We start from the raw sequence: 72,089 nt of genomic DNA, 5'->3' as shown, positions 1-72,089 counted from the left end.
TCTTCCTGGTCAATTATTACCCACATTTGAATAAATGTGCTATATAATTTAATGTAGTTTAACTAGTGGGTACAATTTTCCGGGATAGTAATTCCCTCTTACGTGTGACGCCATTTTTGCCATGTAAATTATTACCCACGTTTTTAGAAATGTACTATGTAGTTTAATGGAGATTAGGTAGGGTACAATTTGCTGGTAATATCATTACCTACTTCCTGTGAAGCTGCTGTTGAGTGGTCAATTGTTACCCACCTTTGGAGAAATGTACTATGTAGTTTAATGAAGTTTACCTTGGGGTACAATTTGATCGGGGTCTTATGACCTCCTTTCGGGTGAAGTTATTCTTACCTGGTCAATTCTTACCAACTTTTCGAGAAATGTACTATCTAGTTACATCAAGTTTAGAGGGGGAATATAATTTGAGTGATATATTATTACCCTCTTTCGTGTGAGACCCCATTTTTCTTTCAATTATTACCCACCTGTGAAGAAATATACTGTGTGTTTTAATGGAGTTTAGGTGCGGGGGAACATTTAACCGTGATATTATTACCGAACTTCAAGTAAAACGATTTTAAACTATTCAATTATTACCAATCTTTGGAGAAATGTACTATGTAGTCTAGTGGTGCATAGCTAGTGGTTCAATTTGTCCTGGATATTATTACTCGCTTTCGTGTTAAGTCCTGTTTCCTTGTCAATTATTACCCACCTTTTGGAAAAAGTAATATGTAGTTTGATGGTGTTTAGCTAGGGGTACAATTTGCCCGGGTTATTTTCAGCCCCTTCTCTTTTGAAGTCCTTTCTTCCTGGTCAATTATTATCAAAGTTTAGAATAAAATTCTACGTTGTTTAATGAAGTTCAGCTAAAGGGGTGCAATATGACCGGAATATTATTACAAACTTTTGCGTGTAGTTCTTTCAACTATTACCCAACTTTGGAGAAATTTACTATGCAATTTAATGGAGTTTAGCTAGGGGAAAATTTGCCTTGGATATTATTACCCGCTTTAGTGTGAAGTCCTTTTTACTCGTCTATTATTTCCTACTTTTGTAGAAATGTACTTTGAAATTTAATGAAGTTTCATTAGGGGGTACAATTTGCGCGGGATATTGTTACTCCCTTTCGTTTGAGGTCCTTTCCTCCTTGTCAATTGTTACCCCCATTGGAAAATGTACTATGTAGTTTTGTGGAGTTTGACTAAGGGTACAATTCGACCGGGATATTTGCACCCTCTTTCGTGTTTAGTAATTTTTGCTAGTAAATTATTGCCCAACTTTCGAGAAATATACTGTAAAGTTTAATGAATTTTTGCTAGTGGGTGCAATTTGACCAGAGTATTATTACCTCCTTTCGGGTGGAGTAATTTTTTCCTGCTCAATTATTACTAATCTTTCCAGAAATATACTATGTAGATTAATGGATTTATCTATGGGGTACAAGTTGCCCGTGATATTGTTACTTCCTTTTGTCTAAAGTAATTTTTGCCTGTCAATTATTGCCGACGTTTGGAGTAGTGCACTAGTGCACTGGAGTAGTTTAATGGAGTTTATCAAGGGGTACAATTTGACAGTGATATTATTATGCCCTTTTGTCTGGAGTTATTTCTGCCTGTTCAATTATTACCTATCTTTGGTGAATTGTACTATGTATTTTAATGGAGTTAAGTTTGGGGGTATAATTTCCCGAGGAGATTATTACCCCCTTTTGGGTGAAATCTTTTTTTCTGTCAATTATTACTCCTCTTTTGAGAAATGCACTATGAAGTGTTTCTAATGAAGTTTCCTTAGGTTGTACAATTTGCAAGGGATATTATTATCAATTTTCGGGTTATGTCAAGTTTTCACGTCAATTTTTACCCAACTTTGGAGAAATGTACTATGTCGTTTAGTGGAATTTAGGTAGCGGGTACAATTTACTCGGTATAATATTACCCCTTTCGTGGGAATCCCTTTTTCCTGGTCAATTATTATCCACCCTATATGAAAAGTATTATGTAGTTTAATGGTGATTTTCTAGGGGGTATAATTTTACGGTATGTTATTACCACCTTTCCTGTGAAGTCAATTTTTTGGTCAATTATACCCACCTATGTAGAAATGTACTATGTAGTTTAATGGAGTAGAGCTATTGTATTGTTAAATTTGTATTCGATATTATAGCCAGCTGTCGTGTCAAGTAAGTTTTCCTTGTCAATTAATACCCACCTTTGGGGAAATACTATGTACTTTAATGGAGCTTAGCTACGGGTTCAATTTGTCTTGGATATTATTACCCGCTTTCATGCCAAGTAGTTCTTCTTATCAATTATTACAGAAATATGCTATGTAGATTAATGGATTTATCTATGGGGTACAAGTTGCCCGGGATATTGTTACTTCCTTTTGTCTAAAGTCATTTTTGCCTGTCAATTATTGCCGACGTTTGGAGTAGTGCACTAGGTAGTTTAATGGAGTTTATCAAGGGGTACAATTTGACAGTGATATTATTATGCCCTTTTGTGTGGAGTTATTTCTGCCTGTTCAACTATTACCTATCTCTGGTGAATTGTACTATGTATTTTAATGGAGTTAAGCTTGGGGGTATAATTTCCCATTATGTAGTTTAATGGTGATTTTCTAGGGGGTAAAATTTTTTTGTCAATTATACCCACCTATGTAGAAATGTACTATGTAGTTTAATGGAGTAGAGCTATTGTATTGTTAAATTTGTATTCGATATTATAGCCCGCTGTCGTGTCAAGTAAGTTTTCCTTGTCAATTAATACTCACCTTTGGGGAAATGAACTATGTACTTTAATGGAGCTTAGCTACGGGTTCAATTTGTCTTCGATATTATTACCCGCTTTCATGCCAAGTTGTTCTCCTTATCAATTATTACCCAGATTTCTGGAAAAGTATTTCGTAATTTAATAGAGTTAAGCTGTGGGTACAGTTTGTCTGTGATATTTTTACCCCTTTCGCGTGACGCCATTTTTGCCTTGTCAACTAATATCTACTTTTGAAAATATTGCTGCATTGTTTAACGTAGTTAAGCTATGGGGTACAATTTTCCCGGGACTGTTTTACCCTACTTCGTTTGAAGTGATTTTTGCCTTGTCAATAATTACCCATCTTTGGAGAAATGTACTAATTAGTTTACTGAGGTTTACCTAGGGGTACAATTTCCTCAGGATATTATTACCCTGTTTCTTTGAAGTCCCCTTTTCCTGGTCAATTATTATATACTTTTGGAGAAAGGTACTACGTTGTTCAATAGAGCGCAGCTAGGGGGTACAGTTTGTCTGGATATTATAACTCCCTTTCATGTGAAGTCATTCCTTTCTGTTCAATTATTACCCAACTTTGGAGAAATTTCTTATGTAGTTTAATGGTGATTTTCTAGGAGGTACATTTTGACCGGATATTATTACCCCCTTTTGTGTGAAATCCTCTTTCCTTGGTCAATTACTACTTACCTTTGAGAAATGTACTGTGTAGTTTAAAGGAGTTTAGTAGGGGGACAATTTAACCCTTAAGTACTATGGATGGAAATAATCTCGTAATTACTATGGAACGGTCTGTCAGACCGCATTGTTGTTTCACATTTTCTGAATAGTAGTTTCATTGTATATTTTTTAAAATGATATCCTACATATCTTAGTTGCTTATAGAAAAGTAAAACATAGTAATTTCACGATGTAAAAAAAGCTTTATATTTTTAAAACAATGAGAAAAAGAACATACTCAAAATTTGCAACAATGCTTTTATTGTTTTTCTAAAATTGTAATTGTTGAAATATTCAATTTTTTCTCCGTTTTTATGTAGCCAAAATAACACTAATTTAAAAATACACTGTTCTTATAGATGCACTGATAATTAAAAATACAGTAAAAACGGAGAAAAAACATTGAATTTTAGCTTTTTTACACTTACAGGAAGATTACCATTATAGTTGTACTCTTACATTTTTTTGTAGTGAAAAGGTAATGAATAAAACTTATTTTTAGTTCTTATATGATGGAGAAAGTAAACAAAATACGTTCTGCCGGTAAAGAAAGTACCGCACTAACTTTTCTGACAGCATGCACTTTCTTCAGATAGGCACTTATATCTTAGTTTTCTGCACTGCAGGAAAATCGGTACCCCACACCGCTGACACGAATGAATATCTGTGCTTTCCGCTTACAACTCAGTTGACAGAAGAGTATGTTTTCCTTTTCAACTCCTTATGCGCGATGGTGGGAAACTCACTTTCAAGCTGTAGTATGCTCTTCATTGAAAAAACTCAGCTCTCGTGGCAGATATCCGATGAACAACCTACGTCCTATGTGAGGCCTTACAAGTCATTTTTGCCAACTATTTCATTAAATCAAGTCTTATCATCACTGCAGACTTAGCGTAGACTTGATGCAAGACATACGCATTGACACCACACGCAACATCCACCAGCATAAAGAAAATTGTCAATGGTTATCGTCTTGCTTAACGACTTGATGTGTAATCTGTTAGTTTTTGTCTACAGTATCCTCTCCGCCTTTACTCATGTTATAAAATGTGATTATTTCAGATTTTCCAGTCTCTGGGTTATTAATTGATGTGTGGTGCAAGACGTGCCACAAAGACACAAAACTGCTAATAATCAGTAGATAACGAAAGACAACTGAACAGCAAAATACTCACGTCACTACAATAGTAAGTCTGTGAGACCGCTCGACCCCTCCAGCGCCGCGCACATGGGATCAATTATAACACGCACTTCACAATACGTAACCATTTGCTAGACAGGAAGGTAGACGAAAAGATCCACTTGTAGTAGTGAGACTGTGGAAAATATAATGATATGAAAAGTCGCAGCGGTCTCAGAGACGGTCCATAGTACTTACAGGTTAACTGGGATATTATTACCCAATTTCGGGTAAAGCGATTTTTCCTAGTCAATTATTACTTCGCTTGGAGAAATGTACTATGTAGTTTAGTGGATTATAGCTAGGGGTTCAATTTGTACTAGATATTATTACCCGCATTCTTGTCGAGTCATTTTTCTTTATCAATCATTACCTACTTTTGGGAAAATGCACTATGTAATTTAATTTAGTTTAGCTAGGGATACAGTTTGTCGGTGATATTTTCAACCCCTGTCATTTTTGCTTGGTCAATTATTACCCACCTTTGAAAAATTTGCTTTGCTGTTTAATGTAGTTAAGGTATAAGGTACTATTTACACGGGATAGTATTATCCCATTTCGTTTGAAGGGATTTTTTCCTTGTCAATTATTATCTACTTTTTGAGAAAAGTGCTACGTTGTTTAATGGAGTTTAGTTAAAAGGGAACAATTTGACTGGAATATTATTACCCCATTTCGTATGAAGTCCTTTTTTCCTTATCAACAATTACTTATCTTTAGAGAAATGTACTATGTAATTTAATGGAGTTTAGCTAGGGAGTACGACTTGCCCGGAATATTATTACCCTTTTTGTGTGATGTCATTTTTTCCTCGGCAATTATTACCCACCTTTGCAAAAATGTGTTATGTTGTTTTACGGAGTTTAGCTACTGAGGTACAATTTGACCGGGATATCCTTAACCCTTTTCGTGTGAAGTCATTTTCTGCTGGTCAATTGTTACCCACCTTTGGAGAAATGTACTATGTAGTTTAATGGAGTTTACCTATGGTGTACAATTTGCCGTGGATAATATTACCCCTTTTCGTGTGGTCATTTTTTCTTGGTCAATTATTACCCACCTTAGGATAAAGTTCGTTACATAGTCAAGAGGAGCTCCGCGCTCCATGCACCGCCATCCGTGCTACGCGTCTGTACTTACACAGTCATCTGTAACTACGCGATACGCGTCACGTGATTATATACAGGATTCTTCTCAGTCAGTGTTGCGAGTCAACATGAAAAGATCGAAATGACAATAGTAGCATCTTAATATTTCTGTAAAAAGAGAAAACGAAAACAGAAAAATAAATGTCTCAAGATTCATCCCTTAGTTTCTCAAAGAAGTCTGAAGGGGCTTTTGTGTCTGTGTATATAGATTTGCGAGAAGAAGTTCTTCAATAATTTCCGTACTTGAATTAAGTCGTTCGATGACCTAATTTAAAAAAATCTATCGAAATTATAAAAGTGTAGTTTAAATAGGAACCACATGCACGCTCTTAAAATACAGGAGTTTTCTTTATGAAATGTCATGATGCTGGTCTTAAACAAATGAAAATAACGAATGTTTGTACATTTGACTAAAACTTTACATCCAATCAATTTTCATCTAATCAACTATTTAATAATAAAGATAAATTATTTGCCTCAATTAATCTTTATTTTCATTGTCCATACCTTCATTTTTACAAAAAATATTTTACATATCTCGTTCCATGTCTGTTCACGAATGTCAAGCTTTTTGTATTCTTCACAAGAGGGATCCCATTAACATTGTGTTCATTTAACCTCCGTGATAACTGAAATTGAAACTTGAAATTTGTTGAGTGAAAGACCAAAAATTACAATAGTCACGAACTGTTAACAATGGTACATTTGATGCACCACATGTATAGTTCCAATTACGCAAAGACATTAATTATAATTTTCAATTAAACGAAGACATTATAGCTAAATTAAAAATAACACTAAATAATGAAAATAGTATTAAAGAACAGTATAAAATGTTATTTAGCAACTCACTATCAAAAATAAGAAAAGAAATCTGGATCAATTTTCATTTTGCTTTTGGTACCATGCACGCTTCTTTTTAGTATCGCCCGACTATGTAAGGATCCATTTGATCAATGGCACTATCCGCCTCACGGAGCATGTATAGGGCCACGCGGAGGCCTCACATGACTATGTATTCACCCATAAGAAGCAATAGAACAACCTTGCCACGTGGGACTCCGCGCGCGGAGCTCAGCGTGACTGTAACGGACGTACATGTACTATGAAGATTAATGGAGTTCTTTATGTAGGGAGTACAATTTTCCCGGGCTATAGTTACTCCCTTTTGTGTGAAGTCATTTTTCCTAGCCAATTCTTACCTACCTTTGGGTAAATGTACCATGTAGTTCAATGGCATTTAGGGGCACATTTTGCCCGGGATATTCACCCCCTTTCGTGTGTAGTCATTCTTTCCCGGTCAATTATTACCCACCTTTGAAACAATGTGCTATATCACACTGCGTAACAAATTTTCAAGTGTTTTCTTTCCTGGGGAAAAATGACTGATTCCTACAGAACTTTTTACGCTGATTACAGTGATGTAATTGAAATTTTTGTATCGCCCTCCAATTCTGAGAAATATCCAACTAAAGTTTTAAAATATAATATTATTAATATTCTACGTTAACATTTCAGCGCCCGTAAAGACCCTCTAAATTTTGAAGGAATCGTATGAAATTTAGAGGACACCTTGCGGGTACAAATTGCTACTACTGCCTGACAGTGAGTGCCTCAATGGGACATTTGCCCCTGGATTGTAACTTGGAAAATTTAGTTTTATGCAATTGTACCTGCAGTTTGAATGATTTTATAACAGAATTGATTACTTTTCAGGGGTTTGATTCCTTAGGAAAGATCCTATGAGAGTCCATGTCTGAGAATGTTCGTTTTTGTTTGATGGACAATTGGGGGGAGTAGATTCATCCACGTTCTTCATAGTTACATCATAATGAACCAAAGACCTAAATGTAAATATAAACATTAATTTAAAGTGCACATAAAATATGTATTGAAACAAAATTAGAGAAACATAAAACACAGAAATGAAATAAAATAAGAATACTGAACAGCTTCACAGAATGTTCTCATTGTCATTAGCTTTGGTAGACACTTTCATGTTCTCTGTTATTAAAACAAAATAAGAAAACTATAAAACTATCTTGCTTCACAAACTGATAAAAGTTGTTATCGGCGTTTCCTTTTGAACTCATCCTCATGTTCTCTTTGCACGGTCGAACAATAGTTAGCTAGCATAGAGACCCCCTCACATTTCTTCGAGTATTTGTCTTGCAGCAAATGAATTGTTTGATGAAATCTTTTACCATGTTCATCTGGTACTGCACCTAAGTTCTCGAGAAAGAAGTCAAAGTGACTGTGCAGGAAATAAAGTTTCAATGACAGGTTGTAACCCATTTCTTGAAAACTTAGTATCATTTTTTTCAACAATTTGGACATATTGTTCAGATTTTCTGTTTCCCAGGAAAGAATTTAACACATTCTTCAGCACAACCTACGATCTCTCGCTTTCGCTCAGGGTTACGACTAATTGTGAATCTTTCATCACTTTTCTTATTTCCGATCCAACAAATATCCATTCCTTAAGTTTTGCACCTGTGATGCGGGGAAATAGTACTTTCAGACAACAGAATCTAAAATCCTCTTTATCTAGAGCCTTAACGAAAATCTTCATTAGTCCTAACTTTATGTAAAATGGTGGTAAGTACGTATTCTTCGGTTTAACGAGAGGTTCGTAACTAACACTTTTCTGTCCGGGAGACAAAAACTTTCTTGCAGGACATTGTTTTACGTTGTGCTGTTGATCTTTTGCCCTGCTGTGCCATTCAAACAAATAACAATATTTCGTATGTCTTGATTGCATCCCCAAAAGCAGGATAAGGACTTTAAAATCACCAAAACTATGTCATCGATGTTCCGCGTACTCAAGTTTTTCAAGTAAAATCTTCATATCTCCGTATGTTCCTCTCATACCCACAGAATATGCAACAGGAATAGCATCATGGTGGCTATTTCCATTGCGTAATAACACGGCTTTTAGATTGAATTTGGAATTTTCAATGAATTATACCAATCTTTCATATCGTAATCAACGTTCAAAGCAGACATTAGTCCGCAAATATCTGTACAGAACACCAAACATTCGTGAGAGTTGAAAAACTTCACTATATCACATAAACGAAAACGATACGTAGTTACGTTTATGTTTTCCTCTAAAAGGTCCCACTGCTTTTAGTCTCGAAGCTGGTAGTTCAGCCTGGGATTTGGACAAGTACAAAACAAGATCATTTAATTTACTTTGATATATTAATTGCGGCTCCGACGATTTTTCAGTATCGACTAGATCTTCCTCTTCTTCAATTTCGGAATCACGATTTACGGAAGTAGCACATATATCAGAATCATTCAACTACCTACGGAATAGGCACTGGTGTAGGAGAGGTCGAACAGCGGAAGGGAAATTTGCGTATATGTTGGCTTATTGAATTTTTTGGTTATTTCAGGCTTGTTAAACAAAAATAACGGTCTGACGTGTGGTATTTCGGCTCATGCTACACCTTTGGTACGGCAAATGGCATTGCTTTGTGTGTTCCATTCAACCACCCCCGAATATCCACTGCACAAGATTGACAACTCCATGTGATGCCCACTATTTCCTGATCCCCGACTTTGCACTTGAAGTACAATTCATAAGTTCTTTTCACAAGGCGTGTTACCTAGTACTGGATTTAACAATGACTATCTGACATATGTAATAGAATCTGTTATGGCTATTTAAGCAAATTCTTGACATGACTCACTGCCCACAACACTCGTACAAGCACTTTTCACAATAAAAAATCTTAGAGTAATATCCAGCAACAAACTTTTATCTTTGTCTAACAAGTTCGACTATCAACAATAAGAGCTGAATATTTCCAGTGTATACCCTCCCACTTCTTACACCCGCAACAAAATCACAAATAAGGAAGTGAATATAATGCACCACAATTCCACTAATAAATACTTTTACACAGTGTTGCATTTACATAGCAGAAAGTGTTGCCAACTCTAGAAGGTACAATTTATTATTAAAAATTCCTTTTTTCTCCAATTTTCGGAAAATGAAAGCTGTTACAAATGAACGACATATGATTTTAAGATCAGGGCACGAAATACGACTACAATCAGTGAATAACTTTCAGGAAAGAAAACCACTGTAAAACTATATATTTTAATGTCGTTTAGCTAGGGGTACAATTTTCACGTGATATTATTTCCCCCTTTCGTGTGAAGTGATTTTTGCCTGTTTAATTATCACTCACTTTTGGGGAAATGTACTAACGAGGAAACGGTCTCAAGTGTAAACAATCGATTTGGCTGGGGTCCAGATATGTGTTACGGGAGACCAAAGTAGGAGACACGTATTTCGGCGTTTGGGCCAATATGCAGAAATTTTCGGAATACGGGGCCCGAAAGTGGCTCTATATGCTATAACTAAGAAGCGAATGATGTTACTTGTACACAACTGATTTTGCTAGGGGCCAGATATGTGTTACGGGAGACCAAAGTAGGAGACACGTATATTGGTGTTTGGGCCCATACGCAGAAATTTCAGAAATAAGGGGCCCCAAAGTGGCCCTACATCCTATAACTAGGAAGTGAATGACGTTACTTCTATACAATCGATTTGGTTGGGGTCCGGATATGCGTTACGGTAGACCAAAGTAGGAGACACGTATTTTGGTGTTTGGGCCCATACGCAGAAATTTTCGAAATACGGGACCCCAAAGTTTTCCTACATGCCACAACTAGGAAGCTAATGACCGTTACTTGTACACATCCGATTTGGCGGGTCCGGATATGTGTTACGGGAGACGAAAGTAGGAGACACGTATTTTGGTGTTTGGGCCCATACGCAGAGATTTCCGAAATTCGGGACCCCAAAGTGGTCCTATATGCCATAAAAAGGAAGCGAATGACGTTACTTGTACACAACTGATTTGGCTGGGGTCCGGATGTGTGTTAAGGGACACCAAGGTAGGAGATACGTAATTTGGGGTTTGGACCCATACGCAGAAATTTCCGAAATACGTTGCCCCAAAGTGGCCCTACATGCTATAACTATGAAGCGAATGACGTTACTTGTACACACCCGATTTGTCTGCGGTCCGGATGTGTGTTACGAGAGACACGTAATTAGGCGTTTGGGCCCATACGCAGAAATTTCCGAAATATGGGCCGCAAAGTGGCCCTACATGCCATAACTAAGAAGCGAATGACGTTACTGGTACAGAATGTTGGCCTGGGTTGGAATGTGTTATAATATATCCAAAGGTATGAGACTTGTGTTTGTTGTTAAGTCCCACAAAAAGGAATGTCGAATGTGCGGGGTCTGATATTGGTAGATTTTCAATAAGGCCATGAAGTTGGCGTATGCGGTACCCATTCAATTTTGAACAGATGTTCAGCTGGAACCAGCCGTCGAGGGAAATCTCCTGACCAGGAGGGTGTCAACGGAGCGTAAGAATGTTTGTGTTTTTCGCTTGTATTTCTATGGTTAGGGTGTGTGGATACCGGGCGGTGCACTTTTGTGCAAGAGAGTGAACATTAATATTTAATCGATACGGCGTGTGCTGTCAGGAAACCGGACACAGTGGCGGAAGTAAAGTTTGCCGCCATGTCAGGTTTTGTCGGAAGATAAACTACATGTCTTCGACTTGGCCTTATAATAGCCATATCCGGATCCCAGCCAAACCGGTTGTGTACAAGTAACATCATTCGCTTCCTAGTTAAGCATGTAGGGCCACTTTGGGGTCCAGTATATCGGAAATTTTTGCGTATGGGCCCAAACGCCAAAATACGTGTCTCCTACTTTGGTCTCCTGTAACATATATCCGGACCCCAGCCAAATCGGTTCTGTACAAGTAACGTCATTCGCTTCCTAGTTATAGCATGTAGGGCCACTTTGGGGTCCCGTATTTCCGAAATTTCTGCGTATGGGCCCAAACGCCAAAATACGTGTCTCCTACTTTGATCTCCCGTAACACATATCCGGACCCCATCCAAATCAGTTGTATACAAGTAACGTCATTCGCTTCCTAGTTATAGCATGTAGGGCCACTTTGGGGTCCCGTATTTCGGAAATTTCTACGTATGGGCCCAAACGACAAAATACGTGACTTCTACTTTGGTCTCCCGTAACACATATCCGGACCCCAGCTAAATCGGTTGTGTACAAGTAACGTCATTCGCTACCTAGTTATAGCATGTAGGGCCACTTTTGGGGCCCCGTATTTCGGAAATTTCTGCGTATGCGCCCAAACGCCAAAATACGTGTCTCCTACTTTGATCTCCCGCAACACATATCCGGACCCCAGCCAAATCAGTTGTATACAAGTAACGTCATTCGCTTCCTAGTTATAGCATGTAGGGCCACTTTGGGGCCCCGTATTTCGGAAATTTCTACGTATGGGCCCAAACGACAAAATACGTGACTTCTACTTCGGTCTCCCGTAACACATATCCGGATCCCAGCCAAATTGGTTTTGTACAAGTAAGGTCATTCGCTTCCTAGTTATAGCATGTAGGGCCACTTTGGGGTCCCGTATTTCGGAAATTTCTGCGTATAGGCCCAAACGCCGAAATACGTGTCTCCTAGTTTGATCTTCCGTAACACATATCCCGACCCCAGCCTAATCGGTTGTTTACACTTAAGACCGTTTCCTCGTAAGTAGTTTACTGAGGTTTAAGTAATGGTACAAATTCCTTGGATATTATTACCCGTTTCTTGCGAAGACCTTTTTGCCTGGTCTATTATAATGAACCTTTGGATGAAAGTACTACGTTGTTTAATACTAGAAGGAATGGAAAAGTTTACCCCCACTAAGGACTAAGCGGTCAATTTGACCTCTACATTATATTTGAAGGTGGAAGCGGGTTATTGGGGATTTATTGCATATCTTGTGTGATATTATTTTATGGCATCCGATTTCTAATTTGCCAATAATAATTTTTAGCTAAGGGGGTACAATTTGACTGGAATATAATTACCTGATTTGGTGTGAAGTCCTTCTTTCCTCGTCAATTACTAACTACATTTGGAGAAATGTACTATGTACTTTAATTGAGTGTAGGTAGGGGTAGAATATGCCCGGGATATTAATACCTCCCTTAGTGTGAAGTCATATTTACTACCAACTTTTGCAGAAATGTACAATGTGGTTTATTGAAGATTAATTACGATGTACAATTTGCCCGTGATATTATTATCCCCTTTCCGGTGGAGTCCTTTTTCCATGGTTATTATTACCCAACTTTGGAGAGGAGTACATTGTGTTTTAATGGAGTTTATCTATTGGCTACAATTTGACCATGATATTATTACTCCCTTTGCTGTGAAATGATTTTTCTTGGTTAATTATTCCCACGTTTGGTAAAATGTACTATGTAGATTAGTGGGGTTTTCCTAGGGGGTAGAATTTGCCCGGGATATTATTACTCCATTTCGTGTTATGTCATTTTCCTGGTCAATATTACCCTCCCTTGTAGAAATGTACTATGTAGTTTAACGGACTTTAGGTAGGGGGTAGAATTTGCTCGGGATATTATTACCCCCTTTCGTGTGAATTTCTTTTTCCTGGTCAATTGTTACCCACCATTGGAGAAATTTGCTATGTAGTTTAATGGATTTTAGGTGGGGGTACAAGTTGTTCTGGATATTTTTACACCATTTCGTGTGATGTCATGTTTTTCATGATCAATTATTACCCACCTTTGGTGAAATGTACTATGTAGTTTAATGGAGTTTAGCTGTTGGGTACAATTTGACCGAGATATTATTATCTCCTTCTCTGTGAAGTCATTTTTTTCCTGGTCAAGTTTTTCCACCTTTCAACAATATATTTGATTGACATGTGAGGCAATATTTTCACTATAATATTTTACCCCCTTGTTGACGTCAAATTTTCCCGGGAAATAATTTGCTAGGGTAATAATTGAGCGCTACATCGGCATCATTACTCATGGTTCTGAAGGAGTCAACAGCTCAGTCGTCCCACATTAGTACAACCCCATGTTTCGCGACGGTAAAATATTTTGCCACCCCACAATCAGAAAGGCTTACAAAGGAACTTTTCCTTTGTTGGCTAGGCACGTGCATTTTCCTAGAACACGGCGTTAAACAGTTCTATTCGATACTTAGAGTGGATACTGTGATAATTCGCTACACACCATTGAACCGGAAGGGAAAAGTACCTTGCTACTTACAGTACCTCAAGGTTTAATTTGGAAGCTGCAACCACTAGAATTGTACTTCATTCTTTTTTGAAAGACATCTGTTCTCCGCATTCCGGACACTGTTATCTTACAACAATCTTATATTAATTTGCATATACAGAATAACATAATCAGACTATTATCTTTGACACATAATCAGTTCTTCTCTCCTAGATACCAAGATGTCATCAAACATGCGTCATATGACATTGCCCAAACAACAGAAAAGTCATCACAATTTCAGATTCCAGCACAGTTCTTTTTTGCTATGAATCATATCCCGACATGTGGCATTTGTAGGAGGTTACTGTGATTTTTTCTGGTTGGTGAAAGAGATAACTCTTTTTAAAACTTTCTTTGCGGAATATTATTATTATGACACATATATTGCGTATGATATTATGCTTATGAAACTGTTGGTCTGTGTTATAAAGTGGAGGATAGTACTTGCAATATGTGTTTCTTGATTTCAAGTCTAATCTGTGCATTCATATTTTCATCCAAATTACTTGTGATCTGATATCCATTTTTGGCTTTTCATAAATTATTTGGAATCATATCGTGGGGACGTAGCTACCCTTGCATCCGTTTCTCAGCAGCAAATAGCAAATACGTATTATTAGCCTGTCTCAAACAGCTTTTCCGCAGAAACGAAAAAAAAATACTTATTTGTTACTTTTACGTCCAGTATCTGCATGTATAATTTAATCGGAATCTCTGGTGCCCTTTTGTAGATTTTGGCCTTTGTCATTATTTTTGGAGATATTTGAATGTAGGCCGTTACTCCCCTACAACCTTTTTCTCACACAAAGTCTCATATTCCATAATTTTCAATCTAGTATATGTATACATCTTTTCATAGAAATTGTTCATGTCCTTTTGCACATTTCGATCCCAAGGTACTATTGTAGAGACAGAACACACTCAAATCTACATGTTGGCAGACAGCATACTGTTATAATCGGAGGCGGGAAGCATTTATATGCATTTTAATAGAGTATGACTAATACTTGCGCGAATATTTCCGACAGCCACACTGGTCCGATGAGCCCATTTCTGTATAGTGAAGGTGTACCAGAAATGGCTTGAAAATGTTGTAACAGTATCCAAGGAACGGAAGTACAGGGGTGTACGGAAATTGAAAACATGGTGCGAGCGTCGTATTAAATAGCTCGTGACAGCTAAACGAACCATCAGTGCCAAGGAATTACGTGACCAATACAATTATAGATGCACAACACCTTTATTCCACTCAACTATATGCTGTACACTAGCACGCATGCAGATCCATAACACACGACACATTCGTTACTCACTCCTTAGAACCCGTAACCGCTGACTTCATCGCTGTCGGGCAAAGGAACACGCTAATTGAACCATGGATGATTGGAAAAGGATGTCTTGTATTGAGAAATTACGGTTTTTGCTATTCCTCAACGACAGGCGTGTGCATGTGTGGCGCCAACGGCACGGATCAATGGAGTCCTCGTGCATGGTATGTACTATAAAGGCAGGTGGGGCGGCTGTATGATTTGTGCATGCTTCTGTTTGCATAGACTGAGACTCTTGGTATGTATGGACTACAGCGAGACATCCGTTGCATTCTACAATGCAACACTTCTAGTCACACAAAGACGGTATTTTTTCAAGACGACAATGAACGACGTCACCAAGGCAAGACCCTCTGCTTGATTGGCTTAGGAACATTCCAAGGAGGGTATGAATTGGTCTTAAGTCACTAGATATTAATCCTATAGAACATTTATGGGATGCTGCAGAAGGAACTCTTCGCTCCACGAATCCTGCACCAACATCTGTGGGTTCATTGTGGGATGCCATCAGGAATATATGGTGTCAGGACCCCGTGAGAGTATATAGAAACTACCAGAATTTATGCCACGCCGTCTTAAAGCATTCCTTCGAGCAGTCAATGGTCACAACTCAGCGACGACTAAGTCTATTATAATCCATACAGTTCGTAAGTAAAGACGTACTATAATTTACTATTAAATTTATTTATAGTGTATATTGTTTACATAATAAAATTGTATAATCTAATTGCTTTCTCATCATGTTTCTATGTGTAATTTATTCAGAGATCAAACTGATTTTCTGCAGAGACATAAATCAAAGAATAGTTATTACTTTTTGTGTTTAATTTAACATATTTTGTTGTTAAAATGTTGACACAACTTATTAATTCTTCAAATGTAACGGTAGGATCAAACATTGTGAAAAATGTTTGTACTTTTTTCTTCACTTTTGGTTTGTCATTACCTTCTTTCTTCTGACCTTAGTTAGCTTCATGTAGCATTGCTTCCCTTCCTGCTAAATTATTTCTATTATAAACCTTCGACGTTTGAACAAGTTGCCACTGAGTGCCTGCGCCTTACCTCGAAGAACTGATTTTTGCATCACTGACCAACACGCTGCTCTTGTTGTAAGAGGCTATTGCAACTGCACCTTGCTTGAGTACAGTGGTGTCCTTTTTAATCTCTCAATATACGTTGAATTTGTCATGTTGGTGGTTTCTTTTTAGAATTGAACTAACTTCAATTTGTCTAGTTTAAGATTAATCACCTCTGCTTTTAATGACTTACAATTTTAATTTGCAGTTTCCAAGGTGAAAAGGTATTATTTAATAAATTGTGACACAAGATTTACTGCAAGTTTCACTTTTATTGGCTTTCGGTTCACACTCAGCTAGTATCAAATTTTTATTCACTGCACGGCACAATTAAGAAATTGTTGTTGTAAAGTACACCTAATATCATAATATTTCTCCTAGTAGTTTGGTTTATGATTTTGTCGTCATCATGATTCCTGATACAATCCTGGCTTTTGCGTGAAGAACCATGCTTCATCATATAATTCCATACTCATCAAGTCCAAATTTCAGACAATAATTACAGGAAATATTTATGCATACACAACAAGACAGCATCAATTATTTGCCAAATATAGGATTCTTACCAAAGGCAGATGCATCCTCGAATGGAACAATATTGTGTATATTCTTATGTATAATAATAATAATAATAATAATAATAATAATAATAATAATAATAATAATAATAATAATGATAACGATAATGATAATTTTTGTTTAAGGAGCTTTGAAGAGAATTGTAAGCAAGGAGTTGACAAGATTGATAATGTTGAAATGTTGTAGAAGTGTTTTTTTGGGAACCTCTTTCCACGGGTTAGGACAAGCAGCAAGGAAAGGCAGATCTTTCGGAGAGAGGTAATTACATATATGTACTACCATGAGCAAAATAAATGACGCGTCTCTTTATTTTGAAGTTTTTTGAAAATATCTCCGTTTTCTTTATATGTTCGAAATTTCGGAAGGTTTTCCCAGCAGGACAGGTTAATAACAAACCCGTTTTTAATATTTGTGTTAGATATTAGCTTAAAATAAAGAAATTAGAAGCAAAAAACATTAAATCGACAGAAATCTCGAGAATTACCAACTCTGCTAAAGTGGGAAATTTTCAAGAACGCGAGGGAATTCTGCAGTTCAACACGAAGCAGCGACATCTATGTCATTGAGAGAAGCGTGGATTAGATCTACAAACGAAAATTTTAACGAAATATTTCTAGTATGTCTTATTATATGCATTATCAGCGAACTCCAAATATATGAATCTATGCTAAGTATTAACGTATAGATAGTGCAAATAGTGGAAATTACCTATGGAAAAAGACGAATTATTAGCCCAATCGTAATGAAAAATCGTCTTTACTGTAGAACAGGTTCAGCTTACGTAAGAGAGCAAATAGCAGTTAGGTAAAGCAACGAGTTTGTATACCGAAGGTAGACGGTTTGAATCTCGTGAAAGTACTGTTGTCATTTTTATCACTAAGGTTATTTTATTTATTTTTTATTTGGGAAAGAATCAAATGGTAACATATGTGTAAAACTCATGACGATACCAAAAAAAAAGAGAAAATATTGTCGCATTTGCATTAGTGTGTCTAATTTTTGTTTGCAAAGATTCGTAATTATTTACCCTGTGCTCACTGATGCATAACGAATGTTTTCCAGTAAATGTTAATTCTAATTTGGAGAATTTTATAGTTTCACAATGTTTCTCACTACATAGTCTTCTATCTACGTGTTTGGATATTTTGATAACAGATTTCCCTATTAAATGTTTAATTTTCTCTATAAATATTTGTCTTAAATTGAAATTGTTTTGAATTTACTACATAAGCAAAGTTGCCCGAAGGAGGGGAGCTCAAGTAATAGATATTCTACGTAAAAGCAACCTATTGTAGAATGATGATGCTTCTTACCTTCAGCACATAATCTTAACGTTAGAGAGTCAGAGAGAGAAAAATCCTGGTTTTTCCTCCTCTATGACCACCCATCTTAAACCTCTACATATCATTGTTCGTCTCACATAATTTCGGCTCTCCAAAGACATTCATATTTATTATTATTATTATTATTATTATTATTATTATTATTATTATTATTATTATTAATGAATATGCCACCCTTACATAATGTTGTAACTTTACACATCTTAGTTTCAAGTGCTTTCTTTAGTAATGATTTGAGCAACCACGTCACAAAATTTAAAATGTATGAGGGGGCACGACGTTTTATTTCCCCTCCTCTCTTTTCAGCACCCTCCAACAGAAGGTATATAATTTCTGAGAAGCAGGCAGACAAAATGAATAAGAAATATATTTAGAGCATCTTTTCCTCATTCGTGAATGTAATATCACGTAGCATTTTTTATTCTACTGAAGACGACCCTAGGCCGTTATGGTTAGGTAACAAAAGAAATACCTAATATATTTATAGCGCCCCTTATCTGTAATATTACCTCTTCTTTATTTGTTCGAGGCTTCCTTACACAACCAAGGGTGACAAAAAGAATAGGAAAAGTGTCTAAAGATTACAAAAGACTTTATATTTTGTCAGAAACAAGGCAGTATATACACAACATTGCTTTCGTTAACAAGTGTTTCACCCTTGAGTCGCTTATAAAATTATGCAGAATAACTTTTGCCGATCATTGTTCTAGAGGGATTTGTCCAGGATGGTTTGGTGTCGAGCTAATAACGATGAGTATGTTTATTTACATCACTGTTAAAGAAATAGCAAACTTTCTGAAAGGAACTTACTTAGGAAACAGATCTTCCTTCTACTTAGCCAGAGCCCACTCTAAAAAATTGCATCTGGCATTCTGAGTGAAAGTTCTATGTGACTATTAGAAAAATATATTCCCGTTTTCACGCTGATGGTAGAATTTCTTAAACACTTATTGAATTACGTTCGAAGGGTAGGCGTAAATAGCGCCCCCGCAAAAATGTGGCGTGGGGACCGCACAAGCTGCAAGGCCAAAAAATATACAGAAAGTACGCAGGGGCGGAGCAGGCCAAATTTTCACAGGGCAAAGTGACTTTTTGGCGCCCTTCCCCTAGTAGTAGCCTATATTTTACATTTTATCATAGTGTTTTTAATAGTTTAAACCAGGAGCGTCATTTCAGATTTTGCTTTGGGGGGGGGGGGCAAGACCTCTTGATATAAGTAAAATTTCGCGTTTTTCACTGATTTACTACTATTCTAATGATAAAATCTATATACATCTCAAACTCACGGGGGCAAATGTCCCTCCCTGCCCTCCCTAAATGACGCCCCTGTTTTAAACCCATTTTCAAAAAGAAATCCATTACCTAGGAAAAGTTCACAAAGAATATGGCCCGCTATAAACAATACCAACTCCACCCCCTCTGGTCTAGTGCCTAGCACGCCTGCCTTCTGTGGTACCGGGTCCAATTCCCGGTGGATTACTGTTGAACGATAAAAGTGGTTCGGATTCCACTATAATTAGTATCCATATCTCCCTTGAACATTAAGGCATAACCGTGGAACGCTAAACTCAAGCAAACAAACAAACAATACTTAGTTCCCGGCACTCTTTATTCTACATGCCATCTCTCAATTTTTCGATACAGCCCCCTTAGTACTATGAAACTCTCTTCTTCCATAGTGAAATGGAAAAAGATCATATAATTGCCACTACTTTACAAGAATATAAACCAAAAACGTCAGTAGAAAGCACATTATAAAATTTACTTTTTGAGGCTCGTTTTGGTGCCCCTCTTTCTCTGGCGCCCCGGGCAGTCGCCCGGCCCTTAGTCCGCCCTTGAAAGTACGGACGCATAACTAAGGACTGCGGAGGAGAGGTTAACCTTCATGTTATGCCACTGGTTTGACGTGTTTGAAATGTTCAGTAAGTGATCAGTTGGTGAAATAATTTCGACGGTTACTGATGTTTAAAGTTTAGCTAAGACAAAGCTACCTAATCAAATACATTTGATATCGCGATGTCACAATTTGATTTTTCCTCACATAAAAAAGATAAAAACAATAGTAATAAAAACCCTTACTCGTACTGGGCTCCTAACTAACTAACAACCTAATTCTTACAGACTAGTTGCTCTGACCAACTGAGTTTCGATTTCTTACGCGAAAGAAGTCTGTTATATTAAGAGGCATGCTTTTCATTATCAAAACTGTTCGAAGTAATACGAACATGGCTTAAGAACAGAGACGGAACTGAATTACCAGTCGATTGACCTTGAGGGCAAATCACCAAAGCGTAGCTATAAACGTAAGTTCAGCATGCATTTCTCTGGAGTTGTGTTCAGTATTCCTATCTGCCAATCATGCTTGTTCGTAGGAGTAATATGTTACAAACCTAACCTTTCGATAGAGCACAATGACAGAGAATCAAAATTAATGAATTCTTGCCCTTGTGAACTTGGGATACCACCATGTGCAATAAAACTGTCGCGTCTTCTGAAGTGATATTTTATCGAAAATAACTCGTTTTCCTTTATATATCCTAAGTTTTTGAGGATTTCAAAATGAGGAAACGTTACTGACAAACTAGGACGCATTTAGGGGTGGGTCCAGGTGGTCCGGACTCCCCTCTGAAATCCCAACTTCTCTGTAAATTTAGCCTAAATTTAAGGATTATCTTTTAAATTTTATTATAATTTATCCTAATATTGAAGTCGGACTTCTCCCGAAATCAATTACTGCATACGTGCCTGCTGACAATTTTCAATATATTCCTTAAATAAGTAAAATAACAAAATTAGGAGCAAAAAGCTTCAACACAGACTAACTTTTGTCCACTGCCAATATTGTTAGAAGGGATATTAATAGCAAAAACTGCTAGGCAATGCTGAACCTTGGAACTTCACTCCGAACAGCAAGCTTATTATTGAGAACTACATATGAAACATTTTATCAAAACTTATCTAGCTTTTGCCTGGCATGAAATTATTATATACACCAAAATTCACTCTCCTAAAATGTGTATCTAAACATTGCTCTACGTATCTACGAAGCAATGAAAATTATTTATCGAAATATGTGAGCAGGGAATTCTAACAGCCAGCCATTTTATTTAAATCGTAGTAAACCCTGTAACCGGGCGTTAACGTGAAGACAAAGCTTGGTCCTTGGTAAAGTGTTGGAAGAATATAAACTCAATGTTCGTAGGTTCGAATCTATCCACTCACCATAACATTTTGTTCTTATGTGTAACGATGAAATAAGAAAGAAAAAAATGTATAACCGTTAAGACAAAACTTCAACCAAGTCTGAAGAGAACAATACTAAAATAGTAATACAATGACGTCAACCAAAAATTATTTCATGTAGCGTTTGGACGAAATTACAGCTGTTAACAATTGCAGAAATAAAAACAGGCTGTAATGCAGTCTAGACTTCTGAATGCATTTACTTCCTGAAAACTTCCGTCTCGTCATTGGTATGCCGTTAATCATTGTAAAACCTTTCAATTGGAAGTGAAATGACACAAACTAAAACAGTTTTAAATCAATAAATGTCTATGTGTAAAAGTAGGTGTCTTTTATCTGTAGTTCTGAGTTCCTTTTACTTTGAAGTGACAAATGAGAGAAGAAAGTATGGTGTTCGAAAAAAAATCAAATTTGAGATTTCAACAAATTTACACGTATTATAGCCCCTAACACCGAAAAAGTTATTTTTCGATACATGTCCATCAGTTCGTCCGTCCGTTCGCTACACTTTTCTGTGCACACGCCTAGAAGCCATACCGTTCAACTTATCTGCACCAAATTTTAGTTTAAGATTTTCATAGTATTTCCTATATTTTTTTTATTTCCCTCCTACTCCCAAAACAAGGGTAGTTTCCTGTACGATGAAAATAAAAAAAAGATATTTTCTCATAACTGGCTCTAACGATCTTGTTTTCTTTCTTTGTTATAAATCAATATTTAATTAGCAACCCTATTTTGTGGTATAAGGCATTTATCTGAGAAAAATCTACAAGGGGTAGTTTATACTAAGGGGGTGAGTTTTTTTCTCAGTGATTTTCTCAAAATGGACTCAAATGTTTTCGTTCATATTTCATAAATAAAGATTTCATTATAACTTATCAATATGGCATAACTAGTTTGTCCTAAAAAAATGCGAGGGGTAGTTTATTCTTGGTGGAGTGTTGTCTGGGCGATTTTCTCAAAAACGACTCAAAAGAGTTTATTCATATTTCAAAAATAAATATTTCGTTAATAACCGAACAATATGGCAAAACTAGTTTGTCCTGAAAAAATTTGCGAGGGGTAGTTTACTCTTGGGGGTGTTTTTCCTCCACGGTTTTCTCAAAAATGAGTCAAGCAATTTTGTTCGTACTCAGAAATAAAAATTTCATTAAAAACCTAGTAATATGGAATAACTCGCTTACCCTGAAAGAATCCTCAAGAGATAGTTTATTCGGGGAGTTATTTTTCCCTCACGATTTTCTCAAAAATTACTCGGACAATTTTATTGATAATTCATAAATAAGTATTTCATTAATAACCCTATATTTTAGTATAAGTCATTTCTATGAAAAACAATTACAACGGATAGTTTATTTTTGGGGTCAAGGTTTTTTCCCCGACAATTTTCTCGAACGACAGGCGATTTTGTTCAAATTTCGCAAATAAATATTTCATTAATAACCAAAAGTATATCTTAACTCATTGTTCGAAACAATTCACAAGAGGTAGGTTACTCCTGACGTGTTCTTTTTGAACGACTTTCCCAAAGTGACTCATTTGATTTTTTTTATATTTCATAAACAATGATTGCATTAATTGGTCTATTATATGTCTAATGAAAATGTGCTCAAAGTGTGAGTTAGTTTTGTAGTATGGATTTTCTTCAATCGAAATTTTTTATTCGATAATCTGACATTCGATGTATTTGAATAATACGATAATTGTATTCGTATTATCCAAATACACACTTCAGTAACAACTGCGGCCTAACACAGTTAAGAAATTGAATTGAAAAAGTTTAGTGCGGTGGCCCTGTAATTGAATATTTTTTGAGAAACTCCCTAGCTTTTTGTGGTAAACTCAGGCTTTTCTTTTTCGAGCGACAAAAGAGAGAAGAAAATATAGTGATTGTGAAAATAATATCAAATTCAGATTTCAACGGATTTACATGTTTCATGGCGTCCACATACCGAAAATGTGAATTTTCGACACCCGTCCTTCCGGTCCGTCCGTTCGGCACACTTTTATATGCACTCGCCTAGAGGCCATACCGTTCAACTTATCTACGCCAAATTTTAAACTTAGGGTTTACTTAGTATTCTTACAGGAGCTTTTCCATTTTTTCCTACCACCTAAAATAAGTGTGGTTTACAAATAGCCGAAAATCGAAAAACGCTATTTTCTCAAAAATGGTTTTAACAATTTTGTTTATTTTTCATTAATCAATATTTAATTAACAACCCTATATTGCAGTATCAGATATTTCTCTTAGAAAAATTTACGAGAGGTAGTTTATTCTTGGAGGTGACTTTTTCTCGACGATTTTCTCAGAAAAGACCCTGGCGAATTTTGTACACACTCCATAAATAAATATTTGACCTTACAACATGGTATAAGTCAATTGACCTGAAAAATATATGAGTAGTAATTTATTCTTGGACTTGAATTTATTCCCAGTGAGTTTCTCAAACACTACCAGTTGGCAACCCTGTATCTCGACAACGAAGCTGAATTCGAAAACTGCAAGAGGACCATTTGTCTCCTTTTGATGTCACGAATCACCTCCCGAAGTTTGTGGACATCTTTCAGGTTCACCCTTAATGAAGCTTCTTTTCGAAAAGTTAACTATTAACTTTAGGCATTGTTTATCTTTTTTTAAATTACAAATGTCGTTATTAATTTTAAGGCAGAGAACTACTTCTGAGAGAATAGATCTTGAAAAATAATTTTAAAACTTAGACTTTTGTTTTCGAGACATTCCAGACAAGACGAGACATTTTACAAGCTATCTCGTGTCCAAAACATTTGCCTCGTATTATCTTGGATGTCACAAAGCGCGTCTTGTCTCTTTCTCGAAACATGTCTTATCTCGTGCGGATTCGTTAACACTTGGGAAGGATTATCTTTCTACTCAAAGCATTGTTTTTATAATGGTTGCATATTTATGATAATTGCTGTCCACATAAATTACAGTCCTTTCAGTTGAATTAATTTTTATTATTATTATTATTGAAATTGCAATATCTAGTTTAACGTTGGACGATTATGGACCTACGCTAAGGGAGAATGATGATGAATGAAATGGTGAAATGAAGAAAGTGGGAGAAAAATGGAAAATCTCAAGAAAACACATACCCATGCACACGGTATTTGTCCACCTCAAATTTCACTTGGCACGAAGTGGAATCGAGCCACGGACCCCCTGCACCAAAGGTCCCTGCAATGCTTTATTATTATTATTATTATTATTATTATTATTAATAATAATAATAATAATAATAATAATAATAATAATAATAATAATAATAATAATAATAATTGAAGCGAGCTTAACGAGTTTCAACCCTACGACTCAACCAACGTTTGGGTGCCTGTTCGTTCGTCTGCTCCTCTCATAAAAGACATTTCATTTTAACCCTTTTCCGACTGTCGGTACTTTTAAGTCCCATCTTCTTTACACATATGTTATTTCTCCTGTATGCGTTATAATGTCGATGCCGAACCGCCTGACGGACTCCTGAGTCCCCTTTCTCCTCAGCATTATTGAGCAGCAATAGAAGCAGAATTTATTTTTATATCGTCTAATGTACTCTCAATGTACTATATTTTGCAATCATATCAAATTATAGTAAGAAAAATAAATTCAGTCGGAAAAGGGTTAATGAAACTAGTAAGTGCCTTCTTTTAGCTCTGCGAAGTAACTATTGCTTGGAATATGAATCTGCAAAACATAAGAGGTAAAATTAACCAAATGGTGCAAGTTTCCACTTATATATACAAAACAATTTTGCAATATTAACTACGTGAATCTTGTCCCATAAAGAAGCCGAAACCCCTACACCGAAGAGCCCTCCGAGATTTGATCATTGTCCACACGGACTGAAATTGTCATTTGAAGCCAAGACTTTAATATGAAGCCAATAATTTCTTTAAAATAGACGGAAAATTCGGAAGTTATAAGCATTTACATATTTTTGCCTTTTCCCATAAGGGAGCCGTAGCCCTCTATACTGAAGACTCCCCCGGAGATTTGATCATTGTCCACTCGGACTGAGTTTGTCATTTGGAACCAACACTTTAATACGAAGCAAAATATTTCTTTAAAATAGACGAAAAATTCGAAAGTTATAAACATGTTAATAATTTTGCCTTTTCTCCTAAGGGGGCCGTATTAGCCTACACTGAAGAGCCCCACGAGATTTGATCATTGACCACTTGGACTGAAATTCTCATTTGAAACCAAAACTTTAATATGAATCCAAAAATTAAACTTTTACATCAATTTAAACTGACTGGGTTCCGGTTCCCCCCACTATTGTTTAGTTTAGTTAAGTGGTAATTTGTGACAGCTTCACATCATCAAAAGAATGTTTCACTTCCCCTCCCCTCCCCCAGGAGTTCGTGCTGGATCCACCACTGGAATCAATAGACACTCTTCCTATTCTTTTTGTCACCCTTGATTGTGTAGGGGCTCCCTCGTACAAATAAAGAAGCGGTAATATTACAATCAAAGGGCGCTATATATTAGGTATTTTTTTAGTTACCTACCCCTAACCGCACAGGGCCATCTTTCGTAGAATAAAAAATATTACGTGATATTCCAATCATGAAAGGGGAGAGGATGCTGTAAATATATTTCTTATTCATTTTGTCTGTCCTGCTTATCAAAAATTACTTTCTGTTGGAAGGCTACTGAAATGAGAGGGGCAAAATAAAAAGTCGTACCCCCTCCTACATGGTTGCTCAAATAAGTACTAAAGAAAGCATTTTAAACTAAGATATTTAAGATTTAAACTAGGAAACTAAGATATCCTACATTATGTAAGGATGGCATATTCAGGATTATTATTATTATTATTATTATTATTATTATTATTATTATTATTATTATTATTATTATTATTATTATTATTTGAATGTTTTTGGAGCACCGAAATTTTGTGAGACGAACAATGATATGTAGAGGTTTAAGATGGGTGGTCATGGAGGAGGAAAAACCATCATTTTTCTCTGTCTGACTCTCTAACGTAAAGATTATGTGCTGAAGGTAAGAAGCATCATCATTCTACAATAGGTTGCTTTTACGTAGAATATCAATTACTTGAGTTCTCTTCCTTCGGTCTACTTACCTTATGTAGTAAATTCAAAACAATTTCAATTCAATACAAATACATTGTAAAACTTTTCCGTAATTAAACATCTAGGGAAAATTAAACATTTAATAGGGAAATCTGTTATCAAAATATCCAAACACGTAGATAGAAGACTATCTAGTGAGAAATATTGTGAAACTATAAAAGTCTCCAAATTAGAATTAACATTTACTGGGAAACATTCGTTATGCGCCAGCGAGCATATGGTGAGCAGTGAGCACAGGGGAAATAATTACGAAACTGTTTGCAAACAAAATTAGGGACGCTAATGCAAGTGCGACAACAGCATTTTTTCTTTTTATGGTATCGTCATGAGTTTTACACATACGTTACAATTTGATTCTTTCCCAAATAAAAAAATAAAAAAAAAATAACCGTAGTGTAGTGATAAAAATGACTACGGCACTTCCACGGGATCGAACCCGCTACCTTCAGCATACAGACTCGTTGCTTTAACTAACTGAGCTATTTGTTTTTTACGTGAACTGAGCCTGTTCCGGTAAAGACGATATTTCATTACGATCGTCCTACCAATTCGTCCTTTTCCATAGATAATTTCCACTATTTGCTCTATCTTTATGTTAATACTTAGCATATATTCATATATTTGGAGTTTGCAGATAATGCATATAATAAGACATACTAGAAATATTCGTTAAAAGTTTAGTTTGTAGATTTAATCCACATTTCTCTCAATGACATAGATGTCGCTGCTTCGTGTTGAAATGCAGAATTCCCTCGTGTTCTTGAAAATTTCCCACTTTAGCAGAGTTGGTAATTCTCGAGATTTCTGTCGATTTAATGTTTTTTGCTTCTAATTTCTTTATTTTAAGCTAATATCTAACACAAATATTAAAAACGGGTTTGTTATTAACCTGTCCTGCTCGGGAAACCTTCCGAAATTTCGAACATATAAAGAAAACGGAGATATTTTCAAAAAACTTCAAAATAAAGAGACGCGTCATTTATTTTGCTCATGGTAGTACATTTCAATTTAAACATTTCTAAAAGTATATTGTCTGAAACGTATCAGAGTTGAAAATATATAAGGGACTCCGGGGAAGACAATTGTAAGAGCCACATCTGATGAATATGAGTTATTAAATGAAATTTGCTGGGATTGGAACACTGGATAGTATTATGCATTTTAATCCTGGAAACGTATCTGCAGATGACTGGAGAAAATTGTTCGCTATGTGTTATTACATTGCATTATATGAGAACGTTGAACTTTCTTTTACAGCTTATTCGAAAGTTAAAAATTATGACTTGCTATTATCTTTCTCAAAGCTGCTCATGTTTTGAAGAAAATTCTAAACAGGTGGAGACTAAACGAATAAGTTATTTCTTAAAAATGGAATTATTGCGGTTGCGAAAAATAGTAAAATTCCATTTGCAACAAAAATTGCATGCAGTCAAAAATCTCCACGTTCCACAGCTAGAGCTCCTGTAGCTCTTTGTTTCTTTCGAACTAGCAACAGTACGAATGGCCTTTAATGTTTGTCAGGAAAATTAAAATTTTACGTAATGTTTCCGAATTTCTTGGCAGAAAAATAAAATAAAAGTCTATAAAGCAACTATACCATTTACATAAAAGAAAGAATAATTGTATGGATGCATATAGTTATTATATATTAATACAGGATGATAAGTATTCCTGGTTTCCTAAGTGAACCATCACTTTTTGATTTAAACCATTAAACATTACACGTCATTACTCCGGGACTAACCTATTTCTATGGAAGTATAAATTAACATGCTCCTGGAATTAGACATTTAAATTTCTTTCGGTGTTTAAATACATTGGGTATAGAAAATACTATCAAGTAGGAAAACATATCTGATTTCAAGAAGAAAATGTAACAATCGTACGGAATCAAAAACAGATATTATAGTAGCTATCCTTGTTAGACAAAAAGTTACATTTATTATTATAATATATATATTCACCTAATAGAATATCTTGTTGCTTATTGAAATATTAACTGAATGAACAGCTAAAGTTCTTTAGTTCTATTCCCGTGTTTTGAGATAAAAGACCTAAAAGTAACCGTTTTTCATTATTAGAAATGAACATTTTTTGCCTTGTCTTAAATCTGGTACAATCAGTTTCAATTTACACTAGTACATGGCACTGAATTCGATAATCCTGAAGTCTCAGTTCAATTTTGTTTTAAATTATAATCAGAAATGATACCCTTAACAGTGAATTTCAAAACTTCACCAGCAATAATTAAAGGTAATTTAATGACTTGTCTAAAATAAATATTAACTTTAGGGATTATAGATTCATAGATCATGAAACCAGTGAAGAAGTAATTAGTATTGGATTAAATAAATGAGTCTCACATCATATCTTCTACTCAAACAGGTTTTTAGGGATAGGTTTTAGTTTTACTTAATAAACATACTGCAGAGCTACTGTTATAAAATCCTACTTGATATGTCACAGAAAATAATTCAAAATTATTGATTCCACAAGTATCTTACTACAACATATAAACAACTTCTGTTGAAATAGTAAACTTTGACAATTGTGGTATATGTGTGCAAAAGATTGGAAAGTGTAGAGTGGATATTTACTGCAAATCACTAGGAATTTGGGCTCCAGGTCTAGTACTCTTACTAATTCAATATGTAGATTTACAGATTCGTTTTCAGTTTGATCGTATGTGTTATTGATTGTGATTGCAAAGAGACTGTGTCTGCAAATGTATCGTAATCTACGACAATCCTAATCCACACTCGCAATGATGAATTTTAAATTTCCTGCAGGAAAATCGAAATAATAAATCGATTCCATGTGTGCATTCACCTATATGAAATCAAACTTCTTGATTAATAAATATACTTAACTAAACACTGTTGTTTGTTTATACACTCAAATAACAATTACAATTATTAGCTATTACGTTTCTTAACCTCATCACATTTTATTACATATTTCAGAGTGTTTTTCGTTTTACTCTTTGGTTTGGGTTGCCTTGTAACTGCCTATCTTATATACGAGTCGTGGAGAAAATTCCAAGAGAACCCAGTAGTTGTAACTATTGAAAGAAGCTACAAAGAATGGCGAATTCCAGTACCAGCGATTACCTTATGTCCTAGCAACGTACTCAACCGTCGATCTAAGCAAGTAATTAAAGAGTAAGTAGCTTTTAATGGCATTTCTATTATTCATTTTGTAAGGACTTTGAACTTCTTTCCCACATTAATTAATTCATTCCCAATATAAATGACATTCTGTTCCCTATGAATGCATAACAGTCAAAGTATTTTCTTTACATACTTCATTATAATGAGGAAAAATTAGATTGAATAAACTGCCACATAGATAGCGAACGCCGTCCTTTCAAGAGTATTAAATAAAGTAAATTGCAAATATATGTCACCAGTGATAAAACATGTTAGCTTCTAACTAATAGATTTCACAAAAACATATAGAAAATTTGAGACACATCATTAACACATATTTGCGAAATCAAATCAGACATTTTACAAATATGATTCTGAGAAATTGTAGATAGAATATGACCCTTTTGTATGACAGTACATTGCTTACTTCTTATATTAGACTCTTTCGAAAGTTTGTTATTTAAAGTAATTTAATTTGTTTTTGAAACACCAATACTATAAATACCATTTAGCTATGCCAGTAGGTTTGACTGATTTATTAACTATACTTTGTAAACTCTCCGGATTAAAGCAATAACGTTAAATAGATGCAATGTAATATTGATAGAAAACAATTAAAACTGTATAAGCGTCTCTGATCAGCACTTCGTGCTAAAATTTGCCTTCGGTACTCAAAATACATAGCAATATTTTGATACTAACTTAGCTGTGTTGGTTGTGATGTACTTTAACATGCATTACATCGCTGCAACTACAAGCACTGTAGCTACATGAATAGTGGTTCTGCAACTTAATGCGGAATCCGAAAAATACTAGATTTTTTCTAGAGATAGAACCTGGGTCTCCCGCGTTAAATACCCGTACGAATTCAGGTAGCCACAAGTGATTTGCTTGGAGTTGTAGTGTGCCTTGATCAATAGAAAATTGAGTCATTATACTTATAACAAAGTGAAAATCATTTTAATAAGTCCTCTGAAAATCATAATTTGAATCCAATTCAGGCCACACATTATAATAGAATTTTAATTTTCATAGGAAATATAATTTTCAACATAATATTACGTTTTCTTTAAGTAACAGTTTACTCCTGTGAGTATACACTGTAAGGAAGATCAACAGTATTTTGGGGATTATTTACTCTGAATATAGCTCTTATTAAGGTACTATTGAATAATTTGTCCTTTACCTCGTACTCACTAATTCTTATTTTGAAAATACATATTTTATCTATTTCACAATAACTAAATGTAATTTGTAAGTTTGAGTTGTTAAAATTTTAATTTCATATATTATTTTGTTTAAGGCTTTTTGGAGACGTAAGTAACAATAAACAAAAGTATTACAAATCTTTTCTCAAAGATGTAGCCCACTTGAGCGCAAGCAGCATGAAGGATATGGTTAGGTATGGAACTCAAGAGTCCCTCCAGAATATTAACGTAACAGATCTACAAAACAAGGTACTTTTCCTAAGTAGTAAAATATAGCACTAGCACAGTTTTTTTTTTTTTTTTTTGACATTTATGAAACTTGTGAATCACCACTAACTAAAGTATTCTAATAACACTCAATATAGATTTTAGCTCCCTCTTCTAAATTGTTAAACCTAAATTCAAGTTGTTTTGAAAACTTTTACACAGATCCTCCCTGTCGGAAGTGATCAAAATATGTATAGAACTTGTTTTTAAAGCGCTAAGAGCAAACAACTCTTAAAGCGCTGGAATCGTATTCAGAAACGTTCTTTTAATCACCAACTGAATAAAACTCGATTATTCTGTAGGTGAGTTTCCGAATTCGATTCAAAATTAACTAGTACTTGCTTTCCATACAAACTAAAACCTCGATATTCGAAATTCTATTCTTTATAGTAGTGCGGTTTTAGTATGCTGAAAATAAATGCTGAACTTATCGAAAGAACAAGTCTTCTCCGCAGGTAAAAAAGTAAACGAAGAACAAAATATCTATTGTTATTCTTGTAGTTGTTGTCTTTAACATAATTAATTTAAGGGAAGTACTTGATTATTATGTGTATAGTTCTTGAAATATCGTATTTTAAATTGGCAGAAGACAATGACTTTTTCATTACTCCAACTGTAAATTTCATTGCAATATTAACAGTTGCACCTTTGTCTTAAATAGAGCAACAGCTGAAACACAAAATTGTATTCAATAAATTATTTTACATTACTTTTAATAAGATATTTTTTGAATTTAAAACAGTTCGTATGTATAAGGTGTTTCTCAAAGTCATTTACAACGTTTGGAAGGCGAATCTGCTGTACTAGTAGGAACAACAAAAACGTAAATACTTCTCCAGAACACTTACGTTCAGTAACAAACTGCCTAAAACGTCGGACAACCATTTTGTATGTGTAGTTCTCCATAACTACTAGCCGTTCACCTGGGAAGGCATTTTACCATCTTAGACTTGTAATTTGCTCTATCGATGAAAACATGATACAATTATTTCTATCGAACTTAGCAACATACTCCTAGATAGTTTCTTAGGAAATGTGACTTGAAATGATGGCATATGGAGCTATATCTCAGCAAATAAGCAAACTTCATTGATAATATCAATCCCTTTAACTGACTGAAGATGGCGAAAGGTATTTTCTATGCTGCAAGTGCTTGTATAACTACAGCAAAAAATGAATGTTGGAAGTAAAATAAAATATTCAGATTAATTATCACGATCAGACCCTATGGGGAAAAAGAAACCAATTTAATGATAACTCGCAATTTTGAAAGAATTACTGCAATTACTATGTTGATGAAAATCAGAGCATCTTTCCTCAAAAATACGTACACAAAGTTATATGCAGCAAAGGAACTTTTCTGAAATCGAAAGTGAGACTCCTTGAAGTAAAGGTGTTTTCGTTCTATCTGCGAGTCATCTCCTTCTTTCCCCTCTACAACATAGAACATAATGTAGCTACTAACGCGTGGGAGGTGATGACACATGAAAGCAACAAACTGTTCACACAACAAAACGTTCGAAAGGAATGTGTTAAGGAGCTAGATATTTCAAAAGTTGTGTGTAAATGAACTTCTGGTTCGGTTAATACTAAAGACGACAATGCTACAAAATTTGCGTTGAGAGGTGGTCCACAAAGAAACACATCATAAATGTTTCATGTAGCTAGGATCCTACCTGTAAAATTGTTCTTCCGCACCACGGTGGAAGTAAATATAATGCCAGGATCATTGGAATTTCCAATTCTTATGTTTCTGACTTGAATTGTGAAGTGACTTGTCTGGTAAGTTTCATTTTATAAGTTATTATATCACAGTGTAGATTTCTAGGGTAAGCAGACTTATGAGTAAAGAAAGATTAAATGATTTAGTAGAGCTATCAAATTCACGAAATTATGAAAATTTTTATAGATCCCATGGACAAGATTTCATCCTATCTAGATAAATCCAGTGAGTACCAGTACAGTTTATATGGGTTTAAGCATAACTCTATGCATGTGGTTAAATCATATAAACTGAACGATGCAATAAACTTAATAGCATGAACCAATCAGAAATGTGATACTCATAACCTATGTGTCCTCTTCCGATAGTGGTTAACGCCGTTGAAAATAGACGAGAGAATGAGGATCGCTTTTATGTTTTACTGTTGTACGTGCATGTGACTGTCGAAATAGAGAAAGTCCATAGATCATTCACTAGAAGTGATTTCCATTTTAAGTGCAATGCATTTAAATACCACTGAATCTTTCCGTCAGAAATTTGTGTCTTTGAAACAGAACTTTCGTTTAGTGGTGTGTTTTAACATCTTCGAAGAACGTTAGTGATTTCTTGGAAAATTTTTAAGTATGCATATGAGGGATGTGAAAGCATTTCATATAAATTTGGTATTGTTCTTCTTCTCGGGCTCTCCTCTTGTAAAATACGCATATCTACAATATTTGGGATGCTTGATTACTCAATGTGCGAGATGACGTCTTTTATGGGAACGCACGACGGTACTAGAATTGGAGGTTACCTCCAGATACAGTTTACAACAATTTGATACTTGCCATTACAGATGGGACCAGTTTTACCATCAAGAGAAGAGTATGGACTACATGGTGCATTCCGTATATATAAGTTTGCGGTACAAACTTACCTCAATATCAGCACATCCCTGTACAAACATACAAGCTGTACAAGAACACAGGTGCTACACCCTTACCATAACAAGGTGCTGCGTGCTGTAGTAAGGAAATATGAATGTCCTCATGATTTGTATCTCGAACTAGTTTCGTAGACAGACCAGATATTTATGAGGTAAGACATCTTCAACGCATATCAACAATAATATGTAGAACATTGCAAAAGCGAATGCTACTCTTTTGCAAAACCATTACCAGGGGCCCACATAAAATGTATGGTGGTATAGAGCCACTCCACTTCTTTAGTTCTTAGTTGGTACCTATCCTTCTTTGTCACGGGATTGGTGTTGCGTATTGTCCAAAGTGACTGAGAATATTGCATTAGCACTTAGACAGAGGATTTGGTTGGAACACAACCTTACAGCAAAACGGTTTGACGTGAATATCAGAAAGTTTATAAATCAAATATATGATGGCTTGGTAGACTGACCGAAGTCTCTGTGTTACCTACAGCGCTCACCTGTCATCAGTTCCTTACATTTATAGCTGTGCTGATGAGATGGAACTTCATGTATACAAATCTCTTATCACAAGATGCAAGAATTTCAATGCCAGTGTCATTGTAGATGACAAGTTCATCTCATAAAGGTCAGGCGTAAATGACCAATAAATTCCGAATTAGTTAATGCTGTTTCTTGTGAAACCAATCTCGATTAGTTTGAACTTCGGCTCTGAGACATTCTTCATCTCTTCCCTGTAATAAAAGAAAGAAATTTTAAAATATAATTCAGGAACTAATATAGGGACAAGTCCCCAAAGGTCCAACGGTGGGCCACAGGGACTCATTTTAAGAATAATTTTAAACACATTTGAGTATTTAAATTTGTATTCTATTTTGCACTGCTTGCTACTTCACTTCAGTGGTGTAGTTTTCTTCGCAATTATCTATTTCAAAAGTGTTTTCACTCATAATTTTTGAGACGACTGCCTTATGAAAACAACCCCTTCAAAAGTTCTGTTATATAAACAGTTTTATTTCATCTGTATATTTTCATTTCCTATGCGCTGCCTACAATATTTGGAACACAACGCTGGTGGACTGGTAAAGAGTAAACGCTGCTTAAGAGATCGAGAGCTTACCAGTACTTCAAGGGTTCTCAATTACTATCCAAGGCAAGTGAATTTTTATGAGTAGTTCGTGACAGTGTTTTTTGTCGGAGGATACGCATCGTTTAATTCAATCTATGTATCACAGCAAAAGGTTGATTAATAAATTAAAGTTTATTAAAATTTAACATCTCTTTAGTTTCTTATTATGCAGTTAATAACTGTTCTTTACTCCAGATCCGATCTGTACCAAAATGGTCAGTCCTTAATCATGAAGACAAAAGAGCCATCCTTGGAGAATTTCTGAATAATGTTCATGGAAGTTGCATAGCTTATAATTCTGCACTCCCTACTATTGACAGGTAACATTTAAACCGTTGAGTGTATAGTAGTCTATAAATATAAACATTAGTAAAAAAATAACCCTTTTTATTGCTTCTTTAAAAACAGATAAAGAAGAACAATACTTCATGATTTGTATATTTCTCACACGTATACATGAGAATACGGGGTATAGTCCTTGGCATGAATGTTGACGAGGAATGTCCCGGGAAGTGATAATCTGTCGTAAACGTGCATTCCGGCGTTAAAATATATTTAATTCTTATACTGAACATAGATGACAAAGAGGTATATTGAATCCAATTTAACTTTACATTTGCCCACATGTCTCATTTCCTTACGCAGGAAGTATACGATTAACGAAAGAACTTCATGACGTTACTATTGGTATTACAGTTTTGGATTATAGAAGGTTCCCACTTTGAATCCCTAGTCTTCTTTTAGCAATTTTAGTCCAGTAAATAAGATAAATAAGATAGGCTGGAGAATATATTAAGTTTAAGTTCTAAGATTAAGTAAATTGGCAGACTTTTAAAAAGTATTATTAAACACCATAACAGTTCTTCAGTTATTAAGGAAGAGATGAAAAGAACGAAGAAATGCCCCCTTTCTTGACAGCTAATACGTATTTAATTTAATGCCATATGAAATCTACACTGTTTATGCTAGACGTATGCACTGGGAAGCACAATGAAATCAGTCTTGTAGGACGTAATTACATCCCTGAGAAACCAACATTTAAAATATTGATAATATTTTAAACACAGTTTCTAAATAATGAAACATTATAATCTTCACAGACTATGGTACTTTTGTGTTGATTTTCAGGCATTCTTTTGTCATAAAAAGTTGCTACAGAGAATGATAAATGCCATCATGTTAAAATCATAAAAAAGAAAATTTATGCCTTGTTTATAGAGCTGACTTGATTTATTTTCATTCGTCGGGAAATATTTGTAGACGCTACTTGGAATTGGAAACTTGACGCTAATGGTGAGGTAACGAAGCATCTCTACTAGTGTGAAGTGGAGCCCATGTTCGTGGCATCCGTATTTCTGTACTTTAGGAATTATTGAGTGGCTTATACACAGTGTATTCGCTTAATCTCGTTTCAAGTTGGAAATAAGAGTTGGTAATAAATTAATTTATTTAATAAATTTACCAATAACGTTAAGATCTCCAATAGTTTAGTCACCTAAAAATTGTAAAAACTTAAACATTTCTTGCCATTTTACATATTTTTATCTGCAAACGTCATACAAGTATTTCTTCTAGTAGCTTATATTGATTATATACATCCGCGTGGTTAAATGATTTGTTATAAGAGAAAGGCATACATTAGTAATTTAAAAGTTGATTTTTCATTAGTTCTTCTGATTACATTAATTGAAACATATTATTTGTTTTTTACTTTCTGTAGTTTGTATGAACATTATAAATTCGAAAAAATCTAATTACAATACATTGTGTTGTTGCTAAATTAATGGAATGTTCGGTACAGCAAGTTCTAATGATCGTACCTTAGTTCCAATCAATATATTTAATTGATATAGAAAGAAGCTTCTATAAATTTCACTAAGCACTACAGCAAGCATACTGATTTGCCCAGCAGTACAAACATCTTTGACCCAAGAGCGGATTAAGACTTTGATGACATACGGATACTCCTCATGTGGATGAAATGTTTCCTACCAGAATATATGGAGGTACGATTGTACAGAAATAATTTAGCAGTATTTGGAAAGAACGGAAGATAAACCAGGGATTTGTATCGCAATTATGCTATTCCTGCAGCGTTGTTTATGCACATTGCTACTGAGTAACATAATGTAACATTATATCTTTCCTATTAACAAATGGTGAGCATAGCCACATATTGTAATATTCCCTACATTTCTCTCGGCTGCAATAGGTTCGTCTGTATCAATGGAGCTGAAGAGGATCGCTGCATGTACTGAGTAACTCACAGTTATGGTGAACATCTTAGATGTAACATTTTATTTAAAAGTGTTTTACAAACAGAACCTAGTCCCAACCAGTGAGAGAATGGATCGACACTTCAATACCTCATTGCATACAAATGACAATTAATTATACAACTTTTGTAATGCCACATTTCATTGAGTAGAATTGAAACATAGAGTTCTATAGCGTAAGATCAAGAAGTGTACAAGGAATGATTTCATATATCGAACTCATTTAACCTTTCTTACGTTAGTTTCTACAAATGTAAGCTACTGTCAAATAATCCAAAACGTTTGGGATCCACTACAACATGTTGTATCGTTAATACCAGTTCTGTCTAAGCAGTTGTCTTCATATTGCAGGGGCAATTTAAGTAAAAATTACACTGCATATTACTTCGCATTATCTTCATTCTTCTAGTGTCTCAAACCTATTGCACGTCTTTATGATCCAGGTAATTAGATTAAATAAATTTAGAAGGAATTACTGCATAATGTTTTCTAAATCCTGAAAACTGCAGAAAACGCAGATCTGTTTCTTTAAGTTTTTTTAAATTGTTTATTTTGCGTTTAATGGGAACGCCAGCATTGACACTGTTGGTCCCTTTTACTGTACAAAACGTTCCCTTTATAAAATAATTGCCATCTGTAAGAATATAGTTTCCACAGGTGCAGCTGATAGACTCTGCAATCTAAAAATCTCAATGAAATAATAGTATTTTGCAAAATAATAAATAACATCTGAACAGATATCATGATAAAGTTAAAACAGTATATAAGAAAGAAATACTATACAAGAATTTTTGTTATCATTATAAATCAAAGCAGATAAATCACTAAGGAAACAGAGTATTAACTGTTCGAATCTCTCGAACAAAACGAAATTACTGTAAAGTAAAACAGGTATATCTTTTAAATTCTGACTAATATGTCAGTCAGGAATAATAATTTCAGACAGTCTTTAGGACTGTTTTCAATATTGAATTGCATAACAAAATATTAGTAACACGGCTACTTAACTTGGTGCAATAAATAGAAACGTGTGAGATGAGAATGTTTGTAACGCTAATTCTGTCGTGAACTATGTTACATATGCCGAGATTCTAAAGGTTTATGCAATACAGTTTACTTTATTTTCAGTTACAGTTGTTTTCCATGTTTATTGATTTTCGCAATGACGAAGAGAAGTTCTTTAAATTAATTTTCGAATGAACAGCACTTCGTTTGATGAACTCTTAACGATAAGTTAAGTGATAAAATTAAAGCAGAAGGTATTATCATAAGACTTCCGATAGCACCAATTCAAATGTTAGCTTCTACATTAAATATAAGCTAATTATGTTAACTAACTACAGTTTATATGAATGCAGCAGGAAGAAATTCGGGGACCTATTCATAGACATTATCAGTTGTTATTAGCGTCCACAAGCATGGTTTAATTACCGCGTGACTAATTACAATTTCTGGCATATGTTGGCAACTTTAAATTACAAATTAGACACTTATTTGAGTGTTTCCAAATATTCCGCTCCTAAGAGGGTAAGAGAAGCATTTCAGCAATAGTAAAATTTCCCTTTATTTATTCACAAAGAGCCGAATGTGAGAATTCACTTCGGGTAGAGAGGTAAAATTCGGAATGTAAAACCGTAAATAAAGATAATGGAGAACAGGTTACAGCGTTTTTCGTTTTTTTCTCTTGCAGAGTAGAAGGGGAATTTCTATAGTAGTGGTCTCAGTGGTAGTGCGTTCACCTCTGGTACGTGGTGTCCCTGGGTCGATCCCAGCTCGCGTTAAGTGGGCTTTGTGGTGGACAAACATAGTGTGCTTGGGTTTTCTCGGGTTCCCCCGTTTCCTCCCACTTTCTTCATTTTACCATTTCATTCATTCCCATCATCACCGTTTCCTTTAGCCTACCCGCAAAAGCGTGAGACGTAAAACTCATATATTTCATTTCATTTCTATAGTAGTGAAATTTCCCTTTATATATTGAGAAAGTGTTCAATGTGAGGATTCGCTTAAATTGGAGATGTGTAATTCCGAATGTAAACTCATATTAAAATATTGGATTTAGTGTTTCCGAATAGTTTACTTCTAAGGTGGGGAAAGGGAATATTTTTATAATTGTAAGACTTCCTTTATTTATTCACACAGTGCCGCGTGTGAGAGTCTCTTAAGTTAAAGATGTGAATTCCAAACATGAAGTCTTATATGAAACAATGGAACATGTTTCAAGGCTTTCGTATATTTCATTGCTGAAAGAGGAAGGGCGGACATTTATATATCAAAATTTCCACTTATTTATTTAAGTCTAAGTGGATAGGGCAGTAGAAAGTTTATGCCAAAAATAGAGTACCTAATGGGTTTTTGTAATTACACTTTTATTGAAATGCAATCAACAGAGGGAAGGTGGTTCAAATATTTTACGAATGACTATAAAAGGATTTGAGAAATTCCCCAATATATCTAGCACACCACAAGGATTCAATGCAGCAAACGAAAACAGAAAAAGATGGGCTTATTATTTTGTAAGCTACACAGATAGAGTTTCATAGCAAGATTTTAAGTTGTTCTTTAAATCAAGAAACATTCAGTTGCTATCTCTGAAATAGTAACTATGTGCCTTACCCATCCAGCACGCTTTTCTTAACTTCATAAATCCTACGATGTTTAACTAATTTTCGTGTTAAATCTAATACTTTTAAAATTTAATACGTTAACAGTGGGCGACAAATTGTCAGCCGAAAAACTATGTTCTTCTCTGTTCTGCTATTATGTTGATGGTTGTTTTGGACTTCAGAGTCCCTTTTCAGCACAGAGGCTATATAATACCTGACATCGACCTAAAGTATAATGCTGTGTTACAAGTGACCATTCATTCCGAAGTGAGTGATATAAGGAATCCCGTCAAGGAGTTGCATTAACAATCAGGGCCGTGCTGGGGTACTAATGAGGGCGGTGGACAAGTGTACTAAAAGGGCGCCTATACAAACAGATATATATATATATATATATATATATATATATATATATATATATAGAGAGAGAGAGAGAGAGAGAGAGAGAGAGAGAGAGAAAGTATGGGTGCCATTTTATATCAAAATCACCACCAAATTTGTTTTAGTATTAACGTAAATAGCTAACCTCGAATCAAAATCCTCTTTACTACAGAAACACTTTTTAGTTCCTGTAATAACATTTCTGTCAAATAAAAAGAAGCTAAATGTATCAATAACTTAATATAGCACGCCTATGGAAGCAAGAGGCTCATTGCCGCGTTTACAAAAGCTCTCCATTGATTTCTGTCCTTAGAAAACTGAACCAAGTTTCTATTTTATATTTCAATCTCTGCGAGAACTATTTTCATATTGTCCTCCCATCTGCGCCTCGATCTTCCTAACGGTCATTTTCCTATTTGGATTTCCAGTTACAACTTTGAAAGCGTTTCTACTTTCTTCCATTCTGGCTACATAAAATGACCATTTGAGCCTCCTAGACTTGATGACCCTAACAATGTTTGGTAAACGGTATAAAATTATGCAGTTCCTCCTTATGAAGTTTCCGCCTTTCCCCATTCCCGTTCATTTTGGAGTTCGAATGTTGGTTAAAGAATTTTTTTTTTTTAAATATTTTCAGTCTGCGATTTTCCCTCAGTCAGTTACCATGTTTCGCAACCATACAGCACAACAGGCATGATTATCGTTTTATATTTTGAGCTACAAATTCCTCAACAGAATTAGCGACAACAATTTTTTTAACTGAATAATAGCACGGAATTCCTGCTTTCAGTTGACATCAAATTTTTTAGTGATTATGGTTTTGGTCTGTTAATAATGATCCTAGATATTTGAAAGTATCCACTTTGCCGAAAGATAATATTATTTGGTATTTTAACGCATCAATAAAATGCAATATTACGATTCCGACAAACTTCCATTTATTCAGTTTTCTCTGCATTTAGTTTTAAGCCTATATCCCTGCAAGCGTTAATTAAGATTTCTACATTCCTTTCTATTATTCTATCATTACTTATGAAATTTACATCATCAGCATACGCCATAACCTGGCAAATACAATTCAGCTCTAGGACCTGATTGCTGTCTTTGATTTTCCTTATAGTGTTCTCCAGAACAAAGTTAAATAATAATGACGACAACGCATCTCCTTGTTTCAGACCATTCTCAACGTGAAAGCTCGTGAACAAGAATTTCTCTACTCGAACCCTACTTTGGGATTCATTTAAACATATCTTAATTAATCTACCTTTTTCGGTATTGCAAATTCTGTAAGCATGTTGCAGTGGTGCTCCCCCTCATGTCCATGACGCACCCCCCCTCAATTGCCTATCCGTAAGTGTTCTTTCATGAAAAAAATATTTTCGATTAATTTTTACACCCCCTCAAACATATTTATATAGATTTTTACCCCCCCACCAAATATTTAAATGACGCAGTTTGCGTCATGGCCTCCCCTTGTGGGCACCCCTGATGTTGTACAATGTTTCCCTTCTACCAGAGACTAAAGTCAATAATTGATGTGCCAGGATGTTGTATTCTCTCATTTCTTCTCAAGTATTAGTCAAATGGTAAATATCTGGTCGATAGTTGATCGATTTTTACCTAAATCCGTTCTGATAATCTCCAATAATTCCATCTGCGTATGTTGTCAATCTTGCTAATACAATGTTTAAGAGGATTTATTGGATGTTGACAGAAGAGAGATGTCTCAATAACTATTAAATCTGTTTTGTTGCTTTTCTTCTGAACTGGAACAATGATTGATTCTCTTCAATCTTGTGGTAATTCCTCCTTGTTCCAGATAATGAGAACGAGTTTGTGTATCTTGCTCTACAATTTTTCCCCTCCAGCTAAAATTAAGTCAACCAGAATTTCGTCTACACCCGAAGAGGTGTGTTTATTTTTTTAAATAGCGATTTCTATTTCTGTCTGGTTAGGTTCTGGAATATATGGTTATGCTGCATGCATTTCACTTTCTCCACGCGCATTAGTTTTTGGCTATATGTTAAGCAAATCGGGGTCCCGGGTTCGATCCCAACCCCCGCCAAGTGAACTATGTGGTGGACAAACACCGTGTGCGTGGGTTTTCTCGGGGTTCTCCCGTTTCCTCCCACTTTCTTCATTCCACCATTTCATTCATTTCTCATAATCACCGTCTCCTTTAGCCTAACCGGCATAACCGTGGGACGTAAAACTCAGAGATTTCATTTCATTTCATTTCATGTTAAGCAAATCGTCAAAGAAATCTTTCCATCTATTTAAGATGCTATCTGTATCAGTGAGAACTGTTCCTTTAGGTCTCTTTAATATATAAGCACGAAGTCGATAGCCTTTCTTAAGTTCGTTGATTCATTTACACATGTCCCGAATGTTTTTGTTTTCACTATTATCTTCAAGTTGATTAATTTTAACTTTCAAAAGTTGCGTTTCTTTGTTCTAGAAGTTTTAGAAGTTTTCTGCCAGATGACAACGAAATTTTATGCAGTTATTTCGTTCGGATTTTGTAGCCAACGCAGTTTCTTCTGTTTTCTCTTCTCTGCTACTTTAGTACATTCCTGGTTGAACCATGGTTTGTTCCTACGTATTTCTGCGTGCTCCAATATTTCTTGTGCTGAAATTTTAATGTTATCTCTAATTTCAATCAAGTATCGTGAACGCTAGTGCACTCCGAACCTTCTAAAACCGAGAATCTATTCGACACTTCAATTTGGCTCCCCTTTCACCTGACTCTCCTCTATTTTAAAAAATTAAACCTCTTCGTTTCCAGATATTGAATATTTCCTTTATTCAACGATAGTCTCTCTCTTACTATCACAATCAACTCCTCTGAACGACCGAACATCAGTTGTGCTAGACTGTTTTTTTTCTGTCTACTAAAACATGATCAGTTTGCAGCTAACTTCTATATCCCAGAGGCCTTCTCCTCGATCCACAACCTGAGGAAGTGCCGTGCAGTGGTGACAGGAAGACCACATTTTACGGCAATTAGTACAGCTATATTTCAGAAATACAACAGGTACTGATTATCCGAACACTGCTTTAAAACACACAGGAACAATCAATATGCTCGCATATATGGATGCATATTAAGACTGTGAAAGCTTCGATGCCGTAAAAATCGTAAATTATAAACTAGTGTCAGTATAGCAGGACCGGCTTTAAACCGATTGGACCGATTGCTCCCAATCGGGTCCCGCGCTAGTTCCGTGTACTCCACCGTCCAGTATAATTTACGCTCCAATGTCGTTTTAACAGCATATTAGGCCCAGAGCAAATAAGTGTTGTAGTCCCTATGACTAAATTTTGCTCCTAATACATGTAATTAATACATGCCATTTTGCGCGGGGGTCCCCATTGCTTGCGGTACCTCTGTACAAGTGGCTAAGGTACCGTTAAGATGGCTCTACTACTCTCGGTTGTCAACTACACACAACAACATACTGCAATACAGGTACATCCGTGGACTCCACAAGGAAAGGTATGACCTCTCCCTAATAAGTAAATAAATAGTTTTATTAAATTTCCGCGAGCAAAAGCAAATATATACAGGATAACTAAAACCACTTATCTATAATGTGATGTTTCGTAGGGCGCCTTATGTAAAGGGCGCACTGTACCTTTCACGGGTTCTTCGCCAAGAATGAGTGTGTATTTATTGAACAGAACTGTGCTATACAGAAGAGTAAATAAAATCGTTCATCTTTGATGTGGTCTCGGAAGGGCGTCTAATGTAAAGGGCGCACTGCACTTTTCACGGGTTCTTTACCAATGAAACTGTAAGAATTTATTACTAAAAACTTATACCATTATTTATAGTGTGATATTTCGGAGGGCGCACCGGGACACGTCCCGGTTTCCCGGTGGGCCAGCACGGGCCTGTTAACAATAGAGATAGATGGCTCGTTCTCGCAAACCTATTTTTTGTCTATTGTTGTTAATATCACAATAAAGTGTTCATAGCCTCGCTGCTGAAACGGGATGCTAAACGAAAATCAAATGTAAATACTACATGGATTTCTTCTTCTTCTTCTCATTATTATTATTATTGTTATTATTATTATTTATTATTATTATTATCATTATTGGTATTATTATTATTACATTCGCTCAGCCGAGTAACTCTCAGCCGGTGACTTGAGCATACAAAACCTGCGAGATACATCATTGGCAATATTTATTTTTTTAAATTTTCGTATTTATTGCATAAGTAAATGAAAAAGGGGAAAAGAGGGAAGGGAAGATCTTGGACATCCACAGACAAGAAATTGATAAACAAAAACAAAACTAAGCAAAAAAAGCCAAACAAACGAAAACCAAAACAATTAATCTTAACGATATCTTGACTCTAGTTTTAAGGTGTTATTATGTCACTAATGACACAACATGAATATTAGATTCTCACATTAAAAAGTAATAATACTACATATCTATGCTCTTTTTACTTCTTTGTTTCTTTATTAAATTTCTCACATAGGCCTCACACATCTCTTCATGTCTCTCGCTTTTTATTTCTGTCTCGGTATTTTTCACAATATCAATTCCATATCTCGGGATATTTTTGTATTTCGTTAATGAATAGTTCAACGTCCAGTTCTTCGCTTTCAATTTCTGCGGGCGTGGGAAAGTCTTCCCGTGTGGCTTGACTCATTGCCAGCAACGGTTTGCCGACCCGTTACGCCTGCGCGGATTCGCTACGAGCCAGCAGTCCCCGCAACTTAATTTTTTATTCCCGCTGCGAGTCCGCAGCAGAGTCGCGTGAGAAAGAACCAATGTATTTCCGGCTCGCGCGGGTCCGTAAGAGAATTCTCTGTTGCGGGCCCACAGCAGACTTTTCTGCTCGTCTAAACCGATACTATATCTATTCCTCCTGAGCAGTATTACCAACTGTCTTAAAACGTTCCAATCACACCACGTATATTGCCACAATTCTTGTCGTTTTGAGTTCAGGTTCTTCTATCATATGATTTGAATTATTTATATTATTGCTGCTAAATTTTCTACCAGCAGTACGGCCTTTCACATACTTACTAAATATGCAATGTTTTAAAGATCTCATATTTGAGCTTTGAAGATGCATATCACCATTGCAAGAATAATAATGTGGTACAAAAGTAGTTTAAAGTTTATGGATTTTCAGTTAGTTCCTTCCATTTTGACACTCTGTTTTGGACCTTTTGATTAGTGAGTAAACATTGATTTTCTTAGGTTATCTTCAGAAATTCAAGTACAGTGATTTTTGTTCACGGACGTTTTAAAGTTGAAAGTATCTATTATAAGCTGGAGGGTGAAATGTCTAATATAATTATATTCTATATACTCTAGAAGCAGATATCTTTGGTAAGGTTTTTCACCAGAGTTCTGTCTTGAATGTCAGGTAGTGTTTTTGAGTGCTATTACATTTCGTAGACATCAAATTACTTTAAATTAGATTTCCATAAAGGTAGATTAATGGTTTTCTCCTTTAAAATAAAAGGTTATCTGATTCTCTTTTATAGTTGTCTACTTCAATGTACTTAACACTAGGAGCATCATAATCTTACTTATACTAGAAGCATCAAAGGGGTCACTTTGACCCCTACTTAAAAATACAGTCATTAAACTGTACTACGCTTTACTTTTTGTATACTTGTGGCTTTATTGTTGGGCTTTATTATTTTTAAATTCAAATTTCATTATTTTATTTCTTTATTTTACATTTCTTATTGTTCTTAGTGAAGAATTTTAATATTATAAGTTTCGTAATTTATAAAGTTACTTAAAATGAAGTTACATAATATAGCAAATATAATTAACACTACTTATTGTTACTGTAAAATTTCTTAGTTTCCCTTTAAACATCATAAACGATAGGAATTAAAATAAAATGTAATAAAAATGAATTAGAACATGAACGTCTTTACAAAAAGATATGTTTTATAATGTTCACATCTACATACCTACTCATCACATTTTGAACAAACAACGTACTTTTTGGTGATCTTTGTACAGGATCCACAGACGTGCCTCTTACAGTGGAACATTGATCTTGTGTCTTGTTTCCATTGCACTCAGCAACTTGACATCTCTTCCGCTTGGTTGTTTGTAGCAATCCAGGTACACACTGTTTGGTGCGATTACTGTCCTCCTTTAGAGACTTCACTTCCGAACACAGTTCCTCTCCTAACGCCAAAATAAATTGATGGCGAGTGATCTTTCTCCTCGTTACCAGCTTGTAGAAGACGAAAGCATTTATAGCTGCCAAATCAAGAATGTTATAGAAAATCTGTACTGGCCATCTTCTACTCGCAGCTTTCACGGAGTATTTTCGTGCCATCTGATCGATTACATCAACTCCAACCATTTGCTTATTGTAAAATAAAATTGTTTCAGGCTTTTTCTTCTTATGGCTGATATCGATATCAACATAAGAGTGAAGGCTACTCAAAAGAAGGACATTTTTGTTCTTCTTACAATGATATGCCGTGAGCGTGATATCATCTTCAGTCTTCAGTACAGTTATACAGTATAGGTCCTTTCCCTCTACTTTTTTACTGAATCTGGAACTTGTCTTCTGTTGTTACGGATAGTTCCTACCAAACTGATATTATTTTTCTTGAGATCACGAGCGAGGCGTAGGGATGTGAAAAAGTTGTCACACGTGACATTCAATCCGGACTCTGACAAGTAAACCTTACGTTTGGGTGAATCGAGTTGCTGGCTGAGACACATATGAGAAAGTAGTACTAAATGTGGTCAGTATTTCAGTGAAGTTGTAGGTGCGAAGCTCCAGGGGTTTAGGAAATACAGCTACCAGAACATCACATGGAAATACAGAATAGTCTTCATACAGTTGGAGGTAAAAGCCCTGTAAGACCTCTTGTAACGACGAAAGGTGAATAACAAATATATGGGTACATATTAGGACTAGGGGGAAGTCATATAGTAAGGGTATACCTGACAGCGGCCATCTTGAAATCCGCCATTTTGAATTAAGGTTAAGTTTTTAAAATAGGAATAGGGTCATGTGATACATGATTTGAAGCGCAAAGTTAATCAGAAGAACAATGGTGACGTTAATTTTGATTTACGCGCAATAAGTAAAAAGTTACAGGGAAATGAAATATTGTTGCAGCATATGTATTAGTCCTTTACCCCACCTTGTAAATTTTGTGTTAATGATAATAATTAAATAAAAAGCAGGTGGATAAATATTAAGTCTATGGTAAGAGTTGCCTTGATGGCGGCCATGTTCAAATCCGCCATTTTGAATCAGTCAGGTGTGCTCACTGTGAGCAGAGCATTTGTGCAAGTCATGCACTCTTTTCTGAACTACATATTGATTGTACTAATTGAGAACTCCTCTGGAAGAAAGACCCAAGTTCAATTATGACTCAATTCCAGTTTGGTCATTTTTCCTTAAATTAGCAACTTGTTTATGCGATAACAAATGCTGGTTAATGATAAAGCAAAAATGGTTATACCGTTGGATTTATGTTAAAATTTGCTATTAATAAGGTATCAATGTTATGCGTTTTATTTAAAAATTTTGTCTGATTCAAAATGGCGGATTTGAACATGGCCGCCATCAAGGCAACTCTTACCATAGACCTAATATTTATCCATCTGCTTTTTATTTAATTATTATCATTAACACAATATTTACAAGGTGGGGTAAAGGACTAATACATATGCTGCAACAATATTTCATTTCTTTGTAACTTTTTACCAATTGCGCGTAAATCAAAATTAACGTCACCATTGTTCTTCTGATTAACTTTGCGCTTCAAATCATGTATCACATGACCCTATTCCTATTTTAAAAACTTAACCTTAATTCAAAATGGCGGATTTCAAGATGGCCGCCGTCAGGTATACTCTTACTATATGACTTCCCCCTAGTCCTAATATGTACCCATATATTTGTTATTCACCTTTCGTCGTTACAAGAGGTCTTACAGGGCTTTTACCTTCAACTGTATGAAGACTATTCTGTATTTCCATGTGATGTTCTGGTAGCTGTATCTCCTAAACCCCTGGAGCTTCGCACCTACAACTTCACTGAAATACTGACCACATTTAGTACTACTTTCTCATATGTGTCTCAGTCAGCAACTCGATTCACCCAAACGTAAGGTTTACTTGTGAGTGTAAAAATGTCCCTACAATATCGCTCTGACATGGTAGGTGGATACTTTATTATCTTGATCTAATACATTGCCATATATCTTTGTAACCGTTAATCGTTATTACGAACCTTCCATTTGTTAGTTAACTTGAAGTGCAACGTACCGTTTCAGCACCGAGGCTACAGGGAATGCAGACCTCCAGAATGAAATGGAATTTGAACTACTTGAACACGTTCAATGCTTTTCATATGCGTAACTCGATGGAGGTAATGCCCCCTAGAACATCGTGCCTCCCTTCTCAAGTTATATGCCTGCCTCTGTGGGGAAAATTTTGTCTCAATATCTTATGTAAAAGGAAATGATGATACAAATGATCACCTCTGTCGCTCTCCCTCCCTCATGATTTCGAATCCGGGTCTTGCCTCGAAGTTCGTCCTTTTAAATCGTACTATTGGACTTTTGAATGCGGAATCAACACAAGGCACTGTATATACTACTATTACATTCTACTAATACTAAAAAGTAACTACATAATGAAATCGTGTTTATAGAATTTCATTTAACATTGCATTTATTTATTATTTTTGTGTTAAACTTACCATATTTTACGTTTATTTCGTCCTGTCCCCTGCAAGCTAAAATCCATTTCTAGAGACATTCTCCCTGTTCTTGAGGAAATCTAAAGTATTTTATATTAGTTCCTTTAGTTTTTCTGTAGTAATTACTACAGCCGTACACTGCACAGTTAGGCATTCTCGGTATCACTTAACAGAACAAAGAAACAAAGAATTTCCATTTGTCACTTCCAGCCGCGCCTTTTCCCGTTGTCTCTTCCAAACCAGATGACGTCACAGCCACGACAGCGCCACAGGCGACATGCGCATGCAACCACCTTGTAGTATTTCCACCATGCTGTCGCCTATGTTAATGGTCTAATATTGCAAGGATAGATGACAAGTTTGTTTCAAGCCACCATTATTAATGTTTCATGTATACAAATCCGAATTCACAATTGTTTGCATTTACATTATTGATTATTGAATGGATGGGTGTTTATAAAAGTCAGTGTCAAATTGTACTTAGGCGAGTTGGTCTTTGTATGTATGCCCTCTGAAAGCGCGAGGCTCTGGGTCATGCGACACCACTACACAACAAATGCATGATGATTATTAAATAATAATAATACATTATTTTCAAACAGTCATGCCTTCTTGTTTAATATTAAAAGAAAACACAAGTTTGTATCATTTTTGTAATTATCATTTTTTTCTGTTCTTCGTACGCCAAACTTTCAAGAAAGATAAGATACCGAGCACTAACAACATGTATTATCTGCTATCAATACTGCCTGTCCCTTTCGATTACCTTCTGGTTTTTTCTCTAGCACGTTTAGTTTCCTAACGCTTTACGCCGTTGGCAACTCTGTGAAAGCAAACTTTCCTAAAGAGGCCCACACACGGTCCACGGTTTGCGCAAACATCATGTATGTGCAAACATCGTGTTTGCGCAAACACTCGGCCATACACGATACAACTGTTTGCACAAACTTCAGTTCAATTTTGAGTTTAATCGCGTAAGCATGTCCACTGAAGCAGCTTGTTTAACGTTAATGTATAGTAGGCTATATAAATAACACCTACCCTCAGTGGCGGAACTTCAAAATCAGCCCTCCCCCCCCTCCCACACACACAGATACAGAAAAATCTTGCCAGGACTTATTAGGACCTATAAAACAATTTAAGCATTTCATGTTTCTTTCCAGCACAGACATTCAAAGTCAGGCAATGAATGACACCATGTAAACACGAGTAACTACATGTAATAATCAGAATATTACCGCTACTTTGAATTAGGATTATTTACTAATTGTTTAAAACTGAATATAATATATGTGAATGGAGTTTTCATGATTGTTACACTGTTATAATTCAACGAGGATATGTATGTATACACGGCTGATTGACAGTGACAGTTCTGGAAAAATATTATGTTGCTTATTTTCCTATACGAGTTACATACGCATACACTGTTGTGAAATCTAATTTGTATTCAAATAAATTTTGTAATATATTAAATTTACCTCAGACTTGTAGCCAAACGAACTGTAACTGTTCCGAAAGTAGTTCTAAACTTACTCAGAAAAATAAAGATATCTTTTTTCCCAAATTTGATCACATCAGGAATGACAAAATCAGGTGTTATACCGGCTCAAAACCAATAATCTTAGGGTAAAATAGTGCGTATAGTTTTCAACGGGAGTAACAAAAATTATTTTTCTTGATTGCGATTGATGTCTGACTAAAATAAAACACATATAATCAGGGCCTCCTTACGTCTTGGGCCTCCCTGCCGTTGTAGAGGCAGTAGCTCCGCCACTGACTACCCTACAGTTTTTTTTTTTCTGTTCGTAAGATTGCTCTAATTTAGACTTTAGTCTGGCATTGTCAGCTTATGACCTTTGTCTGATCAAGTTTTTCACCCTGGCAGATGTTATTGGGTACTAGAGTAGACGAAATTTGTCGCTTGGTGTTGGTGAGCTCATTGCTTGATGAAATGACAAAGCGACTGTTTGTAACAAGCTGCTTGCAAAATGGGTCTGCAGTCATTCAATCAAGGATTTTTTTTTTATCTTATCAACTAGAACACAAAACATTTTGTACGAATGCAACAAAAGTCCGCGTGCTGCTATGCTCAGTGGAGGTATGATCGGTGGCGTTGGGCGCTGGAAAATGCCTGTTACGTAATGTCATGCAGATTATCAATCATGTCATTGCTGGAACTCCCGCGCTTCGGTGTTGATCCCACCCCCTTCGGCCCCACCGACGGCCGCAAAGGCGCGAACTCCAGAAACTATTGAAGTTAGCAGCACAACGACTGTTGTTACCAACATGCACGTTTGAAATGGTGCGGTGTGAAGAATGAAGACTATGTCCATTTTCTTTCTTTCTTTCTTTTCTTTTTTTTTTTTTTTTGGTTGAGAACAAGGTCACAAATGAAAATATCTATCATAACATATGCACAAATTTACCACTACTTATATTAAATGAAAACATGTGTAGTCAAAAATATAAAACTATACTTACTAGTGTTTCTTCCACATCAATTATTTCATCCAAGGTCGAAATACCGGATAATTGCATTTCCTGGTCCCTCAAAAAGTCCATATGGGAAAAATACCACAACGAGGGTACATACACGTCATCTGTTCCACTTCCAGATCTTGTACTTGCATTTATCTTCTTTAGTTCTCTTTGGTATACAGAACGAAGTGAATTGATTTTATTCCTCACTGACTCTCTGTCGCCGTTTGATCTATTTCCTTCATTTTATTCACTAACTTCTCATATGCCACATTTTTCAAATGCCTGTTTTTATAATCTTTACTCTTTACCTTCCACAGCTCAGGTAAATTTCTATAAAGGTCAATAAATTCTCGCCAGAATTCTTGATTCCTATTCATTGACGCCATAGCGCAAGAAATAAGCGTCTGTGCACTAGGCTTCCTACTCGGAAATAAAGCTCGTGTTTGCACAAACATGCCCATACACGGTCCACGTGTTTGCGCAAACATCATGTTCGTGTAAACAATTTTCGAACGAGTTCGATGTGGAAAATGTTTGCGCAAACCATGGACCGTGTGTGGGCCTCTTAACATGTAAACAAGCAATACTAGCGGCCTCAGGAAAAGGGAGCCAGTGCTTGGTGACACTGTAGAAATTATTTTATGTCTGAGAGTGTAAATAAGCTGTAAGTTGTACTGAAAGAAATTAAAATTTAGAATATAATTTTAATATGGATGTGATGAAGAAAATTCACTAAATATGCAATGTTTTCTTTTCGTTTTCACAGAATTTCAGTCCAAATATCACATGTCAATAAGTTATTATATACTTTTATTATATAATACGTCTCTGATAGAAATCTGCCCCATAATATTTGTTTCACAAAAGTTCGCCAGGAGATAGACGACATGTAACAAGAGCCCATCATCAATTTACTCATACCCCAATTCATAAATCTGAAAAAACCTGACCCTGCATACATATTTGCTCTGAAGTAATTTGTTAATTTTCAGTGTCGAATCCCGCGTTAGGTTCAACACTAGTATTTAAATCAAATGTTTATTTTAACATTATATGTCTGTCTAAATTGCTGTAGATCTTAATAAGTTTTATGTTATTGTTTTATATAGAGTTTTATGTTATTGATAGGATTAATAATAACGCTGTTCAACAACGAAAATGTAAATTGAACAAAATCAGCTAATTCTTATTGATTTTGTGGTGCTGATCACGAATTTGAAAGTTATTTTCGAATATTAACTCTACTTCTCGTTTTACAGGCATGTCTAATAATAACGATTTAAAAATAAATATATTCGCTTCGTTTGGGGTAAAATGTTACACTGATCCGGCAACACTGGAGAAACTATATGAACGCTTGGTTTCATTGTGTTCCTTATCTCAGTAGTGTTCTGCTATTGTTAGAAAATACAGGTTTAGTGCAGTTATCAGCGTTTTGGGTGTGACGTTTGTGTAGTGCAGGACATAAAAATACAACTACAAGTACGCAAAAATACTGGTATTTCGAATGTATAGCCTATTTTTAAATAGTTGTCGGAACTATTTCAAGTGACATTTTGAGGATTTCAATAAACAAAAATGCCGCGAAATTGTGTAAACAGTGCTGATTGCTTCTGCTACGTGTGTAGGGAAGTGACATTTTCCTCACAAAAGCAGACTATAACACCACTAATAAGAAAAGCCTATCAATATTACTTTGGTTGTAAAATTGGAGACCAAGATAAATCTTGGGCACCCCACATTGTGTGTAACACTTGTGCCAGCAATCTAAGAAATTAGATTAATGGGAAGGGGCGCTCAATGCCTTTTGCAGTGCCCATGATTGAGGGAGCCAAGCGACCACATCAGTGACTGTTATTTTTGTATGGTTCCTTCCGTCAAGAAGGGAATTTCCACGAAGAAGAAGCGGGCCTTGATCTATCCTAACATTCCTTCTGCAATGCGCCTTGTTCCACATAGAGGACTACCTGTTCCTGACCCACCTAAAGAATACGATCTTTTTTCTGATGATGATCAAGAAGTTGGAGCTCCTGAATCAAGTACTTCGAAGGACCCTAAGTTTGTTGTAGAAGAACCTCCATGTGAACCACATAGACTTACTCAAGAGGAACTAAGTGATCCAATCAGAGACTTGGACCTATCGAAAAGCAAAGCCGAAATTTTAGCGTCACGCTTAAAGCAATGGAATTTATTGCAGAAAAAAGTAAATATTTCAGTGTATCGGAATAGGGAGAAAACGTTCACTTCATTTTTTACTATGGAAGACACACTTATGGCATGTACAGATGTAAATGGTCTCATGAGGGCACTTGAAATTAATTACGAACCTACGGAGTGGAGACTCTTTATAGATTCGTCCAAGGTGAGTTTAAAGGCAGTGTTTTTACATATTGGAAATGAACTTCCTTCAATTCCTGTAGGTTACGCAGTTCATATGAACGAATCTTATGAAAACTTGAAACGTTTACTTCAAGCCATTAAATATTAGGATTTTCAGTGGCTCATTTGTGGTGACCTTAAAGTAATAGCACAGTTGCTAGGTATGCAGTTAGGGTATACAAAGTATTATTGCTTTATATGTGAATGGGACAGTAGAGATCGTGGATCTCATTACCGCAAAAGTGATTGAAGTACCAGAGAAACTCTTCAGCCGGGAGTGAAAAATGTGCAGCATGAACCACTGGTAGATCGTAACCGAATTTTGCTTCCCCCTCTACATATTAAATTAGGTCTTATGAAAAGTTTTGTTAAGAGCATGAACCAAGAGGATGAGGCCTATAAGTAACTAAGAAGACAATTCCCTCGATTAAGTGATGCCAAAGTTAAAGAGGGTGTTTTCATAGGGCCACAGATTAGGCAACTATTCAAAGATCACAAGTTCGACGAAATTCTCCAAGGTGAAGAGAAAGCTGCGTGGGAAAGCTTGAAGAGTGTTTGTTCACAGTTCTTGGGAAGACACCGAGCAACAAATTACAAACAACTGGTAGCAAAGTTGTTATTATGCTACGAAAATCTTGGTTGCAATATGTCTCTGAAACTCCACTTTCTTCATTCACATCTAGACTTCTTTCCCGAAGATTGTGGAGCAGTAAGTGACGAACATGGTGAGCGTTTCCATCAAGATATTGCAGCCATGGAGAAGAGATATAAGGGAAAGTGGAGTTCTAACATATTGGCCGACTACTATTGGACTATTTCAGGGGATACTCCAGATGTAACCTACAAAAGGCAAGCCAAGCGAAGACGCTCAAAATAAAATAAACATAATCCTGTACAAGGGATCACTTGAAACTTTTGTCTACATTGCAGTGTAGTTCTTGCACAAAAAGGTATTTGTACATATTTTTCATGTTTTGACGTTAATACTAATTTTTATTACGGAATTGTTAATGTTTAACTTGACCACGGTTACTTTATTTTCTGTATCGCTGTGAAACTGGTATTAGCGTAATTTTGAAAAAGGAAGTACAAGGGTTATAGAAAGCTATAGGTTAGGGTACTTCTTAACTCCCCAGCTTATCACATCACAGTGAAATATATATAAAAAAAAGTAAAATGTAGGTTTTTACAAGGATTTTGCTTAAATGTTCTATAAATATTAATACATTTGTATATATATATATATACAGCTACTGTTGTACAAGGGCGTTTTTTTTCACAACCTGAGCTAAGAAAATTTTTCTATTATCATTTCCTTTCATATTATGCTTAAATGAATGTAAAAATCGAAATTTCAAAGAATTTAAATACTTTCGATCAAAATTTGTTGAACAGTGTAATTTGTCTACACGGATTGGAGATGAGAATCAAATCATGCCGTTACATAAGTTATACTGTAACTCAGTTCAATTTATATATTTTTGTCTGTCTACGTCATCTTTTTATTTGGTACCCTTTGAACGTTATTGACCCGCACTCAGTGATTTTTGGGAGCTTAATAATAGATATTAGCAGAGGCTAAAGTTTGGAGAATTGTTGAAAATTGACGTTTGGCAGAACTATGGCGTTGGTTTGAGATAGTTTATATTCCTACATCTCTACTTACTGAACTATTTTTTCTGTTTTTAAATTTTACACCAGAAAATTATATAAAATTAAATGATGATTTCTTGACGAATATTACAGCCATTTACATATAATTCTCTCGTCCAATGATGCGTTTGCGTTTTTTAAGATATGAGGTTAGTGAAACAATTAAAATGTCCACATGCACATTTACGTAAAAAGTAATTTCGTCACGACAAATGTAGTATCATAACGTATTAATTCATCTACACATGTTACTCAATCTTGATATTTTACAAATAAATAAATAAAATAAATTAACGACAAATAGTTTTTCAACATATTTCTCTATGGTTTTAGGTAACACATTATGTGTTTTAATTGCAAAGCAATGATTCTTTAATTGATTTATTTTCGGTTTCGTCAAGATCAGTATGAAGGTAAGAAACTGGTACATATTGTTTGCTTTTCTCTAATTAGCTTGGCTTAATGACCAATCCCTGGCTAGTATTTGATATACCATCTTGTTGTCAGCCAGCATTTTGGTCCTCAAGAGGGTATTCCAATGGAGTTTAGCTCGTATCCTGTTTCTCTACTGAAATTGATTGTATATTTTGAGATTTCATGTTTGATGGAAGTTTCAGCCAGAGTACACCTTTACGGCTGTTTAAGTAGGAAATATTTCCCTTTATCCCGATCTATATGATGCTGTGTGGGTCTCGTGCACTCACGATGAATTGTGCATAATAATAACAGTAATAATTACATTTTTTTGACAGAACGCATTGGACTTAATTCTGTAAGAAACATAAACATTATTTATTTGAAACCATGAACAGAGAATTTATTATCAGATTAATATCAAACTCATGTTTTAATTTCCATTCCCTTTCAGTATATTAACAGTTCAATTACATTACAAACATGGAAGTACTTCTATTTTTTCGTTGACCTGGTGTACATATATTTCTCAAGTAATTAAGCAGTTGATAATTTCCTTTGTCCAGTCTTCAACAATCACTTTATTAGAGGATTAACCTACATTTTCATCATCCATGTGGGATTACATTGGATCATAATGTGAATGACCAGAGACACCTGACAAAACCATGAGTTCGGAACGAGGGAGTTCTAGCAGAGATTTGACATGACGAAATTCTAGACCCGTGGACCACAATAATATGCCTGAAAGTTCGGGAATTGTCTATTAAACAAGTTACTAAACATTTTTCGAGAACGTTTCAACTCTTGAAAGACTTTTCTACATTTCAATAAAGTTCATCACTGAAACACCAGTCTACTATAATACACCGCGACCGCGCCAATCTTCAAATCGAACTACCTGATTACCAATCGTCCGGATAAAAGGAAATGCACCAATGCGAGGACATCGACCTAATAGAGGAGATATCGCTGGAGGACAGCCCATTACCGAGTTACTTAATCGTGTTCCAAACATTTGCTTTCTTTCACCCATTTCATTCCTTCTAAAACCAATAAATGCTTTCAATTTTAATCTTTTCTCTTTTATTCCTAAAACGCCACAGATCTGATCCCATTATGTTTACTCTACCGATTTTAGTTTATGAAATTCTGGGACGGCTACTCAGCTCCAAATCCCCCACTCTTAAGTTTGTTTTTAATCAATTTCATATACATGATTTGAGAATTTGTGATTGCTCGTATCAAAGTGCGTTGCTACACATGATGGAAAAGCGTTTCTTTATTATGTTTTAAACTCTAATTACGTGGCTTACGCGTTATAGCGCTATAGCATGTTAGTGTATTATAGCATCTTCCCTTATTCTGTATATTTTAACTCAACTGATATTATTGTTAGTCTCCTTTCTTTTATCCACTCACCTCCCTCTTTGCTGTATATATTATTAGCGTGTCCATGCTAATCTTATTCATAATTCTAATTTTTACCCCAAATCCATTCCTTTTTAAATTTCTGTTTGTTTCGAGTGGAATTTTATTATTAAATTTGGCTCCTCCTTTCCTACGAAAATTTCTGCGATTTTGTATTGTAAGTTTTTTATTTTAGAAGAATTTTAAGAATTCCCCCTTTATAAGCAATTTCCGACAACTCACCGTTTCCTCGCTCTTTTGTTGCAATTATACGTATTTTAATTTGTAGGCATAGTGATCATTGTATTTGTTGTGCGCATTGGTTATATTTCTGCATACTTGACATTTATTTGCAGCTATATACATCGAAAATGGTGAATTTGCTTGTAATTTCTCAGGCGCAACCTATTACGTTTGATTCAATAGTACATACTATAAATCTGTCTTTTTCATGGAGGTCATGTGAATATTTTTAGAAATTTTGAATTTTTCGAATCATACAGTGTAGTTTATAGTAATCAGTATAATGCGGTTAAGAACAGATATGTCCTCCAATACATGTTGAGGGATACTGCGTTAGCGCGGTTTTTAGCTCTCACTAAGTGAGATGAAAGTCAGAGCTCTCATTAAGTCAGAGGCTTAAGTGAAGTGAGATGTCCAGGGAAAGGTGAGACAGTATCGGGAAATTACACAATAATCTACTCAGGTGGCTTTAGGCTGACATAAACCTTTCGACAGGGTCAATTGGAAGAAACGTTTGGAAATACTTAAATACATTGGGGTTCTGGAGAGACTGACGGCTCATCCGGAACCTGTACATAGGAAAAAGAGTGAAGATGTACTTGAATGAAGGAGAAACAAATAGTGTGGAGATTGGAAGAGGAGTCAGACAAAATTGTAATATGTTACCCCAATTATTCAACATTTACAATGAATGGTTAATGAAGGAAGCATTAATGGGAATTGGAGGTTTCAAGATTGGAGGGCAGATTGTTAACAAGATCAGGTATGCAGATGATACGGTTATTATAACTAGACCCGAAAAGAGCTACAGGAGATGATTGAAAAAATAGCTGACACTGGAAAACTATATGGAATGGAAATCAACATCGAAAAATCAAAAGTCATGAGATTATCCCGTGGAAATGCGCCCTTAAAGGTCAGAGTAGAACAAAGAGTACTTGAAGAGGTTGACCATTTCAAATATCTGGGAAGTGTTTTGACAAAAGACACGTACTACACCAAAGAGATCAGGTCGAGAATTGACATAGCCAAAGAAGCATACAACAAGAAAAGGTCATTATTAACTAGCAGCTTTAATATTGGACTAAGGAAGAAGATGGTCAAGTGCTATATTTGGAGCATTGGACTTTGTGGTTCAGAGACTTAGACATTACGGAAGTTAGAGAAGAAATATTTAGAGAAATTCGAAATGTGGTGTTGGAGGAAGATGGAGAAGATAAAATGGACAGAAAGAGTGAAGACGTTTTAAAACGGATAGGAGAAAACAGGACGCTTCTAGCCATTAACCCTCGTAGAAAGGCCAATTGGATTGGACTCATCTTGCGAGAAATTTGTCTTCTTCATGCCGCCATAGAAGAAAAGCGAGAAATAGGAAGAAGAACACAAGAGATCGATGATTTGTAAAATAGAAGAAACTATTTTGAGTTAAAAGAGAAAGCTGAAAATCAAGAAACATTTCCAGGTCCAAACTGAAAATTAAGAAGGAAAGAAATCACAAAACGATGAAAAAAACCTCACTAGTCCCAGAACCTGCCTAAAGGCAGAATACTTAATAATAATAATAATAATAATAATAATAATAATAATAATAATAATAATAATAATAATAATAATAATAATAATAATAATAATAATAATAATAATACTTGACTTAAAACACTTGTTATATAATAACATAATGAGAAGAATGATTACAATATTTGGTGGATTCGTTGTAAAGAGAGTAACGGAAAATATTATAAGATTGCTAGACTAGAGAATAGGCGAAGATATCATATCGTGTATTTACGAAAAGTTAGATCTGATACTCAGTTTTGATTAAATGATGCCTGTTCAGCAGCAAATTAACTGTCTGATTGACTGGTTATTACCACACTGTTTCCAAATTGCTTGTAGCTAATCTTTTTTGTCTGTAAAAGCGATGTATGATATTTGCAAGAGGAAACTCTAAAATTAGTTGTTAATTATAAGAGTTTGGTTAAGCGAAACTGAAAATTGAGATATTAGAACTTAGTTCACCGACGTTTATTTCTATAATAGCTGAGTTGACATAGCAAGACTAAATAAATTATCACACTCCATCTTCCTTTTCTCAAGGAGGAAGACTGAAAAGTCTAGCGTTATTCAGTGTTTATGAAACTTTATACGCCACGAAAGGAAATAGTACTGGGTGTTGTGTGCCCCAGAATGGGAACAGATCTGAGAAATGTAATCAGCATGTTCTTTGCCTTCAAACATAATCATGTATGCGTGACATAGGACATAATAGTTCTCATAATACTAACATAAGGAACTCCAAACGTTTCATTTCTGCTGCTTGTACGAATATGCGATACGATTATAGTCATGTTCGAAAGACAATTTTATAAGCTGCACTTCCGAAACATAAGAATGTAATACGGTTCAGGCAAAATCAATCGCAAATTATTCTAAGGTTTTAAATGTAGGAAAATGATCTGGCCCCATACCTTCCGCCTACAGTCGGACAATTTGTCCATGCCGACCATATGCCGCAGTCGGATTGTCGGCGCCGGACACCGACGCCTTTACGCGCGATTTTCGACCGCAACGAGCAAAAACAGAGTTGTTGATCAAAAGGAAACGAAGAGACTTAGAAGGTAATTTGTTACTTTAAAATACGAATTATGGCTTATATTTTCCTCGTATAAAGCTTTCTCGAAACAGCCGGCAGACAGTCGGACGACGTCTGCAAAACGACACTGTCGACAATTTCTTGAAAAACGACGTCAGTGAAAGTTTCAATATCGCATACCAGCGGCAAAGAGTTGAATTTTGGAAAATGAATAGAGCATGTATCTTCTTTAATGATGAAGTAAAATTGAAATTGTCGGAACGGTTTTCTTGTGCGTGGACACTAATTTCATTACATATGTCTTGTGAAAGTTGGCATACAGCAGACGGAACGAGTGCAGCAAATGACGGTTGTAAATTGGTCGAAACGCTGACTGCGTGCCGACCATAAAAAAGGTAAACGTATGGAAAGAAATGTAGTAAAAGGACTGCAAGTAAAGGGTATATGAGAAATGAATATTTAAAATTAAATTGCTAGTACAAGAGAATCCTTGACAAACATTTTGGGAGAACACGGCTTACAGCGGACGAGCTGACGTCGGCAAATGTTGTCGTAAAGGTGCGGAAACGCTGGTGGCGTGTCGACAAGCAAAAGGAGCCGAAAGAAGGTCGGCAATTGCGGACGGACCGACCACGGCAAAGATGTTCGGAGAGGCGCCGAAACGCTGGCGGTTCGCCGACTAGTAAGATAACTCTGGTACTATAGGACCTGCAAGCGGAACAGTACATTGAAAGCAAGTTTCACAGCTAATACAGTAAGGTGATGATCCTTTTAAAACGAGTCGCAAAAAGGTCGGCAGACAGTGGACGTAACGACTACGGCAGTTAATGCTCGTATATACCTCCAACATTGACAATTTGCCGGCGTCGATGGCGGATCGCCTCCTATTTCAGCGGCAAGGCCGCAACAAAGGCGGCGTCAAGGCGGGATGTAGACATTTCCACTTATACCGTTTTGCAGCTGTTTCCCGATGGCAGCCCGTCAGCGACGATAGCACCTTTGCCGCTGAAGAACCTGATTGGAGAAATCGTCGTCTGGTTTCTGTATGTTCGGTTCGCGTTCTTCATTTGTCACATCCTGATGCAGTGTGGGTGGACCACTTCAAACAGTTTGTGGATTCTTATAGTCAGTCTTCAAACGTTTACAAAAGGATGTGGGTGAAACACACTATGATGCACTTTCCAATTACAACACCTATCAATAGGTGAAAGTGAAGGTGAATTTACAGGTGGAAAAGGAGTTTTTGTGTGATAAAAGTGTTCATTCATTGGCAACTGTACCAAGAAGCTGGTTAAGCAAATATGTCGAAAACATGATGTGTAAGTGCCCCTGGTGGGAAAGACGACGAATAAACTAAATATCAACCGGCTAATAGTATTCCATGCGATACTTGAGGAATCGTGGTCTGAGTACGAAGTGGAAGATCTATATAGATGTGGTGAGTTAATTTAATATTATGTATATACATTTCAAATTGTCATAAATTTTATATGTTGTTTTATATATGTTAATTGTTCCTGCGCATGAAAAAGATTCGGTTATAGTATGTTACCGCTCCCGTGCAATAGAACGTTGGGTTACTATTGCATAATCGCTCTCAGCTATGCCTGAACAAGACACGTAATAAGAATAAGTGGGTAAAACTACGACTCAAGGTACTAAATTTCGGTTAATTGCTGTATCGCCGTACTAATTTTAGGAAATTTACCGGTTCAATTGGAGAATTTGTTTAAGTTTGTGAGGAGAATGAGTGAAAGTCAGGTATTGGGAATAGTAAACGTTAAGAAGGTGGTTGTTTTCGATGTAAACTTCACCATATGTGGTGGCGGATAGTATTTCTCAGAAAGGTACACGTGTTACGATATAGTGGCGCGAAAGGCAGTGTGGAAATGGTGCGTGTATGTCAAGGGAATGACATATCATGTATGAGTTATATAGAACTATTAAAAATAGGGGGCGCTGTGGCTCAGTGGCAGAGTGTTCGTTGCTTGGAGTCCCTGGTTTGATTCCACCTCGCTCCGTGTGGATTTTGTGGTTTACAAACACCGTGCTCGTGGGTTTTCTAGGGGTTCTCCGGTGTCCTCTCACTTTCTTCATTCCACCATTTCATATATTTCTCATAATCACCATCTCCTTTAGCCTAACCGGCATAACCGTGTGACGCAAAACTTTTTCATTCATTTCCATTCATTTTTATTCAAAAAATAACGAACAACAGGTGAGAAACTGTAGTACACGATTTTCTTCTTGAAATTGCAAAAGTTTACAAGTCTTAGTTTTGAAAGTAAGTGGCATCTAACTTAACGGCAATGTATTTCTGTATAGTGTACAAAAGGTGTATTTTATGTTTACAATTGAAGCGTTACTAGTATGAAACCAAAACATGGGATATTGAAATATGTATGATTACCAAAGCCCAGATGTTTTCACTACCCTCGATTACGCGTATACCCACCGTCGCTAACGCACCTGCTCCCTTCGGACATGCCCCCGCTTCCGCGCGTTCCTACCAGCGTCGCCCTGTCTGACTCAGTTATATACCATTCGTGCTTTTAGTGGCCAATTAGCACAGGTTAGTGGTGTTTTTGCACTGTAGGTTTTATGCTCCTAACCTAATGTAACGTTATCGAACGTAACTTAATCTACTCCAACCGAATATAAGCGATTGGAGAACGTTTTAGTACATTTTTTCGAGGGGAAAAACATCAGTGCGGTGAGTGGTAGCCCCGGTTTGAGTCCTGGGACCCTTGTAATTTAAAAACTTTAGAAAATCGCTTTTCGCTACATTTGTCCTTCCTTCTATTTACACACCAGAGCGCGCAAACAGTGGTGCGTATTCTCTGACGAGATTATAAAGTTAACAATTACGAAAATATAATTCAAAAATAATGCTTTTCCCAACTTTTAGTACAATTTTGCAGAAACTCTTTGCATAAATATCAATAAATGCACAAGTTTGGTTATGTAAAGAATCAAACTGTTCTGTAGTTTCTTATTTGGTTATTTAGATAAAGTTCATCACATTTATTTTCTTTTCCTTCTTTCAATCTAATGTTCAGTAAGGTAACCCAGTTATTATTTTTTATATTTTTAAGGCCTGTTGTACTAGGACTAGCTCAGGAGAGTAATGCTCCCGAAAGTAGGAACGAAAAACACAGTTCTGATAGGTTGGCGTTATCCATTTCTTGCTATGTTGTATTCAAATAGCAGAAATCAAACGCTCGTTGTTGTCGGTCTTCGTGGCCGAGTGGGCTAGCGCTATATGCTAGTAACGATAATCTCTTCTGGCGTGAGTTCAAACCTAGCCTGAGTAAACTTTGTTTTACATTTTCTTACAGTTTTATAACACTTTTTAAATTAAAATAATATGAAAATAATACTCAAAAAGTGATTTACTTACTTTTGTGCAGATAAGTAGTAGTAGTAGTAGTAGGAATGGGTTAGAAGCCCGCAGGGCTCGTTTTGTTCCCCTTGTACTACATGATATAAATTTTGTGACCAACTTAAAACAACTGGCTAGGATAGCGCGTAAAACAGCTGGCTAGAGTAGCGCGCGAAAAAATACTTCCGGGAACATTACTCTCCCGAGCGGGTCGTGTTGTACTTCGTCAATTATTGTTGGGATCTTGATTTACTTCTTTATATTGTATCTCTTCACTAATTTCTTCCCAATGACTATAGTTACCGTAACACATGTGTTGCTGTGTGTTAAGGGGCCCCATAAACCAAATTAAAGTACTTCTAATTTTATTATTTTCCTGTAAATATTCAAGAAATTGCTTTGTAGAAATAGTAGTGTGCATGAGATAGTTATCACGGGTCGTGTAATTGCTTTCGTTAAACAGAAATTTGTGGAATTCGCATTAACGATAGCAGTTAGCCGACTCTGTCTCATGCACACTACCATTCCTACAAAGCAATTTTTCGAGTTATTTTTTTTTCAGTTTGATTACGAAAAAGCGGTAATATTTAACGGTACTTTAATTTGGTTCCTCCTAAACCTGGTCCTTAATTCTCAGGCATTTATTCATCTGGCTGCCTGCGTACGGATTTGTGGTTGTGTAAACAGAAATCGCTGACCAACCAGCGTGCGACATTTTGGCGGCAGCAGACACGTTACCGCTAAGCGGACCGGTGGCTGAAAAAGTGTAAAGTCCTTGGCGAGCCACTGTCGATACTAGCCCGAGGCCCGCTGTTTGGCCGCTCTCGGCCCGCCAGCGGATTGTCAATGGGGAACGCTGGTGGCGGCCCGACTACAAAGATTTTTTTGGACAGGCAATTAGTGGAAAAGTTAATCTGATAAATTAAACCTTGACTATTCTTTTGTTTATAGTCGCCGATTTTTGGCCATGACCGCCAATAAAAACTGAATTTGACGTTTAAAATCCTTTCTCAAATAGTTCATGGGAAAACGACAGCCTGAAAAGTCCGTATTCTGATGCATTGCTGCATCTCTTTTTTCTGCGAAGAACGCGTTTGCAACGAGCAAATTTTTAAAGCATAAAACAGTGTTGTTCCTAGTTGTCCTGATAGTGACAAATGTGCTTTCAGGAGGAAAATGTACTGACTGTTGTAAGTTTTTCACATTAGGACCACAGACGCTTTAATTGAATTATTCTTAACGGACATTATTAGCTGCTTGCCAGTTATTTTTAAGTCGTTTTCAAGCATTTGTAAGTCATTCTCAGATACTTTCCCTTTATATGACACTTAAATCGTACTGAGAATTGTAGAAATGTACTGCGTATGTACCGAGTGCAACATTACTAGTGGGAATCCGCCATGATTTTCATTGCATTGCTACGCATCTTTTCTGCTGTTTGCCGACTGCTCGGAAAGGCTACTTTCCAGCGACGGATCTGGCGCATTTTATGCGCCCTTCACGGTGTTTGCCGACTCCTCAAAAGGACCTCTTTTCGATGTAGGCTTTCCAATTCTCCCACAGGCCGCATTCGACCTCTTGCCGCCGTCGAAAAGTGGCCCTTTGCCGACTGAAAATCAACCTTTCATGAAGGCAAAATTTTCACCACCTTTTACAGTAGCTTTGCCTAAGTCTTCATTCGTGCTATGATTTCTCGGCAAGGGCACAATTGCTAGTTCTGAAAGTATATAATACTTGCATGTCTCATTCAATTTCTTCTTTTTTGGCTTGGAGTGCTGCAAAAAAGCAATAAGAAAGAAATTTTATAGTGGTACACACAAAAAATGCAAGTCCAAGAAGTACACTTCAAGAACTTGCAAAGGTGCTCCTTGTCGAGAAATCATAGCATGGGGTAAACTTAGGCAAGACTAGTGTAAAAGGTGAAAATTTTGCCTTCCTGAAAAGTTGATTTCCAGTCGGAAAAGGGCAACTTTAGACGGCGGCAAGAGGTCGGATGCCGCCTGTGGGAGAATCGGAAAGCCGACATCGAAAAGAAGTCCTTTCGAGCAGTAGGTAAACAGCAGAAAAGGTACATAAAATGCGCCGGCGCCGCCGTCGAATAGTTGTCTTGCCGAACAGTCGGCAAACAGCCGGAAATTAGCATTAAATGCGCCGCCGCCGTCGTCGGAAAGATACCTTCCGAGCAGTCAGCAAACAGCCATAATAGCGCAGTAAATGCACTGGCAGCGCCGTCGAAAAGAGGCCAGCATAATGGGTCGGCAGAGGATCGGAAAAGTCGGAAATGGGATTTTCTTGCGATTTTCGACCGCTTGCCGCCTCGGCAAACGATCGGCAACGTAAAACAAGTAGATTGTCGTACCTCCGCGGACGGGTGCCGGCTGCTTACCTGCGACCTGCCACCGTCGACGGCGGCAATCTCTCTTGCTGACTGCGACTTCCTGATAGGAGACAAATGTCTAGGAAATAAACTACTACTATGCTTATCATTGGAGATAGAATTTTGCCGTTTATCAATATTCAGATTAGACAAAAAGCGTATAGAGCTTTAATATATTCTGGTGCTCAAATTTAGATTTATTCTAGAGAAGTAAAGTGGTTAGTATTTTGTGTTTTACTCCTTCTCGTTCGAGTCCAAGGTTGTTTCCATTCTTATCATCTTGTGATGATTTTGAGTAGCCTTATTAGTAGTTTTGTTTCTTTATATTGCACTGCAAATATTGCTCCCTAGTGTTTGTAAATCGAGACTAGCTTTTACACTAATATGCCATTTTTTTAATAAGAGAATTTAAGTGTTGTATGCATACTTATTGATTGCAAGCCGCGTGATGATGTGAATTGCTACTGCAAATTGTTTTCGTCCATTAAGAATTTATACACACAACATGTTGTCTGTAAACTATATAAAGAAATATTTAACTTACGTGAAAGTTTAAAATAACGAAAATATCTATTGTCCGTTATACAAAAGTTAATCTAAAATTTAAAATATAACAAATTTGCTATAATCATTACAATGATACATAACGCGAGTTGAGTATTATTTTGTTTAGCTTCGTGCTTTAAGCAAACAGGAGCATATATAAAGAACAACATAAATTAAATAGCATCAAAATTTTAATTACCATTATGACAAATATGATACATTCAAAAATTTAACGGAACAACACATAACCATTAAATAAGATTAAAGGTGAAATTCAGAATTTAATTTATAAGTTGTTTTTAAAATAATTTAATGAAGCATAAGGTAAAAAGAGACGAATGAATATTTTGAGACTAAATACATTAACTCAACAAAATAAAGCTTTGATATAGAATGTTCGTAGATTATAAAGACATATAACGATAACATTTGTTTGAGCTAGCTATAAACAAACGTACAATTTATTGCAGCTTTATAATAAAGAAAATCATCACAAATTTCAAGTTATATTGGCGAATAAAATAATTAAAGTTATTCATGTAATATACAAGAATACGCAATTAACAATGCAGTTTGAACCACTTGAGTTAAATTATTTCAACCAATTTGTTTAAGCTTGCGTTCACATTTATCCGGGCGTTGTTCGTCCTTAGATACGATATAAATATATTTGAAGCATGCACTTACATTTTGTTTAAAAGCGAAACTCATCCAGGTGTTTCACTATCCGATGATAACCGAATTTCATACTAGAAGCACCCAAGAGTTGCATGCCTATGTGCCAAGAGGAACATTGTGGGCAGTTCTAGTAGAGAAGATGGATTTCTATCTTCTCTACAGCTAAAATGGCGGAATGGGGTCTACTAACTTTGAGGGAAGTCCATAAATTTTTCAATCGAATAAAAATACTTAAACATGCAAGTATTGTATTTAACTATTTTAGATCTAATAAGATTTGTAATCGACAACATCGTAAGATTTGTAGGTGGAAAACTTGTACATTTGAAAAGCAAAGCAATTGAGTTATATATCATAGAAAATATTGTGACGAAGAAACACTTAGTATATCTCTAAAGGTGGCTGTAATAAATATAGCAATGATGATGGTGAGCTTAGCTGGGAAAAATTGGGTAAACTAAGCATATGGCGTTTTAATGTGCACTTATAAAGTAAAACAAAACACTAGTAAAACTAATGCTAGTCGGAAATTCGTATACAGAAAGTGTAGTAGTTGTCCAACGTAGTGCTTATCAACCTTAATGTAATAAACTGCGTTTCTACTACTTTCGGCGACACCCTGTAAACAAACTTTAATTCATCTCGGATTTTTTCTAATTTGTTTTGTTAGCCTCGGAAAAAATGGAAAATATCTTGTCGCGTTTCCAAATACTCCCAGAAGCGCATGAATTTCCATTCCGCCACAATGTAGTACTATAACGCAAATATGCATACATACGAGTGGCAAATATTGAACAAATATGAACACAAGCTTATTATAAGTATACATTTTTAGAAATATGTGCTTATGTTAACCCCTTATGCTCCAAGACCTAATTCACTAGTCTGTCCCTGAATGACAGATCTTTTAACATACCAGAAAAAATATTTTAATATAAATTTAGCATTTAGCTTCTCTTGGTGTTAATATAATAAATATGACAAACTGTGATATCAAAATGTCATGTAATACAAGGATCTAAGATTCACACTCGTGTTGCAGAACCAAGCAAGAAGAAAATTGGATTATTGGAGGGAACTCGTGAAGTACGCACTTACATCACTGGCACAAGCAGCATGGCGTAGTCACGTAATTCACTAGTACAGAAGGGGTTAAAATCATTTTGATATTAGATTAAAATCATATTGCTATTAGTTAATACAAAAAGTAGATAATTTTACATATTTAAAATCTTGCTTAAAATTAATTATCTTTCTAAGCTAGTAGTGCACTGCTTTGAATATTACAGTCTTACGAAAAATCACAATTTTTGAAAGTCATACCTACTTCAATTATCAATATAATCTATATGAACAAGTAAATCAAATGAAGTTTCACTCATAAAGTAATATCACATTTTGAGAGAGAAAAAGGTAATTTCACATATTGCAATATCATTTCCAAGAACGCATACTATCGTAGATGCATGTAGATACATAGTTTATGAGCTTATATTATTTATTCAATTAATGAACATTTTTCATTTTCAAAAAGGGTATCTTTATAATATTCACAGATAATGCAATTTAACCATATAATTACATGGTGTCATATTACTTGTAAAATAATCAAAAACACACAACTGAACTGAATTTGGAGGAGAAAGAATGTCTTTAAAGAGTTTTGTATAAAGCTCTTTCATTCCCCCAGCTATTATGTCCTGCTATTATCCCTCCTGCATAATAGTAGGCATACAGACAAGGCGTTCATAGATATAACCAGATAAGAAACATGCATAACACATTAGCTTCCCCAAGCCGGAGGACTGGAAAACGGCTTCGTAAACTATTAGATCTGTCTGTGTACAAAATATAATGCTCCAGTTGACTCTTTTCTATGACAGATACGCATACGTAGATAGTAGAGACACACACGCATGGAGACAGAAATATACACACATTATTGTATTACTGGTAAAGATGTTATTGTTCCGCTTGATATATATATATATATATATATATATATATATATATATATATATATGTGTGTGTGTGTGTGTGTGTGTGTGTGTGTGTGTGTGTGTGTGTGTGTGTATATGTATAGTAAATGTTTAAAAGTACAGTTTGTCTTGCCACTTTTTCTCTAACTGTATTAGAATTTCCACTTTGGGTAATGGAGGTTGTGGGCTGTTACATCCTTCAGGAGTGATAAACTAGAACATGCTTCGTAGATTTAAAATTGGTTACTTCTTTCAATTGCATTAGGACTATAATGTTACCTAAAGTGTAATGTTACCCATGTAAACTAAATATTTTCCGTTTCTTATTTGCTTTTTTTTTAAATTTAGCATCTCTTTCCAGCTTTATGAATATATCAGATCTGAAGTTACAGCTTAAAATGGAGTCCTATTCACTATAATGTAATTTTTATGGCATTAACACCAAGAATCCAACTCAGAACTTTTGCTCTCCTTAGCCCAAATGTGGATTTGATCAAAGTTTTATATATATGTCTGTCTATATATATAATTCAAAAACATAGTCTATTTCATTTAAAAATATATACCATTTCCATTGCCTATGAAATGTTACTTTACAATCAGACTAATTATTATGAAGTTATAGAAATGTTTCTTTCTTTTGTTTTAATAATGAAATCATTTTATTGTTCTTTAGTAAGTTATTTCTTATACGCACAAAGCATAAGACATTTTGCTTCGTTGATAACACAACTCATAGATTTATATATTGAAATACGCCCACCACGTGCTGGTCATCACCAGCGGGTAAGCGGACGACGCTTGTAATGTCGGCACACTATCACGTGGACTGAAGAGGATGACAGCAGCGCCAATCACGAAGGAGGTAGAAAGCATCCGAAATTTGAGTATAAAATAACCTGCTGTACACTCAACGGCATCAGTCTTCGTGATCATCCTTCACGTCCTTTCGCTGTCTTGGGTCCCGAGAATATTCTAATCACTCTTTTGGATGCAATTGGACATTAAGAGTCTTCCATATCACTACCGCTACTGAATTACTGAATTAAGGGATATATATATATATATATATATATATATATATATATATATATATTCTTTGCTAGTTTCTTTCTACAAAACATTGCGTGATAGAAGTGACTTGACGTTCAAATGGATTAGATCGTTGCACAGGCTTAGGCTTTCTTTCTTGTGAACTTTAACAAGCAGTATGTCGAATTTGTCTCTTAACATTTTCTATGTGATCTGCTTAAGAAGTAGAAACGTTTAATCGGCTTGATCGGTAAATTTATATCTCGAATGAGCGCAGGAAAACATATCACAGAAGAAAACGTGGGAAATATAACGGATTCAGAAAACAGAGGTAAGTATCCCTAAGATGCATACATACCTCTTCTAACTAAATATTCAGGCAGGTTTACAGAATGCTTGGATTTATTTTTCCTGTTTTTCATCTATTTAGCAATCCTTCAGGCTGCAGTCCGAAGGGAAATAAGGAACTAAATACTAATTTTATTTAGCTGATCAACCGGTAGACCCTATAAATAATTGCAAATATATGTGGAAACTATTCGAATGCGATGTAGAATGCTAGACAAAACCAAAGACATGATTAAGAAAATAAGGACCATGATTTTTAAAAGATCCATTTATGAGAATGTATATTAGAGTGTCTTATAAGACGAGAAGTTAAAATTTTAAAATTGTATTTGGTTCATATATGTTAGGCGGTACATACACTGTTTCGAAACTTAAACATCCACGAGGCACATTCCAAAAGGGTGCGATTGTAATTTGTGTTGCATGGCCATCACATTCTTTATATGTTCACTATAATAGAAAATGACATATGACATTGATGTCAAAAGAGAAACCAAATTCCTGCTCCTTCGAAATTTTCTTATCATTATTTGTTGGGATCGCGAATGGAGTAATTTTGTTTCTTTGACTAAGATTTTTCGATAAGATCTAGAAGAATGTCCTTTCTTTGGCTCTAGGCTCAACTTTCACGGCAGACTAACGTTATAGTTGGAGAAAGCATATCCGAACGAGATCTATCTATCCGCAGTCAGAAACATGTAATGGTTGCTTTTAAAATCATGGAATAACAAAACAGATAAGGAATATGTATGATGTGTTCTTCTGTGAGGCTAGGCCAAAGAAAGCTTAATATTACTTTTCAGTATTAGGATGTTGCCGAATTTTAAAGATGTGTAGAATTACCTATGTGAGTCATGCATTCAATACATAGATGTATACTTTGTGTAAGATTGTTTTCACTTAGGTTAAGGAAAAGGATATTGTCAGAATAGTTGAACGAAATAGCACCATTACACTTTTCAGTCCTTACTTCTAGCACATTTTTCTTTCCTTGTTTCTGTAAAAATTGTTCCGAAAGGTCCAAGTCATATTCATAACATTTATTTTTATAACTGAGTAAAATATGTAATATAATCGAATGCTTAAGCCTATAAGTTGCATGGTACAATACCTTTACACTATTTATTGTTAATGCACTTCGAATTGGTTAAGTGACGTTGAGAATTTTAACTTTATTCCAATGACTTTACATAGTAGAAGGAACAGAAATAAGTTTTTTTCATATACAGAAATGTAAATGATTGAAATATAGTGTTAACGTTCCATCTATATAACATGTAATCTCAATGACTCAAAACGTATGTCAAACTGTTAAGAGTAAAACAACTTAATACTTGTTCTTCTTCACATATTTAGAACAGACAAAGAACAGTCTCAGGAAAAGAGAGTAAAATATTTCTACGGCAGATATCAAACTGGCTCCTACGAAGAAACTGAACACGCCTGCAATCGAAACTGAAATAATTGAGAAACAAAGTATATTAGTTAATGAGATTTAAATAACTGACGTTAATTAATTTAATGTACC

The sequence above is a fragment of the Thermobia domestica genome, chromosome 1, assembly GCF_964235325.1.
Source record: "Thermobia domestica chromosome 1, izTheDome1.hap1.1, whole genome shotgun sequence".
Classification (NCBI taxonomy): Eukaryota; Metazoa; Arthropoda; class Insecta; order Zygentoma; family Lepismatidae; genus Thermobia; species Thermobia domestica.
This window is presented reverse-complemented; position numbering follows the sequence as displayed.